We start from the raw sequence: 71545 nt of genomic DNA on the forward strand, positions 1-71545 counted from the left end.
CCCCTAAAGGCACCCAGACCCCTCCTTATATAGGAGAAGGAGTCCGTATTACAAAGCACAGTCCATATTCTTAACGGAATAGGTAGTTACAGATAAAATACAATCGTAACCGACTAGGATCTCAGGTATTTCCTTGACATACAAGTTTGGAATTTAACCCGAGTCCTTTTGAAGATATTCTATCTATACATGGCACCACATACCCAGTCGGACTATACATGCCGTGTAGGTATGGGGTATCCATTATCTCCACACATATAGCCTGCTTAATCTTCCAATTGATTGTGGAAACATCATAAACGATTCATGTACAAACCATCAAGGATGCAAGAGGGGATTGATCCTTTACTCCATAGCATACCTCCGTCTATACTATATATGCATATATTGCCAGATATCATTCATTTATAGCATGCATCTGTTATAAGTCCTCTATATATGCATATATTGCCACCGGATATCATTCATTTATTTATAGCATGCATCTGTTATAAGTCCTCTACACAGATTGATTATCCATCCAGGACTCCATCCCTGAAGCTTCATCAAGAATATATTCAGCATCAATGTAGGCGATTGGCAATATCAATGATCAATGAAGCCGATTGGCGATACGTGAGCACCCGGTCTCTATTTCAATCCCATGATTCTTCTTGATTGATGTTGTGCTTAACTGTTCCTTTTCTTATCTCAGGTTAAGTTCCATAGAGAAATTGCTAGGCAATGCATGTTGTTAGTACATACTACTTTTCACCCTTCAGGTCTCATATGATTTTCATGACTAATCATTATAGTTCAGGGAACTTAACTAAATAGGGTATATGCTTTCTATTTGCAGAAATTTATATTTCCCCTATGTTCTTGAAGGGTGAATGTTCGATTATCCTAAACATTTATCCTTTCAGATAATCATGTTAGCTACTGATCTAAGTGTAATCTTTTTGTCAAAATCCTTGAATATTAAGAATTGTAATGTGTTCTGAGAAACAAAGAGAGTTCAAGTGTTTCTTTATACATGCCTCTACTTTTTGTGTTGACAGGTATTTTTGAAATAAGTCCACAGCAACGCGCGGGGTATTAACTAGTTCAACAACTCACCAATGACAATGGGGAATGACAGAACCTTGTCGTGACCGCGCAACTCGCAGTGCTCACGCTATGCCTCTGCTCGGGCCCCTCGCTCTCTGCTTGTGCTCTCTGTGTTGTCCTCCTCGATGTTCCCGCTTCTTACCCCGGTTGCTACGATGGGACTCGAGAGGACGTCATTGTGGGGCCAGAGGTGGAGGAGGCTTGCCACCGTGTTGAGTTGTGATCCAAATTCATTTGCACTTAATAAAGGCCAGATTCTGTCGGAGCGAAGTGGAGGCCCTACCAGAGGCTGGCCGGATCGTAATACCTTTTAGGGTTTCGCCTCATATATATACCTCTTATAAGCCGCCGTGTTGCGTTGTAACCTCACCCCGATATAGTGAAGATATTTTGCTGGCTGGCGCTCGTGGTTTTTTTTCTCTTGTTTTGGGAGGGTTTTCCACGTTAAATCTCATGTCTTCTGTGATTGATCTATTGTTGTTTATCGTTTGTTTGCCTATCGTTTCCTAACACACCGCACTGGGCCTCAAGGAAACCGCGGCAATTCAGCAGGTGGAGGATGCCAACCGTAGTGAATCAAGAGGTGAGGGGAATGGTCGCATCTTCTTCGCCCTTGCTGGGAACTCAACAACGACTAGGCCAGCGGCGACGCCATGGAATGCGCATGGGGAAAGGGGGCAGGGGATGGGGGTGTCGCACGGCGCGGGTGGTCCTGCTCATCAACTCACTGCTCGATGTTTCCATCCACGCTACCCCTTCATCACTGGTGAAACTCCCCTGTTCCCTGTCGTCGCAGCAAGCACACTTGTGTGGGAAGGCAAGAAGATATGCAAGATGAAGGCAAGGGTATTTTCATCTAAGGAGTGTTTAGATCCAGAGGTGTAAAGTTTTGGCGTGTCACATCGAGTATTATATAGGGTGTCGCATGGAGTGTTCGGGCACTAATAAAAAACTAATTTCAGAATCCGTCAGTAAAGTGTGAGACGAATTTATTAAGTCTAATTAATCTGTCATTAGCAAATATTTACTGTAGCACCATATTGTCAAATCATAGAGCAATTAGGCTTAAAAGATTCGTCTCGCAAATTAGTCACAATCTGTACAATTAGTTATTTTTTAACATATATTTAATACTTCGTGCAGGTGTTCAGACATTCGATGTGACAGAGTGTAAAATTTTTGTGTGTGAACTAAACAGGACATAAGTTAGCATTCTAGTGAGCACGCACAATTTAAAAGTGGCAATTTAGTGAAACTCATATACATAATGGCATTTTGTCAAAACCCGCTTTTGACAATGCATAATCTCAATTTCCTCTCAGTTGACATTTGTCACCTCCTATAGCCCTTAAAAAAACCATTTTGCCCCTAAAAAGGGATGCACTAAGAGCAAGTTTAATAGTATAGCCCACTACTAACTCCAATTCATCTATAGCCAATTCATATAATAGTTGCTTACTATACTATTAATATATGGTCCCACCTGTCATACACACATTGCATCTTGGAGTCCGCGCTGTAGCTGGCTACAAATCTGTAGCCCGCTGCTCTTCTCTCTCATCTTTTATCTCATTAAAATATGTTTACAGCTGGCTAATAGTTTGCTATTGTACCTGCTCTAACCAAACAGGCACTTTTTTAATAACATATTGAAACAATAGTAGTAGATTTAACTGCATTATTTATAATTGCAGTAGATATTGCAAACCTCTCGAGGGAATTTTGGACATTATGAACAAAAATCAAAAAATCAAAGAGCTAACTGAGGTTAATCGAAGTGACAGAAGGAAGAAATGTACTGGTATGATGGCATATTTTAGAATTCTGCTAGTCGATGGCAAATTGCAGATATTCTTCTTATCCCACTATTAGTTAAATGTCACTACTATTCATAATATTAGCTATGTGTCATTGGAATTTGAGGAATTGGACCGTGAATAGTAGTGGTGGTATATTTATAGTGGCATGGATCCAATTAACCCTAGTTACTATTCTATGCAGAAGGAAATGACCTCACAATTTTAATAGACATTATCTCGGTAATTTTGAAGCCTGAATCCGACCAGCAAGGTTCTGGTTACGATGATATTCTGCTTAAATTAAAATTCTTAAGCCAACTATATATCGATCCAATCTTTCAAAGGGACTTAGAATAGGATGTACGTGTGTGTACTTATAAGAGTAAGTACACATAAGTTATGAGCGCTTGAGTTTGTTATGTTTTTCTTAAAAGAAAAGGAGAAAAATTTTAGTATATGTCCAAAGTTCGAGGGCGAAATGGTACTCACGAACGGCATGGCTACAGAAATACGGGCCGCCTGGTGGGCCGAGCAAACCGCAGCCGTCGGATCCGGCCCAACAGCGCTAAACCCTAGCCCGCGGAGGCACCTATATAATCCGCGACCCAAGCGTGAGAGGCGAGAGAGCGAGGCACAGCTACCGGCGGCGCAGCCACACAGCAGCAGCAGGTGAGGAGGAGAGGAGACCCGCCGCCGCCGCCGCCGCCGCCATGGGTAAGCCGCCTCCTTCCTCGCCCACGGCCACCGCCGTCTCCTCGAACGCTCCCGCTCCTCCTCCGCCTCCTACTCCCGGTCGGTCGCTGACTCGTTCGTTTCGTTCCTCTCGCAGGTATCTCGCGTGATTCCATGCACAAGCGCCGCGCCACGGGCGGCAAGCAGAAGGCATGGCGCAAGAAGCGAAAGTGAGTGCCCCAACCATTCCCCTTCTCTAGGTTTCTCGCTTGTATATCTTAGTTTTAGCGGGTGTATTTTTAGATCGAGCCCCTCTGTTACGATTTGTATGATCTGTGTGGGCGCGTGCTCGAGGGCGCAGCTTCGTTAGATTTGGATCTTGTTCGTTCTGGACTTGTGGTAGAAGGCATCAGCGTGTGTGATTTTGAACAAGGCTGAGACTTGGACGCATCGTTTTACCAGTCTAACTGTAATTTTCGCATGTTTTGTGCTTGATGGCTGGAGTAGTAACAGATAGGTCATTTTTCGAAGGAATTGCAAAATGAACTGGAGATGTTTTTTTTTGGTTTATACCATTTCAAATACCCTATTTAGAGATTCAGTGGTGATAGTATGAAGAACATTTCCAAGTTAGATGATTGTAGTACGCTTTGGAGTTCTTGAACCTTTTGTGCATGTCTTATTTGGCAATATCTTAGTACTGTTTTATGTAACTTTATTGGCCATATTACTTCTAAACTTGATGCTGGCTGTGATTTGAGTATGTTGCTAAACGTGCATTTGTTCTGTTGTATGTTAGTTTTAATTTGTTCTCTCACTTTGTCATGAAGGTATGAGCTCGGAAGGCAGCCTGCCAACACCAAGCTGTCAAGCAACAAGACAGTGAGGAGGGTGCGTGTCCGTGGAGGTAATGTGAAATGGAGGGCCCTCCGTTTGGATACTGGCAACTACTCATGGGGAAGTGAGGCCGTGACCCGCAAGACCCGTATCCTTGATGTGGTCTACAATGCATCCAACAATGAGCTTGTCAGGACTCAGACCCTTGTAAAGAGTGCTATTGTGCAAGTTGATGCTGCCCCCTTCAAGCAGTGGTACCTCACTCACTATGGAGTGGATATTGGTAGAAAGAAGAAGGCTCCTGCAGCCAAGAAGGATGCTGAGGTATTTTTCTCCCTTCTGTTGTACATTTTGATGTGATTGGTATAGTAGATTCTTATACACAATTATTTGTCGTCTTATAACTTAAGCTTGGTATCACTTTTGTGATTGGATGTATAGATGCATATTGAAAGATCTGGACTGTTGACTGTATTGTCCCTAGTTACAAGAATTGGACTGTACTTTGCTTATAGCTGCGTGCAGTTCTTGAATTGGTATATTTATGTTTTGGTACTGCAGTAGTATATATTGTATTCTGTTCACATGTATAAAACCAGAATGTATCTACTCTTTAGTAGCATTTACCTGTCCTGCATAAATATGCTACCTGCAGCATGCACTTGGTAAAATCCGGTGCTTATTTATAGGATTATATGTTATGCTTAAGGTATATATTTTGCTTGATGGAAAAGTATCTTGTCTATAACCTTGCAATGCATTGCTTGCCGGTAATCCTTTATTCATGATAAAAGGAATTAGCATCACCAATTTTGCATTCCTAGTTGTTGTAACTCTGGGAGCAACTCTTTTAGATTTATCAAACTGTGTTCAGACTTGTTATTCCTGTTTACAGATTGACTCCGTAGGTTGTCTTTGAGCTGTCATATCATTTGATCCTTCATTGTTGAATTTACAGGGGCAGGATGCTGAAGCTACCACAGAGGAAGCGAAGAAAAGCAACCATGTTGTCAGGAAGCTTGAGAAGCGCCAACAGGGACGCACACTTGACGCCCACATCGAAGAACAGTTTGGCAGTGGGAGGTTGCTGGCCTGCATTTCTTCCCGCCCTGGGCAGTGTGGCCGAGCAGATGGGTAAGATTCTAACACTGAATGAACATCATTGTAAATTAGGCTTTTCTCACAGTATATGTCAGCATGGAGGCGGCATGATCTCGAGTATGTCCTGGTTTGCAGGGGCTCAGATTTCTTTTTGTTGATTATAGTGCAGTCTGGAAGTTAAACAAATGCAAGAACAATGACAATGCTATCTCTAATTAAACCATTTATTTTATAATTCCTTGCAGCTATATCCTTGAGGGCAAGGAGCTGGAATTCTACATGAAGAAGCTCCAGAGGAAGAAGGGCAAGGGTGCCTCAGCTTAGAGCAAGTCTTTCTTTGTTGCTGGTTCTACACTGAAAGAACTACCCTTTTTTGTTCCCTGAGAGCTCCTATGTTATGTTTGCAGACGCATAGCTGTTTTTTTATGATTAAACAACTTTAGCATGATGACATGAGAATGGGTTATGTACTCTGGATGTTATTAAGTTAAAATATGTACTTTCCGCCAGCTCGTTCATAATTTTGAAATTATCGATCTGTCGTGATCTGCCCATTATGTTTGCGCAGAGTTGCATTTTATTATCTACTAGAAGCCTAAAAGGATGTTTGATCGGACTAGCTACGCTTCAGGAGTGTACTTTCTCCACCCCAGAACTTGACTATCAGAATCAATAATTCTAAGACGAGCGGTCGGTTGTTTCAGAGATAGTATAGCTACTTTCCTTTATTGGAATTTAAGTTTCCAACATCTACTAATTTATTTAAGGGGACTTATAGAACATTTAAAAATCATTTTTTTTATTAAAAAAATTATATAATCATTATTTATTTTATTGTGAGTTGATTTATCATCAAATGTTTTTAAAGTATTATTGTTTTTATATATACGTAAAAATTTTAAATAAGATAAATGAATCAATACCGAGTATTTTATCTTAGAATGGTGATTACGGCGTTTGGTGGATCGCCAAACCACCCAACACAGTAATGTCAGGATAAAAAGGGAGGGGATATTCATGCCATTTCCTGTTCTTATTTTATGGAAATAAAATAGGAAGGGGTAGTAATGTTATTTTCTGTTTTTTCTCCCTCCTAATAAACATTTATGGATCATTGGATATATTATTTTTTATAAGCTTATCAAACTTATCAAAGTTTGACTAAACTTTTTATAATATAAAAAGAGTGGTAATTAGGTTTGCGAGGGAGAGAACACTGGGCATGGGAGGTGGGACATGCTAATTCAAACTAGATGGAGAGAGAGTGTCATGGTTACGGATAAGACATATATCCTATCCTACAACTTACGGAACATATAAGATTGGCATACCATCATTCACACGATATATTTCAGTATGTGATAAGGAAATATACAAGATATTATAGAAAATATCCTCACGAGCTGGCGATTGACGTAGTCCTACTCGAAGAGGATTGGATTAATTCTATATCGTGCAGGGCTCATTTTCTACGAGTTCTATTTAAAGACTAAGATAATCATGGTATAAAAGGCACACCCCCTGAGAGGTTCAGATCATCGAATCATAGTGCTAACACACCCACCATAGTTTACAAAGCCGGAGGACATGAAGCCAAATTCACCAGGAGATCTCGTCGAATGGTCTCGACAAGGATCTCAGCAGATTCATCTATTCTTTTGTACTCTGTGGTTTTCTATATCAATCTCATGTAAACTGGATTAGGACTTTTACCTCACAAGGGGCCTGAACCATTATAATCCTTGTCTTTTGTTTGTTTTGATGTCGTATCATGTAGATCCTCGTACCAACGTATCCTAATACCCTATCTATCCGGTCTCCAGGTATCCCACATCGACAGAAACGTCTATGGGTTTTCCGGCTAGCTCCATGAGGTTGTAGGTTAGACGAATTGGATTCGAAATCTTACCCCTTCTAATTAATTGATATTATGTACTTCCCTAATATTCGTGTTTTGATTCAAACTAGATGTAGACAGTGCATCGTTCACACATATGGGAGAGGCATTTTGGTCATTCTAAAAATATTCCTTTGTCCAATATGCTTAGAATGATAAGATATTTGACATGGTTTCCTATAGAAAATTACCATATATTTTTTATATTCTTATACCAAACTACGTTTGATGTGTAAATTAGACCATTCTATAGATATCTTGTAGCAAATTTTGTTCAGTACCGTATTTTTAGCACAACTGAATTTTAATAATCCATCAAAATAAGTGCTATTTATCAATTGAATTATCGAAACTAATGAATAGTGTGACGTATTGCCGAAATTTCTCAACGTATAGGTCATGAAATTGGCAACGAAGAAAAAAAACAGAGAGAGAGAGAGAGAAGCTTTAGCCAAACAAAATTCTGCCGCTTCCGCTCAAACGAAATGGCGATGATAACGCTGCCAGTAGCTGCCCACGCTCCGTCGCCATGGCTGCCGCCCTCCATCCTCCGCCTCCGCTCCACCTCCACCACCACCACCATCCCCGCCGCCGCCGCAAGATCCTCCGCTCCCCACCCTCTCCCGGACGAGCTCCACCTCGTCGCCGACATCCGCTCGCCGCACAACCACATCCGCGTCGCCGACGTCTCCCGCACCGCCGCCGGAGCCGGCCACCCCCTCGCCGGCGCGCGCCTCCTCCTCCTCGACGCGCCGGGCAACATCCACTCCCTCTCCTTCCCTCGCTCCCCCTGCCCCCTCACCTCCACCTACCTCGACGTCTTCGCCACGCTCCCGCCACTCCTCCCCGCCTCCGCCTCGTCCCTCGCCGTCCTCGGCTTCGGCGCGGGCTCCGCCGCGCGCGCCGTCCTCCACTTCTTCCCGGACATCTCCGTCCACGGCTGGGAGATCGACCCCGCCGTGGTCTCCGCCTCCCGCGACTTCTTCGGCCTCGCGGAGCTCGAGGCGGAGCACGCCGCCCGCCTCTCCATCCATGTCGGGGACGCGCTCGAGGCCTCGGCCGACGCCGTGGCCGTGCCCGGCGGCTTCGACGGCGTGCTGGTGGACCTGTTCGCCGGCGGGAGCGTGCTCCCGGAGCTCCAGGAGATGGACACGTGGAGGCGGATAGGCCGGCGGATGGTGGCGCCCGGAGGGAGGGTCATGGTGAACTGCGGCGGGCCGTGCGTGGAGGCGGAGGAGGAGGGGAGGGGCGGCGAGGCCGTCAAGGACGCAACCCTGCGCGCGCTCACGGCGGCGTTCGGGCACGGGATGGTGTCGGTGATGGATGTGGACGAGAGCTGGGTGGCCATGACTGGACCGGCGGTGTCGTCGGCGCCGGAGGAGGCGGCGGCGTGGAAGGCTAAGCTGCCGCCGGAGCTACGGGGATATGTTGATATGTGGAGGCCGTGCTTGCTGTGAATTCTGAATTGAATTCTCTGAATACCGTGTGATTTCGGTAAGTGAATGCATATATATCTTCTTGTTCCAGTTACATTTTTTGAAAGTTAGTCACATAGCACATCAAAAACAGATGAAATTGTCCGGAAAACAACTGAAAAGCTAATGTTAGCAAAGCGACCCAGTGAAATCGGTGTCACAGCTCAGGTGATGAATTGATCTATGTGCAAGCGCAAGACATAGAGGCATGCTTATCAGCAGGAAGTTGAATTCAGATGGCGTGAACTTGAAATGAAGGCAACACAAATTTTTAGGATCCATGTCTTAGATGATTTTGATGTGGAGGCATCAACTAAAAAGGCTTTAAAGTCTTTGTTTTTCGTACTGTGGATAGATCAACAGGTGATAACTTGGATGTCCTTCGTGGTACTCTTCAAAACAATATCTATTATATTATTAAAACAGTTTTGAAAGAAAGCACCACGTTCGCTTTGAGGGCTAGAAATTCCCACATTAATCAGAGAAAAAGAAAAAAAAAGAAAAGAAGAGTCCAAGTAGAAATACAATCTAAAAATAGCTGAAATTCGGAATTAAAAATAAGCAATATTGAAAGAAGTTTTCATATAAGAACCCAATACGAGATTAAACAATATTCGAAATAAAAATAAAATAAAATAAAATCCAAAATTAGAAAAGAAAACGAGAGTACAAGTAGGAATACAATTTAAAAATAGCTGAAATTCGGAATTAAAAATAAGGAATATTAAAAGAAGAGTCCATAAAAGAACCCAATATGAGATTAATTAAAATTTGGAATAAAAATAAAAATAAATCCGAAATTAGTAAAAGAAAATAAAGAAGAGTTCAAGTAGGAATACAATTTAAAATTAGCTGAAATTCGGAATTAAAAATATGCAATATTAAAAGACGAATCCATATAAGAACCCAATACGAGATTAATTAAAATTTCGAATAAAAATATAATAATATCCAAAATTAGAAAAATTAAAACAGAGTTCAAGTAGGAATACAATTTTGAAACAACTGAAATTGAAAATAAAAAAATAAAAACATTCAAAGAACACAGTACGGTATTAACTAATTTTTTTAAAAAAATAAATTCTAAAATTAGAAAAAAAGTTTCAATTAGGAATAAAATTTATAAATAACTAAAATTTGTGATAAAAATAAAGACTATTGAAAGAAAAGACCATCTAAAACACATGATGAGATAAATTAAGTAGCAGGTCTATAAAGCAGTAGAGTTGGTGGCGGTTGATACGGCATATAAAAATTGTTAATAAAACACCAAATAGAATCCTAATGATGATTAAAAGGAGGGATGTCAGGCAGGCCGTGAAGCAAACAAGTAAGGCGGTTGTCCGGAGTTCTAGAAAGTAAAAAAAAAAAACCATATTGATAATCATTTTCGATTTTTAAAATCTCAATGACAATAAAAAGGAGAAGCAGCGGGTGGGGTGTATAAGAGTAAAGTTGCAGAGCCTCCGATGATTGACAGGACTTCTAGAAAATAAAAAATAAATTACAAGAATAGTTATGTTTGATTTTTAGAATCATAATGACATAAAGAGTAGGCGGTGGACGGGCTGCAGAGGGGCATAGTGACATCGTTTGATGGGACTTCTAAAAATTATAAAAAATAAAACTACAAGTCCAATTTTTAAAGTTTCAAAACTTCCAAAAAGTAAAAAAAAAACCAACGATAATCATGTACGATTTTAAAATCTCAATGACAATAAAAAAGGGAGGCAATGGGTGAGATGTAGAGGAGTACAATGGCAAAACCGCTGATGGTTTGGCGGGACTTCTAGAAAGTAAAAATGAACCCAAACTATAATTATGTTTGATTTTTAAAATCTCAATTACAATAAAGAGAAGAGATAGTGGATCTGTAGAGGAGTATAATGGCAACGTTTGACGGGACATCTAGAATATATAAAAACGAAACCCAATGTGACAATAAACTCTAAAAACTATAAAATCCAATTTTTAAAGGTTCCAAGAATAGAAATAGTGATAGATTGAGCAAGCAAATAAAGAAGGAGATGACATAAGGTTTGGTCTTTTCAAAGTCTTAACGATGAGATAGCTATTTAATAAATTTTAAGTAAAATCATACTTAAAAAATAAATTATTTTTTTTGCTAGCCGCGCAATTGCGCGGGCTACCAAGCTAGTTAGAGGTAAAAGAACCCTGCTTATCCTTGATTGACATCGGGGATGATGTTGAGGGAAGATTGGCAACGGTAGAATATGTTCTGGACTCCATTCACAGAAATTATCTTTAAATTACAGAACGGCAAAGCCATTGCCGCCAGGTGTGTGTAAGCTACAAGATCACACTGGCAAAGATGAGTTGTTGCTGCTGCTTACATCTTTCTATCGTGATGTGCTGCCCACACACCTATAAGGGCATGTTTGCAACACAAGGAAACAAACAACAGAAAAGAAAACGCTAGGAATATAGAAACACACCAATGTAAGCGTAAGACACAGAACTAAAAAAAGAACACAGCAATTATTAATAGGTAGAAATCATTTAAACCACTATGCCTTGTTTGTTTAGGCGTGATAGACTGGGATTTGGGCCCGATCCACAGGGGACATCCCCTGTTTTCTCTCAGCCTGTGGACACGTTTGGATGAGTCAGGGGTGGAGAAAATCCTGGCCCAATCCATGCACATCCCCGTGGGAGAGAAAAATCTCCAACTAGGCGTGTTTGTTTAGTGTGCATGCTAAGAATGACTAATTTTTCTGAGGAAAGAACTTTTTTTTTTTCAAAAGGTGCTATCTTAATTAGTCTTGACAACTAATTGCACTGCCACATTACTACATATTTATATATGTTCGCTGCTTTATGAACTGTCCAACCGCAATTATTTGCTTTAGCACTTGTTTGATTCCTTTTTTTTGTATGTCCATTGTCCACTACTATAAGGCTACGGAAATAGTTTAGAAAATAGGTTCAGCCTTTTATTTGTCAATGAACCAACTTTTTGAATTTTGTAGAACACTATAAACTGGGAGCCTTTTTTATTTCAGTGAGTACTATTTGTAATTTATGGCTTGCTTATATGTTGACTATTAATGCATCTTTATTTTGGAAATGAGTAGTTGCAGCATTGTGTTTATGAAAAATTAGATGTTTGTTCTGTTTTTACAATTAGCCGTTGGAATATTCTGGTGGAAACTTTCAGTGATAGGTTGTCCTTGGCTTCTGATGATCATATGCTAGTTAGCTTCTAGCTTCCTTTTCTAGCTATCTTGGTGCATTCTGTAGAAGAACATTGCATAATTGCATCTTGTTCCAGTGTCTGGATAGTAGGGTTAATCTTGCTTCCCATGCTGTGTCAATTTGTGGGTCTTTGTGTGCATGTGCTCTGTGACCTTGATCAGGGCCAAGCTGCAGTTCTGAACCTACAGTTTTAAATGTTCAGTAGATTAGTTATCTTTTGATTCTAGTTCATTTTGCTTCTTGTTTAGTTTACATATATTAGCAAGCACCGTTATCTAATGTCTAAGACTTGTTTCTTTTGGCTTCGTAGTTATAGGGTGTGCATCATGCTAGAATTGTTTGGAAGATAGAATTGTGAGAGACTGCTTGAATTGTAAATGAGACGCATAAAGTACATTTTTTCTAACTGCTCCTTAATTGATGTAGCTATGATGGTTCCATGAACCAATTTTGTCTATAGAATTATTACCTTTGAGTTTTATCTGGGATTTGTACATGATGGCTAAATTTAGAATGCCAAAGAAATTTGTTTTTGCTTTGTACAATGGCAATCGGGACTTTGGAGAGTCTTATTTTCTTATCAGATAAGATATATTAAGTTGTAGGGACTTGCTTAGAATCGAGTGAAGTTCTATTCTTTCAGTTAGCTCAAAGAGCTACTAGTATTTCTGATTTGAACAAAGCTGCTTTCATCGAATTCTAGTTGAAGCATTGCAATTAATTGGCACTTCTTCCCCTATTGTCCAGTCTCAGAATTGGGGATACTGTGTTTTATTTCTTTGTGGGTAAAGAATGCTATTATCATATTCTGAAGTAATCTAGTAGCTCATTTGTCAGTGCTATGTACAAGTATAACTGTGCAAAATATTATTGAAGTGAAACATGCGGTGCATTTTCTTTATAAACTACATTTGATTTCTTTTAAACTTCATAAAGTTGAGATAAAAAAAAGAAAGCATTTCATGTTCAAACAGCTAAGAGGGAGAGACAATTAATCATGAATGTTCATTGCCTACTGGATGGTGGATCATGCCTAATCCCAATCGAGGGGGATTGGGTGGGTGGGTGGGAGGGATTAAATTCCAATGTGCATGTTTTGCTCTTCTTGCCGAACAGCCCTACAGTGTTTTTCCCACCCAAATAGTATTCTAATTCCAAAGGTTGCTCTCTTTCCTTTGAAAATCCCTTGAATCAAACTTTCATTCCTAAGTTAGTGATGGTTTCAGCGACTATTTTGCTCTTCAATATATTCACGCATCAAAATTTCTTGCTGGCAATAATGGGAACAAACTCGTGTAGCGCTCCCCTGTGGGCTGTGGCTCTACTATACCTATACTAGTGAGTTGTGACAGGTCACCTGCCTGGCTACGTTTTGCGAGGATTCTTGTGCTCATCAGTTGGCAATGTTCTCTTCGACAAGAGTAACCTTTGGAAAACGAGTTTCACGGACGCAGCCATATGCTTCTCGGACGCCGCAAGACAAAGAACAAAATGGACATCAAGTAAAAATGTAATTTGTATTACAATATTATAATAATAACAATGCACTATTTATCTTTGACATCGCGGCAACACCTCAAAGACAGTAAATAATAGTACAAGGCAAACCACCCCAGGGCCAACAATGACTTGACTAACTAGTATAAATAATTATAACAACACAGACTACCCCTAGAATCTTTTGGTAGTGTACACAGATAATTCGCCTCTGAAAAGAGAGGGATGTGTACAGCACGACAGGCTGCATCAAAGAAGCGCCTGGAGCGGCCACATTTTGCTACATATGCTACAACTCTCGCCTATTTACACAGCCGGTGATGTAAGCATGTCAGCGGTCGTATGGAAATTCATTGTCATCTTCTATCACCTTGAACGGCTCTCGGTGGCGACCGGAGCAGTACAGGTTCCACATCTTGTAGTACGCACGTTCAAGGTTGCGTACCTGAAACAGTTTAGGTAAGAAATCAAATCCAGCAACCGTAAGAACCAATCAAGATTCAGGACCTTCGTCTAGGTAAGAAATGCGTCCACGGCAAATACTAAGGTGAGAACTTACCCATCTAGCTGTATCAAATAATGGGCAAGTCATACGGACTTCCTTCAACTTATTAGTCAGAGCTTGAAGTTTTGCCGGATTTAGTGCAAGGTCTACTGCCCTATCTTCATACTCTTTCATACTGATAGAACCAAAAGGGAAAAGGCAGGATTAGTATGACATAGTTAACTGCAATTTAATTAGATGGGTTTTAATCTACACTTGCCTGCTGACAATCATCTCTTCCCCTAGCCCGGTGGCTAGGCAGAGGGAACCAGCTACTCTGGTTGCCATTTTCTCCAGTGGAAGGGTTATCATTGGTAAACCAGCCCACAATATGTCTGTCCCAGTTGTGTGCGCATTGCAGAGAGGGCTGACTCAAAATAAATCACACAAGAGAATAAACTAAGAACATTGAATATTTTGCTTGTGCACTGAAAGAAAAATGAAATTATTGCTGGTAGAAAATGCATACGTGTCCAGGAAAAGGTCTGCCAATGAGCTGCGTCTAATATGCTCATTTTTCATAGCAACATCAGTGAAGATGATCTGGTCGGGTCTGACTCCTCTCGCAGCAGCATCTGCAAAGTCATTTTTTCATAGCATTCAGCATTATAAAGCAGAACTCTACCCTTTTCTTTTTTTTTCAGGTGGAATTAACACTTGAAAAGTGAAAATTACTTAGTGTTTTACTATACTTACGTGCTCTTACTCTAGTTTCACCTGCTGCTGGGAACCTTAAAAGCCATAATGCACTGTTCGGAACACGTTTGAGAATATTGCACCTTCATAATTACAAATAAGGGATAAAGATTAGTCAGATGACCCATAGGCCCATAACAAATTCTGGTCCATCAGAGCTTCTACAAGAATCATATACAGAGCAGAAAAAGGAAAGGAAGATGTAAACAGTGCCATTACCATGTATCAAATATTTCTGGATCCATCTTGTAAAGCTGATTAAAGCATGCAAAGATGAACTTATCCTCGGGTAACCCATAATCTGATCTTTTATGTGGGCATACAGGATCAAGACAATCACGATTTTTCTGGCAGACAGAGATTTTAAGTGTCAAAATCAAAGATGATATGAATGAGAAGGGCAAAAGAAAAGATAGCATGGCGCACGAACCTGCTTGTAGTCATTGACAAAATAACAATGAGGCAGATGGACGAGTTTCTCAGAATATATGTGTGAATAGCAAGTTGGCGAAACAAACTGCAGGATCATTTATAACTTGTAAGAAACCACACTCAAATCAAAAATCACTGAATAATGTGTAGTCACTCCTATCATACCTCATCTGTAACTAGGTAGTCTATATATGCAGCCCCAGTTGTGCCTGGAAACCCCATGTACGAAACCTGGATGGGGGCTGGTTGCAGTGCAAAAATTTCATTCCTGGCACCCTGTTTAAATCATAAGCATAGATTTTAGTAGTAAATAGCAATGCAAAAGATCCTGGTAGAATTGATGTAAGTTGGCCTTCACGCAAGAAACCAAAAAATTCCATACTGCATACTAAGGATGAATGATGCTTATATTTAATAGCCCAAGTCTCAACTTTACAAATAATTATATAGAAAGGCTGTTAATGTCCTATGGGATGTGTAATTTTCCACCACAATACTTAGTTAAATATCCATAGAAGAGCCCATTATGGCGAAGGAATACCCAATAAGAATCAAAGGGCGTGCAATGGGAACAGATATATATTCATAAGCATTGTGTATTACCTTTGTGTAACCATTAAGGTTTATTAATATTTGTATTTTGTCTTGATTAATGATTCTGGCAATCATATCAGAGGTCATGGCAGACACATCCACAAAATGCTCAGCCTCAGACTGAATACGCTGCCTCCATTCAGTACCATCATTTTGACTCAGCGCATAGCAGAAGACCTGTTGCGCCCAAACATGAGTTGCACATGAGATTTCAAACATATGAACAATATGCTAGAGAGAGAGAGAGAGAAGGTGAAACAACCTCAACATTGTCACGGTCATGCATTCCAAATACTGAACCCATGAGATGGGAGAGGGGATGATTCCCAAAATCGCTGCTAACATATCTGAAATATTAACAAGGGAATCGATTACTATGCTATTAGGAGTCCTTCAGAAGCAAGACATGCAAGATTTTTCGAATACATACCCAACCCTTAGTCGACAGTGTTTACCCTCTGCTTTGACAGGAACAGGAGGGGGATGCACAAAGGACGGCAATCCAAAACGAGAGGCAATCAAGGAACAATGAGCAGCATATTTACAGCTGGTAAGTAAAAATCAATAATTAATGAGAAAAGTTAACAAGAGAATATTCATTAATGATGGAAAGAACAGCATGACATAGGTCCACACCTTATCTCTAGTGCAAGCATGGGATCAATAGGATATGCGATGGCATGGAAAGGTTGCACGCTTGGAAGTACTGACATCTACAGATAAACACATGAAATATATAGGTTGTGGGGAAAGGTCATACTAACTCAGTTTAATAATTGAATTTGATTGTTTATTGTAAAAAGCTCACCTTTATTTGCTTTCTGATAATTTCTTCAACATCGCGAAACATGGCATTCCTGTTTTCCCAATCACACACACACTGTACAAAACAAAACAAAAAAGGTTACAAACAGCTATGGAAGATTGGAAGTCATTAGCCCGAAACAACATAGAGTCTACAACCGAAGTAAAAGCAGATATTGCAGATAGTCCAAGAACAAGGACAGACTACCTGAACTCATAACTGTTGAATGATAATGAACAAGTTTACACTAATTTGCACACTAGACTTATAAATAGCGCAACGAAAAACTAGGCCTGTTAGGATAAAGTACTAAGTGCATTCTGTTCGTTTATTGTGAAACAACAACATTACTCCCTCCATCCACAAGAGTTGTGCGCATAACATTTCTCAGTTTATCCACAAGAGTTGAACATATTTTGTTTGTGCCTCGAAGCAGTAATCGTATGGCTGCGGATGGATTAATTTGATAACGCGGCCCGAGCAGCCAACCAGTTGAGCATGCACATGCAATTGGCAAGGCAACTGCATGCATGCGGCACCAGTGCACGAGGGCGGGGCTGTTGGTTGCGTATGCGCGATATGCGGGAAAAACGAAACGACACTGCGTATGAATCCATATAGATGAATAAATGGATCAGAGGAGTTAGTGTTCTCCTTGGTCACTGTGAAAAAAGTTATACGTACAACTCTCGTGGATGGAAGGAGTACTAGGTTTAAGGTAAGTGATGAATGTTCCTATACAGTCCCTCTGGTCACAGGTAAGTGATGTTTTGGACATCGAGAAGGTAAAATGCAACTTTGACTGCTAACTTATATTGTATACCCTCTGTTCCATATCATAAGGTGTTTAGTTTTGTCCTAAGTCAAACTTCTCTAACTTTGACCAAGTTTATAGAAAAATCAACCATGAAATATGTCTCAATAGTGTATTTGTTTGGTATTTAGATGTTAATTATTTTACTACAAACTTGGTCAAAGTAAAAGAATTTTGACTTACAACAAAACTAAAACACAATACAATATGAAACAGAGGGGGTAGTTATTACTCTACAAATGTTCCTTTTTTGTGTGGGTGTGTTCGGCTGGTGGGAGTACAGTCAGCAATACTCACATATATATGCTCTGGCCAGCTTTGCCTTTATACAAATTTACATCCTCAGTTTAATTTTGCCATACATGCTTAAATAACAGGAAAAATTTCAATTATGATGGTTACACCAACAGAACATGGAGGTGATTACCTGTAAAGTATGCAAAAGGTTGCAGGTTGCTTCAGGAAAATCAGGACGCAAACGAAGAGCCTGTTTATAGCTAACTATAGCCGTTTCAACATGTCCACTACAGAAAAGGTGTCAACAGTTTATGGTTATATACTATAGAATACCAAAAAGAAATGAGGAAACTAGAGGCGTGTACAGTCCAAAATGTTGGGAAAAGTCTCTAAAGTGTGCACCTGTCTTTATAAGCTGAGGCTAAGTTGGCATGGGCTTCTGCCATGGTTGGCCTGATTGTTGCAGCCTGAATGTAGTCCTGAATTGCTTCATTGACTCTACCGATCTCCTTGAATGTGTTCCCTCTATTAACTAGTGCATCAGCTGCAGTAGGATCTACCCGAAGTACTTCAGTATAACATGTGATAGCATCAGCATAGTTTCCCTGGTGCAAATACAAAGTGAACACTTAGGATCGACTTATGGGTGCAAATTGTTGTTCAAGAAGCTACTCAATTAGTTTCTTCAAAAATATTAGCTATTCAATACTACATGAATTTCGTCCGTCATTAACAAGTGCAATGGAGGAAAGGAAACAAGCTGGAACCTGTTGCTTGTATATCACAGCCAAGTTGTTCAGAGGAGAAGATAACCCAGATGTCACAGATATTGCTGCTTTGTAAAATGAAGCAGCCGCACTTATCAGGTTCCTGCAGGATATTTTGGTATCGGTGAGCTTACTAGCACCGTTTTGCAGTTAGAGAAAAGTTATCCCTTAAATCTTATTATCGGATACAAGGACATGAAGATTCTCACCACTCCATATAAATATTTCCTAGGTTAGTAAGAGCCTGTGGATGGTTTGCTTGCAGCGCAAGGCATGACTGCATAAAGAAAAGTAAGTCACAGACTGACATGAAAGCGACAAGTACAACATAAGGCAAGAATCATACTCTGTAGCAGTTAATTGCTTCTTCCACTCTTCCAGCATCTTTAAGGGCATTGCCCTGTAGAGAGGAAAAAGCTTGTCATTCAACTATTTATTATTTATAAACACTTATTAACAGAATGTGGTCCAGTGGCTTACCATGTTATTGTATGCTTCAACAAACTGTGGATCGCAGATTATAGCTTGATTGTAACAACGAATTGCTATATCAAGCTGGCCTTGCTCATAGTAAATGGTAGCAAGATTACCTGCATGAAAATGTCCCCCCTACCTTTGTATTACGAGGTATACTAAGGCTCTACTTTGAAGGTAAAGAAAGGACCATTCTCTTGTAAGCTTGTTCGTATCTCACCCATGATGAATATCTAAATAAATGGACTCGAAGGGGTAATATTTAATTAGTACTTACATGCCGTTTGGAGAACAACTTAAAGGTCTATGATTGCTTTAAAAAGAAAACAATGGCACATAAAAAAGATCGAAGAAGGCTCAGTAAACTGCTAAAATGAGAATTATGAATCTCACCGTAAGCCATTGCATAGTCAGGACGTGCCTGCACTGCACGCTGATATGATATAATGGCTTCTTGAGACATTCCCATGGTCTGGAAAAACAATTATATCAAAAAAAGATCCACTTTTGCTCTAAATCCTCCCAAGCTCTTGCAGGCTCTCTGGCAAGATGCTTGTATCATAACTCATGACATAACTTTACCTTATAAACATTCCCTTGGTTAAGATATGCATCAGCAAAAGATGGCTTAAGTTTAACAGCTTCCTGAAAATCAAAGATAAAGCATGTCATCAGGGAAATTGAACACTTATCGTTTACCACCATCTTGGCAGATGGCATAAAACAAAGAAGCATTTGTACCACTTCAAAACCATAATAGCATAGCACAATATCATAATAAATAGTCATAAAAAAACATAGGCCACTCCTACTTTTCACAGTTTACAATACTTCATAGTCTCTATACAAGACCACAGTTTATATTTTATCAGATATGAGTAAACAGTATGGCAGATAATCAAACTTGTGTAAGTAGTTTATTTGGGACATGCATAATTGGCTCATGAATGCACAATAAGTAGTTCATTAAGAGACCACAGTATGCACATGTTGGCCAAACCCCACTTGGCTGTCTTGTCCATCCTGTTATCGTTATCCATGGCAACTCATTAGAGAATCGACAGCCAACACAGATGCCAGCTGTTCTCTCAAAATAAAAGAAAAGGGGGTGGGCTGAGCTCAAAGACACAACACGAGAACAGTGGTCATGCATGCATGATGACTATAGCAGGGCAGCCGGCAATCAATGTGGCAATCACAGGGCCAGAGCAATTTAGGTGTTTCACTAGATGTGGCCATGCTAACAGAAGTGGGGTGGAAAGGAGGCAAAATTAACAGAAGGATCTTTCTCCTTCGGGTGAGTTAGATGTGCTTTGACTAGGAGATTGTGTTAGTTTGGTGCTCAGCCAATAGCATGAAAGAAGGTTATTAGTTAAGAGTGAAGAGGGGTTTCCTCAAAATACTCCACTCATATGTGTTCAGGACTTCAAGACTGACAAGGCACTACAGTGTGTGCCAACACAGAGGAATATCCATGAATAATGGAAAAAAGAACAGCACAAAAACAAAACAAAAGAAGATCTCTAGTTCCACAATCTGACAAATTGCACCAAAAACACATCTTACATAAAGCAACAAAATAAGAGATTAGCTCAAGTTTGTTGACGCAGCAAATTCTAATAACGTGAAACCACCAGCACAAATGCACAGAGCGACTCCAGTTATGGAACGAATGGACTATTGCATGTCAAAAAAAAAACTAGCTATTTAAACAAAAAAAACAATTTAGGATATATTAACCATTTCACAAAATGGTGCCATCAGGCTTGAATGCTGCAAAAAGAAGTGTGATAATTCCAACGTATACAGTTGTGGCATTTACCTTATAATATAGTAAAGCTTTATCCAGATCCCCTGCCTCCATGAACAGGCCAGCAAGATTCGACCATGCGATCGCAAATTGTGGATCTATGCGTAGTGCTTCAATGTAACAATTGTATGCCTTCAAATACAATGAATTAAAATGTCAAATCAAAGCATATGTAAGCATGCATGCATCAGGGCAAGATTCTTGCTGGAAGTTATCAATCGTACAAATTAAAAGCCTAAGTAAAATATGAATGTTCAGCATGGTCCTTATGTCAGTATAAAACATATGCAATTGGCCAATCAACATAAAAAGGTAGAAGAACATACAATACTTAATTGATAAGATAAGCATGGGAACAAAAGTTATGAACATATGCGGTCAAAAAAGCAGAATGGAGAAGAGCATATCAGTGCATACGATGATACAAATAATGAGGGACAGTGTAAACTCACAATATAAAAAAACAAGTAGAGAAAAAATAATAGCAGTAAGTATCCAGGACTAAGGAAATCTCACCTCCTGAATAAAACCTTGGGCCTTCATCAGATTACCAAGATTGCTGTGCGCATCAACCTAAATCAGTGACACATTGGCACCAGTTTAAAGTAGAAAATGGTCCTACCAACAAGGGGATAGAACATAGAAGTCATACCAGCAATTAAAGAAATACATACCAATCGAGGGTTGATTGCAAGTGCTTGTCTACAGCATTGAGCTGCCTCATTTAATCTTCCCTTCCTTGTATATGCACTAGCAAGATTTGACCAAGCATCGCAAAAGTTTGGTCGCAGCTAAAATATTCAACCAGAAAATATGTGCAAAGTTCAGATACATATCAAGACAAGAAAAGATAACAAGACAGATCACATGGAGGAAATAAAACATTCTTCTCAAGTACTTATTTCCCAAGAATAAATAAGATCTTCCAAGAAAATGGCAACATTTACCAAAAATACAGGTATGGAAACCTCGGATTAAATTTTAAAATATAGATTATTTTTCTTTATTTTGCATATATATACATGCTTTTGAAAATTTTACGGAAATATACTTTTTCCAGAGATTGGTGTCACGGCACCCGAGCGGTGACACGGAGCCAACACGCGTGACCAAATTGATCTCGCGGACGCGCGGTACTAACACACAGAACCACTGTGGTGCGGCACCGTGGGAGCACGCAATCGCAGCGATGCCTCTCCACGAGCATGCAAGACAGCCCCATGGCTGACCAGGGCCCGACAACGGACACTCCTGCAGAGCTGAAGCGCTCACGGTTGCACCCGGCACCATCCGGCGACGAGGCAGTAAAGCGCCAGTGAGCCGACTGACACATGAGCAGTGGCGCGCACCATGTAACGCTAGGAACTCAATTGCCTGCTTGGCTTGTGTTTACTCTCTCCGATTAGATTAATCTGTTAGCTGGTTGGAGCTAGCAATCATCTTTTACATTTGCTATTATCTCTTCCCTCCTTTCTTTTTGTTTTTTCAATTCAATCATATGCATGAATGTAGCACTGTACTATTGCAAGTGGTACCTACCTACCTGATGTCTCCAAATGATAACATTTGTGTTACAAAAGGCCATTATTTGACCTCGTCATGGTTTTGAATCCTTTGTAACAGCCATGTTTAAAGCAATCAAACCACCTTATTGCAAGGGAATGAATCAACTTTATTGCTACATTTAGAATGAGAATTGATGTATTACACTAATGCCTAGAATCCTAGGATTGTACTCTCCCTACTATATAAAGGGACCTTGAGATTAATGAGAAATGACAGCTATTTCATGATTCACTATCTACATTTCTAACACGTCATCAGCACGTAGCTCTAACCAGCTGAGCAAGAAAGGTGAAGAGGAATAGGCAAATGGCGAGCCATCTTACCCTTCGAGTTACCGGTGAGTTCTTCACCTTTCTTGCTCAGCTGGTAAGAGCTACATGCTGATGAAGTGTTAGAAATGTAGATAGTGAATCATGAAATAGCTGTCATTTCTCATTGATCTCAAGGTCCCTTTATATAGTAGGGAGAGCACAAATTCTAGTCATTGGTGTAATACATCAATTCTCATTCTAAATGTAGCAATAAAGTTGATTCATTCCCTTGCAATAAGGTGGTTTGATTGCTTTAAACATGGCTGTTACAAAGGATTCAAAACCATGATGGCTGCATTGACGAGGTCAAATAATGGTCTTTTGTAACAATTTGCACCTGCTGTTTACTTTTGCTAATTAACCCATATTGGTATGACTGTAGGCTTAAGTTGTCAGTTAGATGTCTCAGGACCAATGGTGCCTGGAGGTTACGCGCCACCGCTCGCCTTCCGCGTTTCCACTCCGTGGGAGCGTCGGCTGTCGGGCGCCGGTCAACAGGGGAATGGTCCCGCGCGCCCGTGGAGCGGCACCATTGCGGTCACGCGCTTCCGGTTTCGCGGGTTGCTACCGTGCATCCGCTACCCGGGCCGCTGGTCTGCGAGATCAACTCGGTTGCACGTGTTGGCGCTGCGCAACCACTGCCGACAACATGGTCCCGTGGCACCAACCCGCGGGAAACATATATTTCCGTAAAATTTTCAATAACATGCATATATATGCAAACAGAAGAAAAATAATGTATATTTTAAAATTTAATTCTGAAAACCTCAACCCTAAAATTATATGAGCAGAAAACAAGAGTTGGTTGTTGTTCAAAAAAATTTGATAAAGTTTGAAATAATTGAAGTTGTTGTTTCAAATAAAAATTGGTAAAGCTTGATTTCAAAAATGTAAGTTCTAAACAATGCAATGGACACTGGAATCATATCGATAGAAGGTGCCAACTCAATTTTTAATGTATGACATTGTAAGACCATGCCCAAGAGCCCAACAATTTGACAAAAATGTGACAAGCATTGAGGGAACCAAAAGCAATTTATACAATAAACTTGAACCAAATTCAATGAACAAAATTCCAAAAATTAACTTAGGTTGAAAAACGAAATAAGTGACAAAAACAAAACAAGGAAATGTAATGCACAGCAGAAGCAAACCTGAATGGCGGTTAGATAGTAACGGATTGCAAGATCAACATCACCCTTCTCCTGAATAGCAAAATATATCGCATCTATTTTAGAATGATAAGTATTGACTTTCAAAACAATGTACTCATTAGCAAATAAGATTATTATTTTTCATGATTTATATCGCCAAACTACCTTCCATGCATTGGCCATGTTACCATAGCACTCTGCAAAGTTTGGATCAATAGCAAGAGCCTCCTCATTCTTTGCAATACACATATCATAATTACGTATCTGCAAAAGACAAGGAATCACAAGCTTGCCAGAAAATCCGTGCGAAAGGCAAAAACATATGCGTCAGATGGCATCAAGTATTCAGGTCAATATTCACCTGATAGTAAATAGCTCCAAGAAGAAGCAGGTTATCTGTCCGCCGTGGATTCTTCTCATAAACAATGTTACCATGCTCTAATGCCTCTTTATACTTTCCAGACCGGTAATTTTGATGTGCAAGTGCCAAATGCCGTTCTACATCAACAGCTGAAATAAATCAATGAAAAGCTTAATTAGATCTATCATCGAGCATGTGATATCAATATAAATAAGAGTATGAAATTCCTTTAGAGTTTTTATTGGACAATTATATTTCATTTGAAGAAAAAAAATTCATGTAATATATTTTCTACAGAAAAATTTTAGGCTTTGAATAACATAAGATTGTGAACAGGTGATTATAGCCGATCATCTAGCAAAACCGGTATGTGTAATAAGTCCAAATACTCCCTCCATTCTCGAATAATTGACATTGGCACTATTCAAATTTCAACTTTGATCAGTTGTATTTTTTGTGTTAAATTTATATAACACTTGAAAACATATTATATTATCGAAGTGTGTAGCATCATAAATATAACCATACATTTCTATTTTTATCATAATATAATCACCTAAAAGTAATCCATGGTCAAAGTGAGACGGATGTAATCAGCAGTCTCAATTATTTGAGGACGGAAGGAGAACAGAGGGGGTATTTAAACAGACTTAGCACAGCAGATTAGCAATCCAAACAGTACTGATCAGATTCTTGGGCACTTTTGCTTGTCTTGTTTAGGCAAATCACCCATACAGATCAAGAGCCGAGACACAGCACCATATTAGTAACTCAACGGCTCGGTGCTCACCCATCTCCAGAACCAGAAAAGACTCACATCCACATCCATTTCCTAACAGGTGTAAGTCTGTCCAGAACACCATCGAGAATAGCAGGTTTACCAAGTGGGTGAAACTTGAAAAAGGTGTACCATTTCTAACCTAGAATAAACCATCAGAAATAAGATGGTCAATAAAATAGCCTAGAACCTTTTTTGTCCTCTTGTTTCAAGGCGGAAATTAGATAGTCTCCAAGTTGCAGTTGTTAAATCTAAGTAAACCAAAGCTACATATGCTTCCACAAATTACGAGAGCACGGAAGTAACGAATCCCCCAACTCCTCCGGGATCTCTTTTTTTCTCCCCAAAAAAGGAGTAGACCCCTCTCCCGAATCTAATCAAATATAGGTACTATTCGCAGTCCACCTCCACCCACAGGAATAAAAGAAAAGGGAAAGATCTTAGTAGAAAACATCCAAGAGCATAACAATAATAAGCTACTAATAAAAGGAATAGTAACAAATTTCAAAAACAAAAATCCCCTTACCCCCGAGCTGCTTGGGCTTGGGCTCGGGCTGGGCCTGGGCCCTGGCGTCGACCGGCGGCGCGGGCGGCAGCAGGAACGAGGCCGGCGACGAGGCCACGGACTCGTCGAGCTCGGCGGCGGCGCGGCCGAACCCTAGCCAGTCCGCGCCCCCGAGCAGCGCCGGCGCCGCCGCCGGCTGCTGCGGCCGCGGGTCGCCGCCCCCCTGCTGCTGCAACGAGAGCATCTCCGCGGGGGCGGGGGTGCCTCCTCCCTAAGGTGAGGCCGCCGCTCGGCCGGCCAGATCGCCCGGGCAGCCGCAGGCAGCGGCAGATCGGGCGGAGGGGGAAAGCGGGAGGGGGTTGCTTCGAGCGCCTTCGAGAAGGTGGGGGAAGAGAGAGGAGAGAGAGAGCAGTAAATGCCGCCGTGTTGGGAATCGGGAATGGAAAACGGAAGGGAAGCTGCAGCTGCTGGCTGCTGCGGGACGGAGAGGGCAGGTGTGCGATATATACGGCATCGAGGTGGAGGAGACATGCCCCTGTGCAGACGGAGTGGGGGAAAAAAAGGAATTTATTTTTGCTCTTTTCTTTTTTTTATCTAATAAAAGATTGTCCAGAGTAATAGACTATATTAGCTTTTTTTTATGCCAACATATATAAATCTTTTTAGATTGGCACGGATATTATGAAAATATGCGTGAATGTTTTAAGAAAATGAGTGATTGGTTAAAAAGAATAAGTAGATAAAAGAGTATAGTTACGATTGGTTGAGAGGATAAGGTAGGTGGAGAAATAACTTTATTTTGGGACAAGATAATATGTTAGAAATAGCTATATTTTAAAATAGAGGCAGTAGTGCTACGCGGCACCAGGAAAATATTCTTTTTATTTTGTGTTCTCGCAGCTCTGATTATCTTCTTAAACCTCATTTACTTAAATGCAATATAATATATACTCCCTCTCTGTTTCGAAATGTTTGACACCGTTGATTTTTTAGCACATGTTTGACCGTTCGTCTTATTAAAAACGTTTGTGAGATATGTAAAATTATATGCCTACATAAAAATATATTTAACAATGAATCAAATGATAGAAAAATAATTAATAATTACTTAAATTTTTTGAATAAGACGAACGGTCAAACATGTGATAAAAAGTCAACGGCGTCAAATATTTCGAAACGGAGCGAGTATAAAAGATCCGAAGCAATTTACGGCAAAATAATTTAGTTACCGTTAGACAAAAACTTCGTTGAGTTGTAAACACGACTTTTTAGGCTCAGTCTTGTAGGAGTATAACCGTTAGGTTTAATTTACTATTAAACTAAGGTTTTTCTTGCAGAAAATATTAAACTAATGTTTGATAATATATACTTTCTTCATCCTAATATAAGTGCACCTAGTACTAATGTGATATTTCATGGTACAACGAACCTATACAGACAGCTATCCAAATTCAGTGTACTATAGAATGTCACATCCAGTTTCATGTGTATTTGTATTGGGAAGGAGGAGCCCCATCGGTTGGCCTAATAAACCAAAGCAAAAGCTAAAATTTGATTTTTGAACTGAATTTTAACAAGATTTTAAAATATTTTCAATGTAATTTTGCTACAAATAAAAGTGTAAAAGTTTTACCTATAAATTAATTTTATTCCCTAATAAGCCAAACCGATGGGGCTTGTAGTATCCACACATGATTCTTTCAATACATTCCAATATTACAATAACATGGTTGTAACACATGAAAACAGTCTAGATCCAAATAATGCAATACTTTCTTCTATCATAAATATTTGATATCTTTGTATAAAATTTAGAAAAAAAAACCCTTTACTCATTAATTTTACATTATGACAAGATGATAAAATTTATTAAGTTTATGTTGCTAGGATAGTACTCCAAAACATTTTGTGTGTATGAGAATTGGGACCATATATTAACGATGTAGTATATAATTATAAGTAACTATTGTATGAATGAACTATTAAATTGGTTATAGATGATTTGGAGCTAGTAGTTGGCTATCTCTAAGCACTTTCAACAAAATGGCATTATCATAATCCACTATCCACCATAATACCAAGCAAAACATCAGCACACAAACCAATATTTTGTGACCAAGCTTAAAGCATAAAGGAGAGAAAAGTCCCTCGTCTTTCATACGCACGCTTCCTAAATTGTAAAACGGTATGTTTTTTAATATATATATACACATACATACATATATAATGTTTTTTAAAATCGTATTAATCTACCTTTTAAGTTTGAAATAATTAATACTCAATTAATCATGCGCTAATCACTCACTTAAATTTATGTATCTTTTTAATCTTTCCATTTTCCCTTCTCTCAAACACACCCTCAGTAGTTAAGGCATACTTTGTAGCAAATCATCACAAGAACATTGCTCGACGTAGGAGGACAACAGTAATGTGACATAATAATATAACTAAAATATAATATATTCATTTGTTGCGTAGAGATGTTATTGTTATTGACCCATATACGTGTAACCCGCCCTCTTGCCCTACCTGAACCTGCCAACTACTCATCCACCTCAGTTTCATACTACTCGCATGCTAGTACTAAGGTTGGTATTCAAGGAAAAGCGTGAATAGTAGGTCTTCAAACGTAAGAATGAGGTCGTATTAGAGAATATGTAAGCCAGAAGTCATTGGATGATGGTAACCCATGGTGGAGACGATGGGAGGTGAGCAGGGGCTTGGCCTCCCTCATAATTTGAGGTTTGCAATGTTAATCACTATTGCTTAAGTGGTTTTGCGTAAAATTACTATCTCTCTTTGTCCTCTTTAGCAGAAAAATGAAAATAGAATTTAGGATTCTTGTTGTGTCATTGGAGCCGATGAAGGACACGATGAAGAGAACTAGGGATGAGCATAGATGGTGCTTTCAAAATGGTGCTGCAATAAATGTTCATAATTGAAGTCAACAGTTGGGAAATCAAGCTTCTACAAATTTGTAGTACATTTTTTATTTTGAATAACACTCCCTCCATCCCAAAATATAAGGCATGTATGCATACATTAACTATCACCTTTTAGGCCGCGTTCGTTACCTCCCGTTCCCAACTTCACTCCCTCGTTTTTTGCACGCACACTTTTCAAACTGCTAAACGGTGCGTTTTTTGAAAAAAAAAATTTCTATACGAAAGTTGCTTAAAAAATCATATTAATCCATTTTTCAAAAAATTAGTAAATACTTAATTAATCACCCGCTAATCATTGCTCCGTTTTCCGTGCCAGGGAGTGAGGGTTCCCAACCCTTACTCCCGAACGCCGCCTTAGATCTATAAATTTGGTTTATTTTAATTCATGTACCATCAAGTATTCCAATTATATTGCTTGCATATATGGATGTGATTCAATCGAGGAGGTGATTAATCTTTTCTTGGTTTTTGTGTTAGAAGTGGTTGAGCCTTATATTTTGGGATGAAGGATGTAGTACACTTCATATTGAAAATTCATAATTGGTTATTCCATGTTCCACCAAAACTCAGCTAACCGCTGGTTGAAAATACTACTCCATCCATTCCATTTTGATCACCTTAAAATTTTTGAGGTATTCCGAAAATAGTCATTATCTAACAAGGGTCTCTTTATTTATTTGTGCAAAGAGTACATGTGCATAATTGAATGTATTGCATGCATCCAACCAAAATTAATTTCTATTGATGCAATGGCATACAGTATTTAAAACATGAGAAATCCGCAGGACACAAAGCGATGAAGCACCTTAACCGAGGAGGATTAATTTGAGAATGATAAATATTTTTGGGGTCCATAGTCTTGGTGTCATTTGCTTATGGGATGATCAAATTGGTATGGAGGGAGTATTACTAAACACTAGACACTTAGGGTTTATTTGATGCATAGGAGTTATCAAAAACATATTCACATGAACTTCGTAGGAGTCAATTCATATTATCTAGATTTCAAGTGCCTGAAATTTCCCCAAAAAAAAATCATATGCCTTTTCTAATCCATACTTATCAACTATCACTCCCCAATAGTTTGAAATCTAACATAGAAAATGTCGACGTTTGATGTCGTGATTCCGGTATTTGCATAATATGGGGATCGTTGGTACTAGGATATATGCGAGACTGAGGTAAAAGAGATGGGGACGAGGATTTTTATACAGGTTCGGGCCCCTGAATTGTCAGGTAATAACCCTACTCCTGTTGGCCGAAGCCAGTCGTTGCTCTTATTCATCATAATCACACCAGTACAATATTTGGGGTAGCCTATCTATCTGTTGTCGACTTGGCGGCCATAAAACCATCCCGTAGCCGACAACAGAGTAGTCTTCCTCCTCGAATCTGTATCCGGCGAGATCAAAAACAGTGCTATGTCTCTCCTGATAGTATCCGTAGACACCGTAGGGGACTAGCCATGCTTATCTCTGAAGTCGATATCCGGCGTCTTGTCTTGGTGTATGTTGACTTGTATGTTGATCTTGTGTATTGATCTATTGTTCCGTCTCCCCTCTCCTTCTAGGGGGCCTTGTATTTATACTCATAGGTGTCCCCTTGTCCAAGTAGAACTAGGGAAACTAATATGGATACAATCCGAGTAATCCTTGTCGTTTCCATGTAGAACTCTAGTCATCCTCCCTTATGCGGAACTCCTTCTATATTCGAAGGTTGTTTCCGTATAAGACATGGTATGTGGTGGGTCCTGCCGAGATTTAGTCTACTACTATTAGGTATGTGCTATCCATAACCCTAACAGAAAAAAATTACAAAATTAGATGAAAACAAACTTAATTATAACTCACAAACAATACAAAGTCACATAAAAATCAAACTTAGACAAAAAAAAAAGAAGTAAAACTATCTATAACAACATATTTGCTTTTGAAATGAATAAAAGTTGCACATTGCAACTTAGGGTTAGTAGTGTACAATTTTAGGTGACTAGAAATTTATAAAATTTCAGACACCTAAATCTGTCATGGTTATGGATACCACATACCTAATAGTAGTTGACTAAATCTCGGCAGGATCCATCACATACCATGTCTTATATGGAAACTGATCTCGAGAGAGTTCCGGATAAGGAAAGACAACCAGAGTTCTACATGGAAACGACAAGGACTACTCGGATTGTATCCATATTGGTTTCCCTAGTTCTACTTGGACAAGGCGACACCTATGGGTATAAATACAAACCCCCTAGGAGGACAGGGGGACACCCACCATGGGGTGATCAACACAGACAATCAACGACCTCAATCAACACCCAACACGTTACACGGGACAACATACAAGCCTACATACGCCAAGACAAGACGCCGGATATCGACTTCAGGGATAAGCACGGCTATTCTCTTACGGTGTCTCCGGATACTGTCAGGAGAGACGAAGGCGCTATCTCTGATCTTGCCAGGCACGGATACGAGGAGGAAGATTACCCTATTGTCGACTACGAGTCAGACCTTCAGACCGCCATATCGACAACAGTTAGATAGACTACCCCACATATTGTACTGGTGTTATTATGGTGAATAAAGAGCAACATCGGCTCCGGCCAATAGGATGTAGGGCTATTACCTGACCGCTCAGGGACCCGAACCTGTATAAAAATCCTCGTCTCCATCTCTTTTACCTCAGTCTCGTGTATATCCTAGCACCAACGATCCCCATACTATCCAAATACCGTAGTCGAGACATCAAACGTCGACAGTGGCGCGCTAGGTAGGGGGATTTTGGTGCTCTAGGATTTCGACGAGATGGGTTCAAAAGATGGATTCTTCAACAACAAGCTACTCGACGACTTTGGCTATGGAGATCTAACCCGACTGGAATATGTCTTCCGACGAGATCGGAATCATCATCAACAATTCAATCTATGAAGCCCCTGTCTTTGATCAAGTTCGATTGGCATCTGGTCGACTGGTGCAGCAACGCGGATCGCAGGGTGACATCAGCAATATCTCTTGTTTGGACTCGGACAAGACTCAGGAGGGAATACAAGCCCTGCATGCACAGCAGTACAACACATACGTGCACACCAGTGCTGCGTACACACGGCTGTGCAATATATAGTCTACTCTAAATACAAATCAACAGAGGTATTTAGTAGATTGATTTTTCAAAATTAATCTACTAGTTCCGTAGATATATCCGGCATATATCTACAAAGGTACGCAATATTTATATACAATTTACCGTACTTATTCAGATCATACAGCATTGTCAGATCTTTAATTTATTATGTTTACCTAGAGCATGTTTTTTACACAATATCTGTTGTGCGGGTACTTCCGACAATAGGCCAACTACTATCTAACGCTGGGGGCTCACTCTGTCCTCTTATGTATAAATCATGCTTGTTTACGGTTTACATAATACCTGATATTTACATCTGCTCGTTATATCCTGATAATACTAGAAGATCCATGCAGTTTTTCGAATACATATTCGATATTATCTGCTATATATCCTGCCTTCTAGAAAATATTTTTCAGGAACAATTGAGCACTCGAGTAGGTTATGGTCGAGTACACTCCATTATCGAGAACATTCTCGACAAATCCGGAGTTATCGCACCCAACCTACCAACAAAGACCAACGACCTATCTCGTAGCACCGGCCATGGCTGGACTACTCGAGAAAAGGTTGTTAACAGATAATTCCTCGCGAACGTCGTCAGCTTGATTACCCGACATGATTGCGAACGGACATCCAGATATGCTATAAGTTGGGTACGTGAGTCATGCTGGCCACATGAGATACACTTGCAATAAACCAACTCTAGCACTTCCATTCGTGTTCGAGAGATAATTCCGCTCGCTCACTGGTTCTCGCAAATCTCTCGCACCGCAACTTCCATTGGTGTTCGAGAGATAATTCCGCTCGCTCACTGGTTCTTGCACCAGTACGTAGCAATCTCTCGCACCGCAACTTCCATTGGTGTTCGAGAGATAATTCCGCTCGCTCACTGGTTCTCGCACCAGTACGTAGCAATCTCTCGCACCGCAACTTCCATTGGTGTTCGAGAGATAATTCCGCTCGCTCACTGGTTCTCGCACCAGTACGTAGCAATCTCTCGCACCGCAACTTCCATTGGTGTTTGAGAGATAATTCCGCTCGCTCACTGGTTCTTGCACTAGTACGTAGCAATCTCTCGCACCGCAACTTCCATTGGTGTTCGAGAGAGAATTCCGCTCGCTCACTGGTTCTCGCACCAGTACGTAGCAATCTCTCGCACCTTGACTTCAGATGGTCGAGGTACGACAACGACAGCGTAGCGATCCTCGCACCATGACTTCAGATGGTTGAGGAACAGCTACGACTGGTCTTCGACCGGCAGCGTAGCGGTCCTCGTACCACGACTCCAAATGACCGAGGGACACCTACTCACCGGTTCTCAACCAGTTGATCGTAGTGATTTCTCGTACATTTGCTTCAAGTGGTCGAGTTACGACTACTGCCTGGTCCTCGACTAGCGACGTAGCATTTCTCCCACTACTTCCACTTCAAGTGGTCGAGTTACGACTACTGCCTGGTCCTTGACCAGCGATGTAGCGTTTCTCCCACTACTTTCACTTTAAGTGGTCGAGTTACGACTACTGCCTGGCCCTCGACCAACGACGTAGCGTTTCTCCCACTACTTCCACTTTAAGTGGTCGAGTTACGACTACTGCCTGGTCCTCGACCAGCGATGTAGCGTTTCTCCCACTATTTCCACTTCAAGTGGTCGAGTTACGACTACTGCCTGGTCCTTGACCAGCGATGTAGCGTTTCTCCCACTACTTTCACTTTGAGTGGTCGAGTTACGACTATTTCCACTTCAAGTGGTCGAGTTACGACTACTACCTGGTCCTCGACCAGTGGTGTAGCGATTTCTCCTACTACCTCTACTTCAACAAAGTTGATAGCAGGTACACAATATCGCCAAGTGTTTTACCCAGAGATCCCTTACCACGACGACACCTAGCGTTGAAACTTATCCTACTGTCCATTTACGCCGTCTTGACAAGGCCTCCGAGGAACCTAAGGGATCTTCGGCTAGGGACGCCCAGAGCCGATAAGGCCTTGTCGGATCCTGTAGAGACAAAAGACCATGTAAGATCTGGTCGTGTAAGAGTTCTCGCCGTGCGTATTAACCAAGCCGTGTAATCGGAAATTGAGTTTTCCAACTTCACGGCTGGGGGCTAGGATCAGTGCTTGTTCAACCGAGGCAGGTCAAAGGTCCAAGAGCCTTGTCATCCGAGAACGATTCTCCGACGATAAGGCTGGGGGCTAGGGAGAGTGTATGACTCTGCAAACTGACTGATCGGAGTCGGTAAGAGAGAAGACGCTCATATACAAAACACTGGTCTGAACATTCAATTCACTAGTCTGTCATATTATAACATGTCACCCTTTGAGCATTCGCTCGGGGGCTATTTCTATCTAATATTCTTTTCTAAGTATTGATTTCAGGAAAATTCTATCCGACATTATCGAAGACTCCATGTCTCTATAGTTCTACACCAAGATCGACTAAGGCGAGTACGACAAATGTCGACAAGGCTCCGTCGCAGACTCTACGCCTTCTCGATCACTCGAGAACGGTTGCTGGATCTCGACAAGGAATACGGAATGAAGAAATGGTGTACCCGCCGAGATAAAATTTCTTGACCTCAATCCAAATTCTCGATTACAGCAAGACGGGAGATAGTCGTACGCTCTGTACTTTCTCGGTCGACATCAGAGATTGACTTAGACAAACCCTTTCAGTGCCCGCACGAGGCCGACAAAGGAAGTCCAACGTTATCTCTAAACTCACCGAGAACGGTCACATGAGCTCGATAACAGTTACTCCAATGTCTGCGCGCGGTTGAGAATATGAACTCGTTCATTTGCATTGAAGACGGGGGCTACTGTCATGGTTATGAATACCACATACCTAATAGTAGTTGACTAAATCTCGGCAGGATCCACCACATACCATGTCTTATACGGAAACTGACATCGAGGGAGTTCCGGATAAGGAAAGACAACCAGAGTTCTACATGGAAACGACAAGGACTACTCGGATTGTATTCATATTGGTTTCCCTAGTTCTACTTGGACAAGGGGACACCTATGGGTATAAATACAAGCCCCCCTAGGAGGACAGGGGAACACCCACCATGGGGTGATCAACACAGACAATCAACGACCTCAATCAACACCCAACACGTTACACGGGACAACATACAAGCCTACATACGCCAAGACAAGACGCCGGATATCGACTTCAGGTATAAGCACGGCTATTCTCTTACGGTGTCTCCGGATACTATCAGGAGAGACGAAGGCGCTATCTCTGATCTTGCCGGGCACGGATTCGAGGAGGAAGATTACCCTGTTGTCGACTACGAGTCAGACCTTCAGACAGCCATGTCGACAACAGTTAGATAGGCTACCCCACATATTGTACTGGTGTTATTATGGTGAATAAAGAGCAACACCGGCTCCGGCCAACAGGGTGTTGGGCTATTACCTGACCGCTCAGGGACCCAAACCTATATAAAAATCCTCGTCTCCATCTCTTTTACCTCAGTCTCGCGTATATCTTAGCACCAACGATCCCCATACTGTCCAAATACCGTAGTCGAGACATCAAACGTCGACAAAATCTAGCAATTTTCATTCTTGAAACAATTTTTTAGTTTTATGAAATCATACCTTGGACACGCGAAAGTTAGGGTTTGATTGACTCATTACCGAGGGCATGTTGAAAAGAGTTGTGTGGCTGTTGTGCTTATTCTTGCACATGAAACTGAACGGATCATCACTAGCACATGATTAGTTAAATATCAACTATTATAAATTTTTAAAAATGTATTTATTTGATCTTTTTTTAAAAAAACTTCTATATAGAAAATTTTTATACAAAACATCATAAGTAGCAGTTCGGAAAATGTGTAAATGAAAATCGAGTAAGTTGTCGTTTGGAGTTGTTGGAAATAACAGCCTAAGAGTGTGCGAAGTCACAAGCCTCTAGAATACATATCTAAAGTTGGTCATAATAATTCTTTGTATATAAGCAATTCTTCTTTATCACTGGGTATAAATCAACCGCGGCTCTGATAAACAAACGTTTTGAATAATGTCTAAATACAAAGATGATATGCATATCTTGGTGAGCACCAAACAATGCTCGACATCATGAGAACCTTATCCCTTGGAAAAAAGGGTGCTGTGCTATCTTTTTCTTATTAAGTATGGGCGTGAAGCATCAGAAGGGGTTTCATTGGTTAGGCGGTTGAGCACCGCAACCTTCTTGGCTCTTTTCCACGGAGAGTGAGACACATGCAAATGGAGAAAGCGACTGAGAGTCGATCGATCCGTTAATATGAACACTGCTCTGGCTCTCGATGGAGTCTCCTCGATCTCCTGGAGCCGACAATTCAAGAGCCAGCCCAACTGTGATGGAGGAGGGAAGAATCATCTCCGCCAGGTCTAGCCAAACACACCAATTAAGTGATTAACCTGACAGTTTAGCTTGATCGGATCCAGTGTGCAGACGCGTGCTGCGCCTCCTCTTGCCTAGGTCTAGTTCTTTTCTTTTTAACTTCAAACTTCACATTTCTCGTATTTTATTAACACGATTTTCAAACTATTAAATAGTATATTTTTTTAAAAAAATATTAGATTGTTTGAAAAAATTAAATAAATCTATTTTTCAATTTAATAATAATTCATTGCTACTTAATTAATTATATGCTAATGAGTTTTATCTTTTGCGTGTGCTGAAAATCTTTCTCTAACTTGAGAGACTCAGCTTAGAATAATTAGATATCACTGCTCGATCAATGGTTTGGGTTAGCAGTAAAATTATCATGGCAAAATCCATACTGTAGGTGAGAGTGTGAGACCATGCATGAAACCTCCTTGCAAATGGAAAAGAATATAGAAAAGAAAGTAGATATTCGATGTTCATGTACACATAGACCAGTGGTTAGTAAAACACTGCCGCATAGGTGTTTAACGGTTCATAGGAATAACACAATGATTTTCGGTATCGATGTAAATCGGAAGCCTTGAAATAGCTTTTATGCGAGGATCTCAATTAATTAGAAATGCTCAAATACATGCATATTTGTTAGATCCTGCGAAATTTATCTGAAGTTATCACTCGTTCTAATTAATTAAGGCCTCCTTGAAACCTATAAATATTCCATATATGATTCATGTGCAAAACAAAGTTGCATTCTTACAAAACCTTACAAAATTAAGCCCCTTTGATTCAAAGGAAAATCATAGAAATTTTAGAGAATTTCATTTTTATAGGATTTTCTATATAAAATTATTTGAATCAAAGGAATAAACCCTATGAATCCTACCAAATTCATATGGAATGTCTCATTCCAATGTAAGTTTTGAAGGAAATTTAACAAGAGGTAGAACCTCATGGAAAGTTTTATTTGAGTCTTTATCTCTCCTCAAATTTCTATGCTTTTGTGTGTGTCTATTGTTGAAAATTTGGTCATAATTCGGTATATTTTAATCCAAAATATTAAGATAATACATATGACATTTGTAATTTGAGTAGATGTAGTGAAATTGCTAGATGTGTACAACATGAGCATGCTTAATATAGAATAAGTATCAATATAGACAAGAGAATGCAATAATATTGCGACCTACAGTTGTAGGAAACGAAGAACGAACGGTAATAGTGAAACGTTATACACCAAGAATGGCCATCCGCTGGAGTTTGAGACAGTATTGCCTCCGTTGGTGTTGACGGGAGGCTCCTCCTCCTTGTCATCAGTGTTGTTGTTGTCGCCGGTTGTCGACATGTTGGTGAAGATGATGCAGAGCAATCGCGCTTGAAGCGCTACCCAAAAACATGATCGCCCGCCTACTAGTGCAGGTTCTCAAGCGGACGGAGTTTCGGAGGCACCTGCTCGTTCCGATCACCCGTGTGCACGAGATGAACAGAACCGGGGAAACAGAAAGACAGCACAGGAACATAAGGAGAGTATCGCCAAGGAACAATAGCAGAAGGAAGACACAATCTTTGAGAGCCTCTGTTTTGCTTTATATATAGAGAGAGAGATCTCCATTACCATACAAATAAATCTCATTTATTGTGAAGGTTACCACAAAATAAATCTCATTTGTTGTGAAGGTTACCACACAATGAATCTTTCATTTGTTGTGAAGGTTACAACAAATAAATCTCTCATTTGTTCTGGATGTTACAACACAATGAATCTCTCATTTATTGTGGAGGTTACAACACAAATAATTTCATTTGTTAATGGTGACTTTATTCTCGTCTGTTACAAAACGGAAGAGCAGCAGGCAGGCTCGGCTCGGTCGGCCGCCTCGCCTCGCTACGCCCACGGCCGAGGCCGACTCGGCACGCGCGCATGCGTGTGGCAGTCCAACCATCACTTCAACCGGTCAACAAGAAAGCCCCAATATCACTCTATTTAAGTTGAGGTTCTTCCACCTAAATTTTCAATACAGTATTATTGTCTCTAACATTACTTGTGGGCTATTGAGATTTTAATTGAATTAAATTGGGCCTAGCCCATTTATTCCAACATCCATTGCTCCTAATCAAAAGGTCATTCCGGTGTTTTTTATGTTTTACAATCCTATATTTTATACTTATATTTTGTCAAAATTCTATATTTTTGTTCCTTCTTTTTCATTCCTACGATTGAAAGGGGCATAGTGTATTCTAAATTCCTCTGGAAAATACTCAGGACACTTGGCAAGCCAATCGAGTCACGGTTGTCCAAGTTAAAAAAAAAAAAAAGAGCCATGGTTGGAAGCTGCCGTAGAAGATCATTTGGTGGCAAGGAAAGACAACTGCAGCGAAGACTACAGACAAGCCTCGCCGTGTCAGTCAACTCCACCACACTCATGTCTCCACGTTTATTATTCTGCAAACGATTTTCCCTCCCCAATTTATATTATTCCACTCAAAGAGTACATTAGTAATTTCGAACGAATTGGTCTGGTCTAGTTTGAAGACTATATAGTGTGAAAAATGTGTTACCTTAAGAAAAAAGAACTTCACTCTAGCTAATCGATAATACGATTTATGTGTCGCGCTCAAAAAAAAAAAGCCCATCAATGCCCTCATGTACGCATTGCATGCATATGCTGTTGGAAATATGGTTATATATCGGCATATTTTAATCTAAAATATTAAGATAATAATTATGGCATGAACAATGTGGGGTGATTTAGTGATAAAATCAAACATAAACAGGAGCATGCTTAAGATAGAATAAGCATCATCATCATACATAGAACGCAATTGCATTGCGACTAACAGAGATATAAAAACCGAAATAACAGTAAAGAGTTATACCCTGTGAATGTCCCTCCGCTGGATTGTGAGGCAGAGCTGCCTCTGCCTCCATTGGTGTTGTCGATCGGTGCACCTGGTGCGGCAGCTCTTGCTCCGGCTCCCGGCGCGCCATCTCCAGGTGCAGATGCGGCAGACATGGTTGATGCAGACGTACGGTCGACGACGAACAGAGGACAAGGAGCAGTCGTGCGGAAGCACTCCCCAAAAACCTGATCACCCGCCTACCCGGTGCAGATCTCACAAAGGTGTGGTTCCGGAGGCCCTACTCGTTCCGATCTCTCGTGCGCGCAAGCGATCAGAACCGGGGATGTAGACAGAAGCAGGCGCGCGGAGGAGGAAGAACCAGCGTTTGGAAAATAACCGAGAGGATCTGATCGGGTTCCCACTTTCCTTATGGGCGCAGGAGAGAGATCCGCCCGTTGAGGAAGAACCCGCGTTTGGAAAATAACCGAGAGGATCTGATTAGGTTCCCTCTTTCCTTATGGGCGCAGGAGAGAGATCCGCCTGTTACCGCAGTAACGACGCGATCAATGGGTATTGAATCGGGTTCGCTCTTTCCTTATGGGCGCAGGAGAGAGATCCGCCCGTTGCCGCAGTAACGACGCGATCAATGGGTATTGAATCGCCCTCTTTCCTTATGGGCACAGGAGAGAGATCCGTCCGTTGCCGCAGTAACGACGCGATCAATGGGTATTGAATCGCCTGCCCGTTGTCACAACGCCACGTCTCGCCCTGGCCGGCTCGGCTCAGCGTGCGTGCACGCGTGTGGCTTTCCGATCCCCACCTCAACCGGTCAATAGGGAGCCTCCAATAACTCCCTATTTAAGTTGAGATACTCCTCGTTTAATTCCCAGGATGGTAATATTATTCTTAACATTTATTATGGGCCTTTTGAGATTTAATAGAAAAATCGGGCCTAGCCCATTTATTCTAACATATGCCTCCATCCACCTGTTACACAATGCACACTTGAAAATATTTTTTTCCTACTTATATAGTTTAGCCGAAAAACATAGCTATACATAAATACAAGAGAATTTTCTATTTGGCCTCCAAAGTTGATCGATTTTCTCATTTTCCCCACGAAATTGATTGTCCCTCTAATGCCTTGCATTCGTAACTTTTGTCCTCCATGGCTCCATCTTTTATTTTGTTTGTTTTCCATCAAGTAGGTGGGTAAAAATGACAGCTTTGCCTCAGCTTGTTTTATGCATGTCAGTAGTTTTTATTTTTCTTTTGGGTGGGATTATACTTGGTTATTATGGACCAACGGTTATTGAATATTTCTCACGAACCTAAATGTTATTTTGAGTAATGAAGCGTTATGAAAAACCCTTTGAATTTGATTAATAACTTTTGAGAACGAAGGGGGAGCCAATTTCGTAAGGACAATAGGGGAACCGATCAACTTTGGAGCACAGATAAAGAATTTTCTCTTCGTACTAATTGAGTGAATTGCAGTTTAGACCACCTTTTTATAGTTGAAGTTTCACTTTAGATTATCCCATATATTAATCAATATTTCTTCACTTTGAGCTAGGTAATTTTATTTTTATTGCATATCAATAATCTTGAGTACACCTGTCCCTGTAGGTTGATGAACTCTATCACCTATGCATGTATCTTTACTAAAGGAGAGGCTAGACATGATTAGAGAAGTGAGTTGGAGTGGTCCATAATGCAAAAAGTATAAAATTACCTACCCTAAAGTACTCCCTCTATCCGTGAATATAAGGGATTTTTTTTACAAGAATCAAGGAAGCAGTAAAAGGACATGTGATAAGACAAAAGGTGATGGATAAAAGAATAAAGTAGTATAAAGTTAGTAGGTGGGAGAATAAATTAGTATAAAAGTAAATGATGAAGAAATAAACTAGTATATAAGTTGGTACATAGAAAATATAGTACTGTCTTGGGTCTTAAAACCCCTTATGTTATAGGATAAACTTGATGGAGAAAATTCCTTATATTATAGGGTGAATAGCTGAAGTGGTCCTTCAAGTTTCATCTGAGGCTCAGTTTAGTCCTTGATGTTTCAATCTTTTCATATTAATCCTTCAAGTTTTTATTTTAGTTTAAACTTATCCTTGAACCAACAACTCTCTTGATAAATAACACTTATACCCCCATCATTCACATATATAAGAGAAAAATTGTATGCTTGATTTTTTTTTATAGATAATGTATAGTAAATTATGTAAAACGAAAATAAATTATGTACTAGCAAGTGTATACGATAGCAATTGCTTAAGTTTCATGTGCACATGTAGAAATAATGGGAAGTATATCTACAATGTTATTTATTCATCTTGGTTTTATCCTTTTTATATATAGTTGTATATAAATTAAGGGCAAAATGGACATTTTCTAATAGAAATATTGACTAAAAATAGCCATATGGCATGTTAAGTGGGCCCAAGGATGATGTCAAGCCAAAACAAATATTTAGAGGAGCTATGTGGACAAAATAAAACGTGAAGAACCAAATTGAGCCTTCGGTAAAACTTGAAGGACTAAATTAGCTATTCACCCCATATTATAGGATGGATGGAGTAGAAAGATTAGTGTACAATATACAAGCTGAAAATTTGATAATAAAAGATGAGTCAAAATGGAATTCACTCTAGATACTTTGACGAAGAGTATCTCATTACTGTTGTTTCCATGTGCCAAATTGGACTGTGATGCATACTCCCTCCGTCCAAAAAAAGAAAAACCCTGGTTTCCGTGCCCAACATTTGATCGTCCGTCTTATTTGAAAAAATTATGAAAAAAAATTAAAAAGACAAGTCACGCATAAAATATTAATCATGTTTTATCATCTAACAACAATAAAAATACGAATTATAAAAAAAATTCATATAAGACAGACAGTTAAAGTTGGACACGGAAACTCGGGATTTGCTTTTTTTAGAAGGAGGGAGTACATGCGTGGCCAAGAGTTGTTAAACCCGCTGACCACAATTCCAGAAGCATGTCAAAGCTGAAATTGTCCATGCATGCCAGCCGAGCTAACCATGCATGGGTTGACAGCTATCGCGTTTTATGTACGGAAAGGTCGTCTCAATTTAATTGGCATACGGATCATCCAACAAACGGGAGCCGAAATGAAGGCCCATACAGATATTTTATACCCTCTCACATCGAACGTTTAAACACATATATAAAGTATTAAATATAGACTTAGTAAAATAACCAATTGCACAAATTACGACTAATTTTGCGAGACGAATTTTTTTGAGCCTAATTGACAAGTCACGCATAAAATATTAATCATGTTTTATCATCTAACAACAATAAAAATACGAATTATAAAAAAAATTCATATAAGACAGACAGTTAAAGTTGGACACGGAAACTCGGGATTTGCTTTTTTTAGAAGGAGGGAGTACATGCGTGGCCAAGAGTTGTTAAACCCGCTGTCAACCCATGCATGGTTAGCTCGGCTGGCATGCATGGACAATTTCAGCTTTGATAATGTGGTGCTACAGTAAACATTTACTAATGACGGATTAATTAGGCTTAATAAATTCGTCCCACTTGTTTAATAACGGATTCTGTAATTAGTTTTTTTATTAGTACCCGAAAACCCTATGCGATATCCTACTACCTCCGTCCCAAAATAAGTGCAGCCATGAGTTTCCATGTCCGACTTTGATCGTCCGTCTTATTTGAAAATTTTTATTATTAATATTTTATTGTTATTAAATTATAAAACATGAATAGTACTTTATGTGTGACTTATTTTTTTAGTTTTTCAAAAAAAAAAAAAATAAGACGAACGATTAAAGTTGGACACAGAAACTTATGAATGCACTTATTTTGGAACGGAGAGAGTACTACTCAATGTGATATACACCTCCGAAATTTAAAGGGTAAATTGGAACCATGCCATTGTAATTTTGCAAAGTTTAAGATATGCCATCGGTATCTCAATGATATATAGGACCCACATGAGTCAATGACATGTGGGTCAGGATAGTATATCTTAAATTTTGCAAAATTTATAATGGTATGTTCCAATTTTTCCAAATTTAATTTAAAAGCTAAGGTAAGGAGTAGGCATCGTGAGAGATATGGTACGTAGGCCCATCTGGCCTTTCTACCAAATCGCCAACCACGCACCTTGATTCCGTATCACGCGACCTCCAGCGGTTGACACCTGTGCCGCTTCTCTGTCGCAGGATCACTGGTCAGATCGGATTCGACGACGGGGAAGGATACACTCGTCGCGGGCAGCAGCACCCGACAGAAGCACGCGGGGACGTCTCCCCGTCGGCGCCAGCTGCCTTGCAAAGCCAAAACTAAATGGGGGCATTTGCAAATTTGCCACCGATTTTTTCAATACCGTAAGAATGCCACTCGAATGATAGTTCTAATGGTATTTTTATAATTTTCTAGTGGCAGTTTTACAATAACGATTCAAAATAGTGATAAATTTGCAATTACCTCAAACTAAATTACCCCACCAACCCGTAAAACGGAGCAATCACTAGTATATGATTAACTAAATATTAGTTTTTTTTAAAAAAGTAAATTAATATGAATTTTTAAAAAAATTTCTATAATATTTTAAAAATACACCTCGTTTAGCAATTTGAAAAATATGTGTGTGAAAAATGAATAAGATGAGTTGAGAAGTAAGAGTGGTAAGTTGGGAAAGGAGAAAGATCGGTGAATAACTCCACTATTCCATCTTTTCAAAAAATACATTAGATTGAAAACCCAATGTACATAGCCATATTGCTCGACTATTCCACGCAGTTAGACGTAAAATGTGTCAATTTCCTGTTCTTGTTCATATTAAATGCCTTTAAACTTAGCATTTCTTTCTTAAGAAAAAAAACTTGGCATTTCTTTCATGTTAGAAACTAGCAGCATTTACTAAGGGGTAAACTCGTCTAAAATGTCCAGCACTATATGGAACGATATACATTTTCGTCCATTCTGTAAAACGCTACAACAATAGGAAATATGATTAATGAAATATTCCTGGAAAAATCCTTTGTCTTGACGAAATAAAGTGTGCATTATATTTTTGTTCATAGATTCATGTCACCGCTTGTGTCGGGAATACTATGTGTATCACTCAAGTAAAACAAATGTTTTGTAGGAAACATGAATCGACCGCATGTGTTGAGAATACATAATTTTTCAAAGAAGATGAATGGTCAATCATATCCCGTTATATATTAAAAAGTTGGAGGGAGCAACTATTATAAAGTTAAAAATAGATTTTTTTGATTTTTTTAAACTTGAATATAACCTTTTTCATATATCGTTTAGTAGTTAAAATATGCTCACAATAAATGAGGAAGTAGCCCAATGCAACAGCTCTTCAAGCTCTGTTCGATGCGGCGATTGGATTTAGTTAGTTATTAGAACATGATTAATTAAGTGTAAACAATTATATTTTAAAACATAAATATATTTATGTTTTTCTTTAGAAAATTTATATAGAAAGTTTTTACGTGAAATACGCACTGTTAGCTGTGAGCTTACGGTAAACAAGAGATGAATCGAACCTAATCTCAATTTATAACACGATCTTAAGTATCCTAAGGAAGATATATGGCCTGTTTATATTAGTGTTAAAATCAACCTTTCCAAAATGGTCGTCAATGTTTGGTAGGATATGCTAAATGTATTGCCGCCAAGATTCTCTAGGGATTACCAATCTCAATCTTCACATCCATATCTTTATCAATTATACTAAAAATTTTATATGATTCAAAATTACACCAATCTGAACAGGCTCATACATACTTTGATATGTCATTCTCCCCGTGCTGGAAACTAACTTTATGGAGAAACACAATGTTTCTAAAATAAGCACGATCAACAGAGGGAGCAAACAACACCATCAAATTCCAGCACGACCGAGCAAGTGTTGATTCCAAATATATTTTTGGCATTGTTTGGCACAAATCCATTTAAACTGAGAGTAAAGTTGGGTGGAGCTCAGCCAAACAGTTTCAGCTGCACATAAACTGGGAGCGGAGCTGGGTGAAGCGTTCTCACAAAATGAACTAGAGATATGGAGCTGGTTTTGGCTGCTACACAACTTCACTCCAGACCCAACTACTAGAGCCAAATTTTAGAGTTGGAGTTCTACCAAACATGACATTTTTTTTTAAAAAAACCCTCAAATATAAAAATACTCGAGTCTACTCTACCTCCATCCAGTTTTTAATTTAAACCAGCGCTACTACTGCTCCAGCCACTTCATTCAACCCCGTCTTGTCTTCTTCTCCCTTTGTGCTGAGGTGGACGCGAAGCCGCCGCACCCACACCCACCCCCCACAACGGCACGCTCCCGAGAAGAATTCAAATTCCCCCCTCACCTCTCCTCCCCTCCTCCTCATCCTCCTCCATTCTCGAAGCCAAACCCATCCAGCGATGAGGTCCCTCTTCTCGTCCAAGCTCTCCCGCGCGCCGGCCTCCCCGCCGCCGCACGCCGCCGCGGGCGGCGGCGGAGACGCCCACACGCCCTCGTCGCACGGCCACCGCCACCGCCGCTTCCCCAAGGAGAACGTCGACCCGTCCCCCTCCCCGGGCCCGTACGACCACCACTCCGCCTACCGCTCCCCGTCGGGCAAGCAGCAGCAGCAGCAGCCCCTCGCCGCCAAGAACCGCAGCCTCCCGCCGCGGCCCCCGCTCAAGCGCAAGCTCCTCGACGTCTCCGCCGCCTCCCCCGCGCCCGAGGGCGCGCCCAGCGGCGGCGGCGGCGGCGATTCTGGCGTCCAGGTAGGCTAGGGTTTCGGATTGGGTGGAGCCGAGAGGGACCCTGGCTGGATCTGGTTTTGATGGTTGTGGTTTTGCCGTGGCAGGTTGTGGTGAGGGTGCGTCCGCCGAGCCGCGCGGAGGAGGAGGATGAGGGGGCCGGGAAGGAGGTGTGCGTGCGGAAGACCGGCCCTGGCTCCGTCGAGATACATGGGCAGGGGTTCACCTTCGATTCGGTCGCTGATGAGGCCTCCACGCAGGTAGGAGGAGGGTATACGATTTTAGTTCCAATTTTAGTGTGTTCAGATTTACACGTTTGCAGTTGTGTGCTTCCAGCATTTGTGCTAATTTGATTGCTTATGAGGAGTACTGGGTTATGTTTACTGTATGTATGTGGTGGATAGTTCGATTTCATTGTATTTTGTATAAGGGATAGTATTAGTGGATGCAGGCATTCTATATGATTTTTTTTACTCCCATCTTGTCCTTTTACTCGTATTTCTGCATAAAGTCTTGTAAGGCGCGGTACATGTGGCACATTTACCTGGATTTCACTGTTACCAGTAATTGTAGTAGAATTTGCATGTGGCATATCTACCTGGGTTTGATCGTGGGTTGCATGTGTAGGAGGATATCTTCCAGCTTGTAGGTCGACCACTAGTGGAAAATTGTTTGGATGGCTTCAACAGTTCAATTTTCGCTTATGGACAGGTAAATGTGGCTTCAGCCACCTTTCATTTTTCTGCTCTACTGTGGTTTCTGTAAAGCAAATTGACTAATACAATCAAATTTCTACTTTGTAAGACTGGTAGTGGGAAGACTTACACGATGTGGGGGCCACTGTCTGCCTTGTCCGACGATACGGTCAGCAAAGAGAGGGGGCTGACTCCTCGTGTTTTTGAACTACTGTTTTCACGCATCAAAGAGGTACGTCATGATTTGCTATATAGCTCCCTTTTTTCCTGATTGCAAATTAAAGGTCCATATGTACTGTTAATTTGCAGGAGCAAGCTAAACACTCCAATAAACAACTAGTATACCATTGCTGCTGCTCTTTCCTTGAGGCAAGTGCTATTTAAGCCTCTAAAATTACAACAATTATGATTCTCTCTTGTGATAGAAATTCAGAATTACTTTTTAAGATATGCAGATCTACAATGAACAAATTACTGATTTGTTGGACCCCGTGCAAAGAAACCTTCAGGTGAAATGGAGTTTCAGAATTTAATTAAAATACTTCCTAGGCTGCTTCTGTTCTGATACGTCTCGTACATTTTCAGATTAGAGAAGATGTTGGTACTTCTTCTGTTTATGTAGGCTGCTTCTGTTCTGATACGTCTCGTACATTTTCAGATTAGAGAAGATGTTGGTACTTCTTCTGTTTATGTTGAGTCATTGACAAAGGAATTCGTGTTCACGATAAATGATGTTACACAGTTGCTAGAAAAGGTAAAACTGTTTGTCTTAGCATCTAAAACCTTATCACCAGTGCTTGTTTTGCTCTTCCATGTAGTTGTAATGATAAATGCTTACTCCAATTTTTAACAAAAGTTGTATTTACTGCTCAGAAGTGCTTTATTGATGTAGATGTTCTAACCATATAATAATAATATGCTACTTCATAGCTTATGTCGTTTTAAGATTATTTGTTCCACTAGTAGCTAAGGAAAATTGATCCTAAGATAATTTTAGATAAGAAAAAAGATAAGAAATGATGCATATTTTCTGTTTTTGCATGTTTTGATAATTTTCCATGCAAGTGTCTTTAATAATGGTTCTGCCCTATGGCCTGGCAATGTGCATCTCTTTCATGGATAATTTCATTTTATTTATTAATGATGGTGCAGGGTTTGGCAAACCGAAGAACTGAGGCTACTACTGCAAATGCAGAAAGCTCACGATCACACTGTGTTTTTACTTGTTTCATTAAGTCAGAATCCAAGGTATTACCTTATTCATACTCGAGTGAAACTCTAAATTTTATCCCTCATCCCTGACCTTCAACCAACCTTTTGAGCACATGATTGCATCTTTTTATTACATTAGAAAGCAAAGTGTATTTTATAGGAGCATTGTTGGTTTTTAACAATAGGTTGCTTTCTTTTTCTGAACTGACATTTTCTCTTTGGAGTAGCTCTTATTACCCTTGCCTCAATCTTTTCCTTTTCCCTACAGAACGCAAACTTTAACTGAATTGTAGGATAGCTACTTGTAGTTGTAATTTTTTGGACGCATTACCATTAGGGTATTTCCTTGATGCCTGATAGTGCAAAGTTGCATTGATGGCTCTTTGAGGACATCCTTAGAGAGTCTTAAGTAATCTGTTACATCTTCATGTGTTTTGCTGGCATGCTGAGCATATATTCACACTTAGCTTTCTCGCATATGGTGGGCATTCCCTGGGAAAAAATGGTGGCATTACCTTTTGATTCATCTTTTGCTCATGTATTTGCATGTTATGCTGTCTCTGTAAATTCAACGAGCTATTCCCTCCGTCCCAAATTATAGGTCACCCCCTTTTTAAGGAAAATCATACTTGGTAACTTTTGACTAATAATCATACTAACCATATCTATGCTAAATATTATGCATGTTATATCACTAGATTCATATTTTAAAGTACTTTCATGTGATGCTAATTTCATATTCACTAGGAACATAACATGTAATAAATTAATGATCAAAGTATGTCATTGCAGACCGTGTAAAAAAAAATATAGGGCTCATAATTTGGGATGGAGGGAGTATCATGTATATATGAAGTACCTGTAAATTACTCTGATGCTAATTTCAATTCATATGCTTCCAGTAACTTATTGTTCAGCATGATCTTATAGTTCTTCAACTTTGTTACTATTGACAGAATATGGAGGACGGATCAAACTTTACAAGAACAAGTAGGATCAACTTGGTTGATCTTGCTGGATCAGAACGGCAGAAATTAACAAACGCAGCTGGTGATCGCTTAAAAGAAGCAGGGAACATAAACCGTTCACTTTCACAATTGGGGTATGATTTGTTCAATGAATGAAGAATGTGTTGAAAGCCTAATTACTATTGCCCTTTCTGTTGCATCTGAAGGATTTATGGTTGGTTTGTACAAGTATTCCCTGTTGCCATCATAAATTTAGCATAGCTTCTTTACGTTGCACCATTAGTTTCAGTGTACCTAATAAAGTATCAGTCATCATAGAATTGGCCAGATGTGAGTCTCTAAATGTATATGAAGCATTGTTGTGCCCTTTATATTTGAAATTCGTATTTGAACAGTATTTCATAAAACAAATGGAGAGTATTACATGAATTTGAAACTACTGTCATTTTCATTTTTTAATATGATTTTGAGAATGTTTTCATACATCCTGGTATACAATGCATTTGGAAACAAATATGTATTGAAGACAGGAAAAATTACTAAACTTGAGACAAATACCCAGGGATTTCTTTATGGCCTTTTCATACTGATTTGACATGGACTAGATGTGGGCTCCTTAAATGATCCTTTATGTCTTGCATTATACTGCTATATGATTGCAAAATTTCCTAGATATAGTTACATTATGTTCCTTCCCCCCCCCCCCCCCCCCCCCACAAAAAAAAAAGTTCTTTAGAACTAACAAACCATAGACATTCAGTCATTTGAATTTTAAAATTAATTACGCTGGTCAGAATTCAGAAATATTTGAAGCTTAGGATAGGATTTCATTAAACTTTTGAAAATTTGACCATTCGTTTTATATTATATAACTTTATAAATTCTAATAAGTTCATGATATTATGATAGTATTTTTCAAGGCAAATCTGCATACACCAATTTTTATTATAAAATAAGCAGTTGAAAAGTCATTGATGATCAAATTTCAAAAGGTTGACCAAATCTTGTCCTAATCATAAAAAAATATGGTCGGAGGGAAGTAAAGATTCACTAATTATTTTTCTACTTATTGTTGCTGCAGAAACCTGATTAATATACTGGCGGAGGTATCCCAGTCTGGAAAACAAAGGCATCATATTCCTTATCGAGATTCGAAATTAACCTTTCTTTTGCAAGAATCACTTGGTGGTAATGCTAAGCTCGCAATGATTTGTGCGGTTTCACCATCACAGAAGTACTGTTTGAGACTGACATGCTATTTTCTTTTGCCATTCTTGCTTCTTCATGTGCTTATAATTTGTTTTTTCTTCTGCAGCTGTAAGAGTGAAACACTAAGCACTCTAAGATTTGCTCACCGTGCAAAAGATATAAAAAACAATGCTGTTGTCAATGAACAAAGAGAGGATGATGTCAATGTTCTCCGTGAGCAAATCAGGCAGCTGAAGGTATTATTTTAATTTCTTTTTGGTAATCATGATTTTCAATTAATTGGCTCTATCGTTATTGCAGGAGGAGCTTCAACACGTGAGATCAAATGGGAGCTTGCCAGGAAGCAATGGCAGCCCTTCCACTGGGTGGAATTCTCAAAATAGCTTTCTTTTGAAAATGAGCTTGAGTCGTCCAACTGCATTCCCCACCATCAAAGATGATAGTGATGAGGAGATGGAGATTGATGACAATGATGTTGAAAAGCCTTGTAATTTAGAAAACAAGTCTTCATTTCCTCACGGGGATGTTGAAACAAGTAGATGCAAGTCAAACTTGGCAGCAAGCATTCAGAAAGGTCTTCAAGTCATTGAAAGCCATCGGAATAGTGTTACTTGGAGGAGATCATCATTAGGTCTTAACACTAGACTTATGGACGCTCATCTTTCAGTTCCAGTTTGCAAAGTTGATGTGGCTATTCAAACCGACCCCGAAGAATCTGAACCAAGACAAAACACTATGGCTCTAATTCCTAGCAATCAGCCTGAAGCAACTACAGATGGAAACAGAGAAATCTCTGATTGCATAAATCTACAGTTAGTAACAGTTGATGGATCAATACCCTCTAATGATCTAAAGCAACAGGAACAAGTCTTTAAAGTAGGTTACTAACTTACTATGCAGATGTGTGCACCATTTATCTGCAATATCAGCATGACAACTTATGCAAGGGTTTGTTTTATTCCTATAGGCTGCGGAGAAGGTCCTTGCTGGAGCCATCAGACGAGAGATGTTACGTGATGAACAGTGTGCAAAGCAAGCTGCTGAAATTCAACAGCTAAAACGTTTGGTTGGTGCCTTGCCCATGCTATCAGATTTTAGGATCTTTTATTCATCGATCTGAAGTGTTTTCCTTTTGCAGGTGCAACAATATAAGCATGAACGTGAATGCAATGCTGCAATTGCACAAATACGAGAAGAAAAAATTGCAAGGCTTGAAACACTTGTGGATGGGATTTTACCAACTGAAGAACTTATGCATGCAGAGAATCTCTCTCTCCAAGACGAAAACAAGGTCTTCTGCTTTTCCATTTATTTTCTATGTTGCCAAATATCTACTTGGTTCTTTTGAACTGAGCAAAGCTATATTCTTAAACATGTCTCTGTATCAACAAAAACAGATTCTCCATCAGAAGTATGAGAACCATCCTGAAGTTTTGAGTGCTAAAATCGAGCTTGAAAGAATCCAAGAAGAATTGGAGAGGTACAGAAACTTCAAGGATGAGAAGGAAGTTTTACTGGAGGAAATCCAACACCTGAAAAATCAGTTGCATTACATGCTGTCATCATCAATGGCATTGTGTAGGCCTCCAGTTGAACTTGTCCAGGCAATTAGTACTGTCTCAGATCGTCCAACCATTTCGGCTTTGGAAGAAGCTGGTGATGACAGCGACAGCATTGTCGATGCTGCTGAGAGTAGATGGATTACTCTTACAGAAGAGCTTAGAGTTGAGCTTGAGAAGAGTAAATCTCTATCTGAACGTTTGCAGCTTGAAGTGGAATCAGAAAAGCAATGCTCAGAGGAATTAAAGGGGGCATTGGAAATGGCAATGCAGGGGCATGCTAGAATTTTAGAACAGTATTGTGAATTACAGGAAAAACATGCATCCTTGCTCTCAATGTGTCGCACCATCAATGATGGGATTGAAGATGTGAAAAAGGAAGCTGCAAAAGCTGGTGTGCGAGGGGCTGAATCTAAGTTCATTAATGCTCTTGCTAGGCAAGTATCAATTTTAAGAGCTGAGCGAGAGAAGGAGCGTCGGTTTTGGATGGATGAAAATAAAGGCCTTCAGCAACAGCTAAGTGATACTGCTGAAGCTGTGCAAGCTGCTGGTGAGCTTCTTGTACGGTTAAATGATGCTGAGGAAGCTGCATCACTTGCGCAGGTAACATTTTCTGCTTTGCATACATAGATATGCTTGGAACCTTGGTACGTAGTTATCGCATACTCCCTCCGTACTCGTAAAGGAAGTCGTTTTGGACAGCGAGACGGTCTCCAAAACACAACTTTAACTTCTTGTTTCTATAAAAATATTTATTGAAAAGTGATATATGTATACTTTTATGAAAGTATTTTTCAAGACAAATCTATTCATATAATTTTTAAATTTTCAAACTCAACAACTTGAGAGTTATTTATGATTTATATTCCCAAGATTTGACTTAAACATTGTCCTAAACGACTTCCTTTACGAGTACGGAGGGAGTACTGTACATTAAGTTTGATTCTATAATTTATAAAGCTATTTATCACATGCTAAATTCCTCGAGTAAGTGATCCTGAGTGTTAGCATCTTTTTTATATGCTCTGCTCTAGACTCCAGTACAAAGCCAATCTGATGATGTTTGCATCGATACTCCCAGTTAAAACCGAACACCTAATTCTTCCCTTGTTCTGTTTTTTTATGGTTCCATGCCTTCACTTCTGCGTCCAAATGAAATTCTGTTCAAATCAACTCTTGTGAGCCAATTGCACCCTTGTCTCAGGCTAATATCCATTGATGCATCTTAATTTCCCATTCGGAAATAATGTACTACCAATTATTTTGCCTTTCATGATTTGCATTGTTTTTTTATCTGGTTCTCGTTACTTATCTTAAACCTGTGCAGTAGCAACTAAAATTTAAGTAACCTGAAAAATTAGAACAATGATAATTGAGTTGATGTCACTATTTCATCAAAACTAAGAACAATATTTTCCTTTGCTGCAGAAGCGGGCTGAGTTAGCAGAGCAGGAGATGAACAAGGCCTTTGCAGAAATCGACAACTTGAAAAGGGATCATGACCAAGAAGTTCTTGTGCTAAACCAGCGGCTCGCTGAATCCAAACTGCCCAGCAATGTTGTACAGTCACCTGAGCCTAGTGAGACCGGCCCCGCTAGATACGACACAGGTGGGAGCTTCGGCGATGAGCAATGGCGAGAGGAGTTCAAGCCCTTCCAGTCGGTCGAGGTCTCCAAAAGCAGTGATCCCAGCTCATGGTTTTATGGGTACGACAAATGCAACATTTGATGAGGCATTCTGGAGCCATTTATATTGATTTATTTTTGGATTCTTTCACCTAGAAAGGTATAATATGTTGTACACCTTGCCATTGAGGAAAAGAATTTTCCCAACGTTGGCTTTGCCATGGCCCATATACCAAACCGCAGCATCCCTCGCTGCCTAGTGCCTGCCTGCCCCTATCAGCAGGACTTTCACAGGTTGTATGTTGTGTCGCAAACTGAAAACTGTAAAGTGTATGTTTAGATGGATTGATGGTGCATGTAAAAATGGCGGACTTATTTTTTGGGCAGTTGGAGAGTTGTTGATGAGTCGAAACTTACAGTTAAAATTAATCAGAATTATCTTTTTTTTCTTACAGTTAAAATATAATGAATTTGAAGATAAAATTTACATACAAGTGTAATTAGAAATTTATGTATAATTTTTTTTTTCTAAAATTTTCGGTTATATTTGCTAATTGATATACAAAACATATATTAAAAGCTTATGTAAATAAGATATGTTCATGTTATTACAAGTTTGTTTAGTATCATCTAAGTCGGCTCTATCTCCATGCATCGATACTGTTTTGCCGTTGTCGCCTCTGTTGTGCACTCAAAACTTTTTTCTCGTTTGCCAGCTTGGCAAGTTTTTGTTGCAGTAATGTAAAGAGCGAGTACAATAGCTAATTAATAATCTAATCTAATTATTATATAGTAGGATTTTAGCACATTAGCAGAGAAATACTCCCTCCGTCTCAAAAAAGCCAACCTAGGAGGGGATGCGAATATGGACAAAGGGATGTCCAGATTCATTATACTAGATAGGTTGGCTTTTTTTTGACGGAGGGAATAAACTGTAGAGAGAAAAGCCCGTGACTAATTAGACGCGCTTATGCAAATCTGCACGTACGTGGGCTCTCTACATGTCACGGCGCACAATAGAAAAATAGAACATGCAGCAATGCCCAACTCCTTGGAACAAGGGACTGTTACGATTAAAAGTTTAAAACATTGAAACCTTGAATTGGTGAAGCAAGTTAATAGTCTGTTGTTGTATGTCTGGTAGTTTAGCTATCTCTTAGATGTCGTTGGTTGCACGTTTATTGAAGGAATAAGTTCACCTGTCATCCCTCAACTTTACACCGAGTTTGTTTGACATCCCTTATCCATAATATCACAAATTTTCACCCCATAAACTATACAAAACTGTGCAATTTAGGTCCCATAGCAGTATAGATGGCTGGTTTTGCCGACGTGGCATTGTAGAGAAAACAAAAGGTATGTGGGGCCCATGTGTAAGTGAGACAAAATAATGTGGGCCCCACATCTCTTCTTTCTTTTCTTTATTCTCTTCTCTCCTCTTCTTGGGGGCTCGACCTCTCATCCTCCTTGCCGGCGGCAGATGGGGAAGAGGTGACCGACAAGCCTGGGCGAGCTCCGCCATCTCAAGAGGCTTTGTCGTCACCACTGCCGCTACCGCACCTAACGATGACGATGACGACGCACACGCGCCAGGGCGGCGCCCATGTTCGCCGCCGCTGCACCCGACGACGACGACATGTGCGTGTGCTCCACCGCCTGACCAAGCACCCCGCCTTTCTCACCGCCAGCGACTGGTATCATCTCGCCACCAACGATGTTTTGTTGTTGACCATCATCCATGCGCCACTGTTGGAGCCAGCCCCATCGACGCCGCCGGACGCCATGCCTCTTCCCGAAGACTGCACTGCCAAAGTTGCCGCCGATTGCCACAGCTGGCTTTGCGGCAACAACAACTTCATCATCGCTGCCGCCCGCCAGATCTACTCTCCTCCTCTTCCTCCACCTCCTCCTCCGCCGCCGTTGACTCTCACCGAATTGATTAGTCGCTCGCGTGAATGGGTGGATATGGATATTGTTAGTGTTTGATGGGGAGGTGGGGGGTGGTAGGTAGGTGAGGTGTGGCAAGATCACTGGCATGATGCCTCCCTAGGTGAGCGGTGGGATCCATACGGCGGCGGCGAGGACGAGGAGAGGCCGAGAGGGGATCCATCTGCACTGGCACGACGCCTTCCTAGGCCAGTGACGGGATCCATGCGGCGGCGGCTGAGGAGTAGGAGCGGCCGATAGGGGACCCGCCCGCGCTGGCACGACGCCTTCCCTAGGCCGCGGCGGGATCCATGCGGCGGTGAGGAGGAGGAGAGGTCGTCGTCGTTGGGGGTGGCGGCGGCGGAGCCTCTCGAGGTGGCGGAGCTCGGGCGGGCTTGGCGGCCACCTCCCCCCCATCTACTGCTAGCGACGAGGATGAGAGGCCGAGCGCCCGAGAAGAGAAGTAAGGAGAGAAGAGAATAAAGAAAAGAAAAAAGAGATGTGGGGCCCACATTATTCTCTCACTTACACATGGGCCCTACATACTTTTTTTTTTCGCTCTATGCTGCTACGTCAGCGAAACCAAGCATCTATAGCACCTAAACTGCACTGTGTTTTATATAGTTTATGGGTGAAGATTTTTGATACAGAGGATAAGGGATGTCAAAAGGATGGCAGGTGAACTTATTCCTTTATTTAACATTCTCTAAGTGCAGTTAGCGGGAAATTCCGGCCAGATTTATTGGGCTTATATGGGCCTAGAGGGCTAGATGTCTCTAGAATCTAGATCGGCGGCCGGGCTCCCACCACTCCACACTCCACAGGAATGCTACCACCACTCGTGTCTGCGCTTTCGCCACGGCCTCCGTCGCGTGGGCGCGAGGAGGATGCAAACGGAGGAGGCAGCCGGCGAGGTGGTGGGAGGCGTTGTCTCCGGCGGTGGCGCTTGGCGAGTGAGGCTGGTGCGGGCGCTCGGTGCCTCGGTGCTGACCGCGAAGAGAGGGGGCTTGCGGGCAAGGCATGCAGCTCAGGTGCTCGACGAAATGCCGCACGAGGGGAAGGCGCTGTTCCAGCTGCGGCCTTCGGGGATGAGCGCGCGGCAGGGTCAACCGCCGTGAACTTACAGTGGGATCTGGGCCAGGATGCTCGGTTTGACCGGGTTGCCGCGATGGCGTGGCGGAGGCAGAGTCAGAGGCAGAGCACTGTTGCCATGGACATGATGGCCCCCAATTGGGCACCTGCTGCTTTCTTGTGTCACTGGGGCAGATGTCTTGACACGATGACAACCGGGCAGTGGAGATTGAAGAGATCTAGATGTGTGATCGATGTCGCCTATGCGGGGTTGCGCTCAGGCTCAGCTACACGGCTCATACTTGCTGACATACGAATTGATCTTGATCAGAGTGGTTGTTCTAGTAGCAATATCTGATGGCAACAAGATCAATTTCCCAGATAGCAAGAACCATCGATCCATTCTGTGCGTCTTCCTGTCAAGACCTCAGCTCAGTGTTCATCAGTTGATGATCAAGTGACACCATGATGCAGAGTTACATGTTTCAATCAAGGCAAACCAGAAATCTCGTCAGAAGCTTCACGTCCTACATCTGCACAGGGGCAGCAAAACCAGAAATCTCCTGGTCATCAAGTCCTCAACTCAAGGCTTATAAATAGAAAGGCCCCAGGCTTCTTTGTATCCAAACACCTCTTCACATTTTTCCCTCCAAGAAACCGACCCGCTCCACTCCACCCCGCCACGCAAGAAACCAAGAACTCCTCGACCGCCGGCTCGAGGCCACGGCCACCCACCCACCGCCGCCGGGAAGCAGCGATTCTTCCTCGGGAAGGAGGACACCGCCGGCCATGGATCCGGAGGCGGAGGAAGCGCAGCTTCGCCTCGAGATGGAGTTGGCAAAGAAGGCCAAGGCGGACATGTCTGGGTTGCAACGCTCCAGCAGCCTCGGCTTGGACCACGCCGGCTTGTATCCGCTGCCATTGCCGCCAGGGTGGCGGTCCGCCCCAACCTCGCCCCTGAGGACACCATCGAGCCCGCCCCCGCTCCAGTTCCCGCCGGCGTGGGCGGCTGATGTTGCCGGCACGTCGGGCTCGGCGGCGCCCGAGGACGATGGCCCAGCAAGAAATGCCGGCGCTGATGAAGCCACGGCTGGGTCTGCGCCCAAGAACGAGGACCCAGCAAGAGCTGCGGGCGCCGATGATGGCCCCACGAGGTCTGACTACGCCGCGATGATGCGGATGGCATTGGCCAAGTTCCAAGACGACGATGCTGCTGCCGACGACGAGGAGGCGGCGTCCGCGGTGATGGAGCAGGCGATGACCGGCCTCATGGACCTCACCTACCGCAAAGCGAAGCCTCCAGAGCTGCCTTACGAGTTCGCCACAAGATGGCCTATTCCTATTGCTCATGTAAGTGCCTGCTCCTTGGTCTCTTGACTCTGAATTCTTGGCATTTCTTGTCGAGGCTTCCAGCTCTGTTCATGTTCTTGTCATCTTTGCCTCTTTGCAAACCCGCCTCCTTGTTCTGTTTCTTGTTTGTTTTTGCTGCTGGTGGGTAGTAGGAATTTCTTTGTTCCTGTTTGTTTTAGGACGAGGAATTTCCTAAGGAGATCAATTGCATTTCTTTCTGCATCTATTTTGTTTGTTGTTGTGCAAGAACTGCCTGCTGTTTGATTCTTTCCCTGCATCGTGATCAGTGATCACCAATGGGAAACATCTTGTGCTATTTATGATCAATGAAGAATTCCCTTTCCTTTAGTTGGGCATTATTAATTAGCATCTGGTTGAATTTCCTTACACGCGCTCGAATTCGATCATGCGTGCAAGTCCCATGGCATCTTGCCTGACAGTTGCATTCAGTCAAATCGATTGACCCATCTCTGCTTCTTCATACGTATGATAGTTGCATCGAATCAAAAGTTTGATCCATTTCTTACCCACCTACACTAATCCTACAATTATGTCTGTTCACAGGATGGTACGCTTCAAGCGGAAGTAATGCGTGATCCTGTTATCTTGCCTTCTGGATATGTAAGTGACAAGATTGCCCCTTTGCTAGGATTTTATCCAATTTTGTTTTAGATAATGGAGGTTTTTATCCAGTTGGAATTCTGTATAATTATCTGCTGGGTGTTTTCAGTTTTGTTTGTTGTAGCTGATGTTCTGCCAAAAAGCTAAGATTGTCAGAAACCAGGCAAATTATCTATCACCAATTGACAAAACATTGATTCGTTGTACTTATACACTTGTTACACTGGATGGTAGTAATTAGTGTCCTTGTTTAAATATTGTTATTTACAATGCACTTCTAGTTTTTAGGCTTCACTTGCCGAACACTAAAATGCAAATCCTCTTGGATTAGATTTACTCTTGAGTTTGCATCATCTTAAATCTTAGATTCCTATTTTTTAATCTTTCAAATCAAATGCTAACCTTCTCTTGGTTCTGTTAAAATTAACACCCGCTTCCTGCTTTCTGTAGTAGTTTGAATTGTCAAATGCTGCTTAGGTTTGATACTTTATTCATGCACGTTATGATGGTTCATAAGTTCATCTTATGATATAATGACTAGAATGTATAGTGATCCTGAAGGATAGAACACGGGACAAAATAATAATTTTACCCTAGTTTCTTTCATTTCCATTCATGCATAGTCTTTTGCCCCTTTTTCTATAATATCCTGTACCATAACTTATGAACATTTTGGCGATTTAGCATTCTATTGCTTGATATATTGATTAGTAAAACTTTTTTTTTTGCCACAATAAGTTACTGTGTGCTGTTTTTCTGAAGTTAGCTATGGTGGTTATGTTCTGCAAATCCACCATGATTTGGATTATCCCAGTAACCATATTTTGCTTGTTTGGTTGCAGTCTGTTGATCAAACATACCAAAACAACCAAAAACGGCAGAATCCATGGACAAATACCAGCACATTTACTGATCACTCCTTGCCCTACTCTCTCTCTGTTCCAAACCACCTTCTCCGTGACATGATTTCTGCATGGTGCCTCGATCACTCGGACCTTTCCCCATCTACCACTTCTGATACACCTTCCACTCCCTTGGAACCTTCAGAGGAGGAACAAATTCAACGCATCCTAAAACTATTCTCAGGGAATTCTGCATCGCAACGAGAGGCTTTGAAACTGATCCAGCTACTCACTAAAACCACCAAAGGGGTGCAACCTTGCCTTGCCAAGTATGCGGACATTATCCCAGTGCTGATAAATCTTAGGAGGAAATATAAATCGAGTTGGACACAAGATCTTGAGGAAGAGAGGCTCACAATAATCCTCAATCTGACCATGCACAGGCAAAACAGGGAGATCCTAGCTGGACAGAATGAATTAGCAGGTGCTATAAAAAAAATTGTTAAGAAGGCTGGCAATCGTGGTAAGCGAACATCATCCTTGGCGAAGGTAGCTTCTATAGTTGCTGTCCTGTCAGAGTTTGACATGTTCAGGAAAAGAATGCTGGATGCTGGTGGAATGAAAATGCTTCGAGGTATGCTCAAGATAAAGGATACTGAAGTGATAACGGAGGCTGCCACTGCGATCCTTGCACTCTACGCAGATGGTGAAGGCGAGCAACCAGCCAGATTTCATGACGTGCCTCAGATGCTGCTGGAATGCCACATGTTCACTGATGGGATCCTGCTTCTTCTTGACCGTCTGCCAAAATCCCCACGTGTTTTCAGAAAAATCTGTGATCAGGCTTTGCAATTGGTGAATATCGTCATGGCTGAAGATGCAAGTGGGCCGGTGACACGTAAGGGCATCCTCTCAGCAATTTCCTTGATCTACGAGATTGTTGAAAGGGATGTGGGTAAGATGAATGCGGTGAAGAACATGGAGGATTTCATCGAGCGGTTGCGTCAGCTATCATCAGATAGATTGCCGATGCAGAAAATGCTCCAGGTGGAGAGAATAATCAGGACTCTGTCAGATGCGTTTCCAGCTCCTACGGTGCGAGGGCGATGCCAAGAACCCAGTGGAAGCCGTCTTCTAGCTTGAATCTTATACTGTTCTTCTGTACAGATCTCAAAAGGCTCGAGATTTTACTTCTGCTCGCTTAACTTTCTGGAGAAGTTTGAATTTGTTGACTGTGCAGCAATGTGATGGATCACACGAACAATTCAAAGCATAGACAGAATAACTTTGTTTCACTTCCTGGTGAGAGATTGTAACAAATGATTGGTGTTAGTAACTGACCGAATTGAATATTATTGTGATTCTGTGTAGTACTCCTGTATGAAGAGAAAAATCTTGTATCAACTGGTGACCATTCGTTTCTTTTCTCGAGTGTTACAATTGGTATATAATCCCTTGTTAATAATTTTGTTTGGAGCAATATTTCTTATATATAGAACATCTTCTATGTGCATCAAACTTGGGAGTCAAATGCAACAGCATAGGACTCGGACAAGAAGGTAAATTATTTATTTTTTTTAGAGAGCTGTCTATATATCATGTGACAGAAAATCCCACCTCCTATCATTCGAATTTTGAACCATTGGATGTGCTTTAAGATTCGTGCAGCCCCTTAACCCTAACTCCTCCTCCCACCGGTTTCCAGATCATGCCGCCACCCTCCTCCTCCCGTCCCACGCGCGATCCGCTACCGCCACCACCGCCACCGCCCCACCGCCCGCCTCGCTGGCTGGTCGGAAAAGGTCAACGGCGCCGGCGAGGCCCCCCGGGCGAGCCCCTCCCCCTCCCCCTTCCCCTTCACTTTCTCCTCATGGTGCAACGACGAGGTGCCCCCGCTCCGCCGTCTTCCCCGTCTCCGGCGGCTCCCTACCGCCGGATCCGCCACCACCGGCCGCCGCCTCCTAATCCCACCCTTGATTTGCCCTCGCCGCCGACGCCGGCCCACCGTCCTCCTCCATCCCCGCGGCTTCGGCGCCGCCGCCGCCGCCTCGCCGCCCACTAGAGTCCACCGCCCACCGTCGGTCCTCCGCCGCCCACGGCCATCCCTCTAAGCCCCGAGAAAACCCCCCTCTTCCCCCTCCCCCAACCCCCCTCCTACCCTCACCCCAACCTCAAACCCTAACCCGCCGGAGTTGGGGTGTCGCCGGCGCCGGAGAAGAAGGGGAGCCCGCCGGAGTTGGAGGAGAGAAGCCGATGCACGAATCTTGGCATGGATCCAATGGTCTAAAATCTGTAAGATTTCATCCCTAAATTTCATTCGAATGCCATATAGCAATCCCGGTAAACTATTTCTAGTTCTGTATAAATGTTTGTGTAGAAGAAGATCTAACGAAATTCAAGCCAGGGCAGAGCAGAAGAGGAGGGAAAACGCTAAACATCGGTCGTCCGGGCGGAACCAAAACATCGGACAAACTTGCAAGATGCTGATTCCAGAAATGCTTATAATTAGCCGTCTGATGAAAGTTTAACCACATCATCAGCGTTAGTTGTGCGGCATGGCGTCATGGACCCATGACCATACAGTCTGAAGAAGCAGTCGGCCACTCATTTAAATCCCAAAATTCAATGATTTTGTCTATTCAACTATTCATCCGATCTATAATCTAATTACACGGTTGGATTTATTACGATTATATCTTTATAACAAGATCTCACTTGATAATATTTTGATGGGTTTTTAGTTTGTTGCAGTCTTAAATGTTGCACGTAGTGTTAATTAGATGTTGCAATAAGTATTTCATGGTGTTCACTATGTAATTTGTAAATGTTGCACATGTTGGTGTTTTGAATGTTTCAGCAATATTTTTTTATTTTTCAACAACTACACCTTGATGATTGATGCATGCTATAACATAGAACTTAATGTTTCGTCTAATTGTTATCATGGTTGCAGACAATATCTTTTAAATGTTGCATTCTATAAAATATTTATTAAATGAGTTGAAACATTTTTTTTTGCATGCGATGAAACAATTTTATATAAATAATGAAACAATTCTTTTAAATGTTGCATCTCTATAAAATATTTATTAAGTGAGTTGAAACATTTTTTTTCATGCGATGAAACAATTTTATATAAATAGTGAAACAATGGTTGACTATATATATAATTTCATCAATGTGATATATTATTCTAACGATTTAATTAAGACAAATATAATATTCTAATTTGATCATGCATCATATATGTATTTTTAAAAGAAAATATTGTGTAAAGGTATGTAATGAATAAGTACGTATATATAAGAAAATGGGGAGAGAAAAAAAAATAGCAATGATGGTCAAACAACACTGCATGTGAGCAAGAGGCATGCTAGTTGCTATGTGGCAGTGGCTACTTGCCAGCTAGCAGCGCATGCAACACAACAGCAGGGGTAGAGGGGCATGCGGAGCATCGTCTGATATTTCGCAAATTTTCGGACGTCCGACGTGTAGCTCGCTCACATGTTGATGCCGAATCGCTCTGATTAGCCCAATTGCACCAGTGTGGGCTGTGAACTATTATTGTAACGGTTTGAACATCTTATATGTTTATATATTATAAACTAGCAAGGTGTCCCGTGCAAATTGCGCGGCTAGTATCATTATATTTTCTCTGATATAATAACATATATGTTTTGTCATTATATTATTAAAATATATTACAATGACACATAATTTTAAATTTTGCAATAACTTTACGAAACTACTGATGTGTAATATTTATATTGTATTTTATATACGTGTTAGTTATTAATTATTTTTAATATCAAATTTTAGTTATTTGTAAATCATATATATTCCTTTATGGACTCTAGACTTGTCTTTTAATATATTTTTTTAATTTTGAATTTTTATTATTTCTAATTGTATTTCTACGTGGACTCTAAACTCATCTTTCAATATTCTTTAATTTTTAATTTCAATTTCAGTTACTTCTAAATTGTATTCCTATCTTAACTTTAAACTCTTCTTCCCATGTTTTTCTTAATTTTGAATTTTAGTTATTTGTAAATCATATTTTTATACGGACTCTAAACACTACTTTTCATTTTATTATGTTTATTCTGAATTTTAGTTAGTTTTAAATTCCTATATGGACTCTATACTCTACTTCTAATATTTCTTATTTTTTAATTCCGAATTTCTATTTTTTTTTCTTAATTGTATTTCTATATGGACTCTATACTCTACTTCTAATATTCCTTATTTTTAATATCGAATTTCCATTATTTCCTAATTGTATTTCTATATGAACTCTATATTCTACTTCTAATATTCCTTATTTTTAATTCCGAACTTAAGTTATTTCCTAATTGTATTTCTATATGGACTCTAGTCTGCTCTTCTAATATTCTTTATTTTTAATTCCGAATTTCAGCTATTTATAAATCTTTTTCTTTTCTCCGATTAATGTGAGAATTTCTAGGTCATGAGAGCAAATGTGGAAGCTCCTTTTTATTCCGAATTTTAGTTAGTTTTAAATTCCTATATGGACCCTATACTCTACTTCTAATATTCCTTATTTTTTAATTCCGAATTTCAGCTATTTCTAAATTGTATTTCTGTATGGACTCTGCTTTTTCTTTTTCTCCGATTAATGTGAGAATTTCTCGGTCATAAGAGCGAACGTGGAGGCTCTTTTTATTCTGAACTTTTTATTCTGAACTTTAGTTAGTTTTAAATTCCTATATGGACTCTATACTCTACTTCTAATATTCCTTATTTTTTAATTCCGAATTTCTATTTTTTTTCTTAATTGTATTTCTATATGTACTCTATGCTCTACTTCTAATATTTCTTATTTTTAATTCTGAATTTCCATTATTTCCTAATTGTATTTCTATATGGACTTGGACTCTATACTCTACTTCTAATATTCCTTATTTTTAATTCCGAATTTCAGTTATTTACTAATTGTATTTTTATATAGACTCTAGTCTCCTCTTCTAATATTCTTTATTTTTTAATTCCGAATTTCAACTATTTCTAAATTGTATTTCTATATGGACTCTAGTCTCCTCTTCTAATATTCCTTATTTTTTAATTCTGAATTTCAGCTATTTCTAAATTGTATTTCTATATGGACTCTACTTTTTTCTTTTTCTCCGATTAATGTGAGAATTTCTAGGCCATGAGAGCGAACGTGGAGGCTCCTTTTTCTATTCCTTTAAGCTATATCTATCTATATCTCTATACCTAATTAAAAAATAAGTAAGGCTTCCGGTTAATCTTTTCGTCCGTCATTAAGAGTGGGCCCACACGATAATTCGTCGCTAATCCACAATCCGAAAGCGTGGCCACGATCTCTTACGCCTGCAAATAAAGGAGAGAAGAAAAATAAAAAGAGAAAACCTTGTTTGTGGAGCAGCCCATCCAAAGCAACCCGGATTGGATTAGTGACGAGGCAGCCCATCCAAAGCAGCTGCAGACCAGCCCAGATAGCAGCCGCAGCCCACCAGCGAGCCCACAGAGCGGAGGAGAAGCAGCCCACCAGCCCAGCACAGTACTGCGCAACACTGTAGCAACCGAACACGAATAAAGTAAAGAAGATATCTTATTACTTAAAACATGTAGTCACCAATAAAATGAATTATTTACCGACAAAATAAATTCTTTTTTAAAAATAAAAATAATCACATGTGTCTTTCTTCTTTTTTTTTAAAAAAAAGTAATCACCAACAAATTGAATCGTGTTTACATTTGGATTTTTTTCCCTCATCAATTGCTTATTCGCCACAGGACACCTAATCACATCACTTTTTTTCATTCATCGTATAATTTCTTCTATTATTTAGAGTGAAAGTTATTCTGCGATATACCACATTTTTTTCTTTCCTTCTGATTATTTAAGTGAGTGGTTATGCAATTGGAGTGCAGTGAGGTTGATCTGATAGCTAGCAAAAAATATATCTTATATTATGGCTACTCTTTATAATATAAAAAAAAGTGCTTATCAATATCGAGTAAAAAAATAACAAAGTACTGCAATTGACTCATAATAATACATGACAAAAAAGTAAATATTTTTTTTGGTTTCAAAGTTTAGTATCCATGTCAGTGGATTTAGAGCAACAAATAATTATATCATGTTAGCGTCTTATTTGCACTAGAAAGATTCGATTCGGCTATAAAGACCTCAATGAACCTGGTGTTTATGCTCCCACACACTAATTACTATTTTTTTCTTCCCCCAATGCAACGCATGGGTTTTTTTGCTAGTAATATAATAGATAGATTGCATCTATATCGTAAGTTTATGCACGGCAAGCACCAGTGTGGAAATTCTCGGATTTGTAATGCCGTTTTTTTTCCGGCTGAAACCAAATAGTGTCGACATCCAACAACACACACATCCAGATGAAACAAAGATTAATGTTCTAGCTTGGAATATATATATATATTTTACTTTGGTGTGGGTCCTTCCAAAAAGACTAAAAAAACCTATATTCTAAATAAGCATAAGACAGATATAAGTTAACTCGGGAAGTAGAAACAAAGCAAACTACTTCCTCCGTTCCACAATATAAGAAGTTTTAGAGTTAAACACGGTTATTAAGAAAGTAAGTAGAAGTGAATAGTGGAGTCCGTTCCATAATATAAGATTCCATAATATAAGAAGTTTTAAAGTTGAACACGGTTATTAAGAAAGTAAGTAGAAATAAATAGTGGAGTCCATTCCATAATATAAGAAGTTTTAGAGTTGAACACGGTTATTAAGAAAGTAGATAGAAGTGAATAGTGGAGGATTGTGATTGGTTGGGAAGAGAATATTGGTGAAGAAGTTATTATATTTTGGGATAAATTCTAAGGGCTAAAAGTTGTTATATTTTAGGACGGAGGGAGTATTATATTATTATGAAATTTACATTACCACACAACCATCAATCCCGACCACCACAGCATTCCTAGTTATTTAAAACCATCACTAAAAATAATATCGGTATCACTTTTGGTTTTTAAAGTGAACTGGTACTGAAAGTCTGAAACTGGTCGAGCATGTTGGAGTTTAATTCAATTTAATCACTGAAGAAGGGAAAATATATAAGAAAAGGGAGAGAATCTAATAGGTGTGGCTCATTGATTTTTTTTAATAAAAAAATAATGATCGGATTGTAACGCGAATGCCACGTAGAACCAAAACCACTTCAGATTAAGTGGGGGGGGGGGCGTTATTTGTCAAGTTTGAATAGTTGAATCTGAAAATTTGGAGACAAACATTTAGAATAATAAAACCTTTTTCAAATTGCATCATGCTGGTATTTATTGGATTTTCCCTTTCCGTGCCAGTGCAAAAAAATAAAATAAATAAATCCAGAGGATAATTAAAAAACATATTTAAATTCTAAATTAAAATATGAAATTCGTACAACATTTATTAAAAACATGATTACGAATTAATTTAAATCAATAAATTATATTAAAAAAAGGAAATAAATATTATTTATTTTCTAAAACCTTAACATGAACTAAAATATTTAAGAAACTAATTTTCAAACTTAGAATTAAAAGTCTATTAGCCTAACCCAACTCACCTAATCCAAACCCTAAAATTCCTAAGGGCTATTTTGAATAGCAGGATTGAAAAAAAAGGAATAAGAAAAATGCAGAATTTTGATAGGAATGCAAATTCAAAATAGAGGATTGCAAAACACACAAAAAAAAAACACAGAAATAACCTTTTGATTAGACCGCAGGAAAAACAAAAAAATTATAGGAGAGAGATAGACTCAAAGAAAAATTTCCAAAAGGTTAGAGCACTTGTTAAATTTCCTTCAAAATCTCGATAGGATTGTCCATTTAATAGGAATTTCAAAGGATAGCATATGATTCAATCTTTTATATGATTCAATCTTTTGTTTCAAAGACTTTCATAGGAAAATTTTCAAATAGAATTGAAATCCTTCGAGACCTATTTAAAGTCTAATTTGGCTTCTTATTCTTCTCAATTCCTTTCATTTTCTCTCCCACCAGGCCAACCAAACCAGGCTGGCCTGACCTTCCTACCTCCAGTTGGCAAGCCCAAGAAGACAGACCGCCCCTAAAGCCCATGCCATGCCCTTTCGCCCTTTCCACCTTGGGCCTTTAACGATGGGGAGTTGGGGACCTAAGCTAGCAGGACAACTTCGACCTTGAGTTCTAACACATTTCCTCGGGACGCTTCAGCGTCTATGGCCGAGGGAGGCGACAGTGGCCTCCTAGACGGTTTCGAGGAAGATGGATGGTGGCGGTGCAAGGTATAGTGAAAACCCTAACCGATCCTAACATCTTTATCCTGCTTCCATGGTAGACAAATCTCATGGAAAAAATTTGAAATACAGACAAGGAAGAGGAATGGAGCCCTCACCACGGTGAAGAACCAAGAAGGATCGAGCGGGAGGTGGATTGATGGCCGCTACTATAAAGAAATTATAGATATTTGCACATTTATATAGCCACCTTTTCTCTTCTTGCCATATATATCTCCTCTATTTGGGCATATGTTATAACTGGTGTATATTGGCTATGTATATATCAGTTCCCCCTCTCTCACATTGAGCACGTGACATCTCGTAATTCTCTATCTAGATTTAAATCCAGAAGTGGTTTTCTTTTAACGGAGGGAGCACATGATATCGGAGTCTGCATTTCTCATGTCTTTCCATGCCCTAGCAGCACCATACTGGTCATGCACCCTCTCTTTCAGGCTTGGCTAGTTTGCGCGCATATCCTAGCTACGCAAGTTGCACAGCCACGCGCGCCTTACGCCGATGAGCATATTAACACTAATGTCAATAGTTAGTATTATTATTTTTAAAAAACAATACATAAATAATTTAGTTAAAAGTTTTTAAGGAATAGTTTGAAGTTTTAAATTTGTGGTAGAAAGATTTTAAAAATCTAGTCGAAAGTTTTTGAAATTGGGGTTTAAAGTTTTGAACGTTGAGTTTAAAGTTTTGAAATTTGATATGAAAGTTTTAAAATTTGATTTGAAAGTTTTAAATTTTGAGTTAAAATTTAATTTTTTTTAAATTCAGTAGAATATTTAAAATTTAAGTTAATAGTTTCAAAATCTAGATGAAGGTTTTAAATTTTGGGCAGAAAGTTTAAAGTTCAGGTTAAAAGTTTTAAATCTCTATCAAAAGTTTACACAATTTTGACATACTTTGAAAATACATTAAAAAATAATTCAAAAGCATAAAATCACTAAACACTTACTATATATGGTTGATCCAAGCCATCATGGGTTTCATCCCTGTGCCATCATGATCATCGGCTTCATCCTATGCCATCTTGGGCTTTATGCGATGGCTCGGTAGAAAACCGTGTCGTGTGAGGTAGCCTACCCATGCATGTCTGCACCAAATAGAGTTTTCACTCTCTTCCTTGTTATGCAAACTCCATCGTGCCACGCCCATCCTATCCGTGACGTCCTATTTCGAGGACCGCTGCCCTAACGCCGCACCTCCGCCACGCTCATCCTCCAGCACCGCATTCTCGCCGCGCCGTAGCACGCCGTAGCATCACGCCATGTTGATCGAGTCCACCCCAGTCCTTCGCGATTGCATCGTCCATGTCGGCTAAGATGGCCAACTGATCTCTCCTTCCACCACTGGTAGATCCATCACAGCCGTCTTCGTCAACCCCTATGCTACCGTCGTTGTCAAGTCACACGTCCTTTATTTTTTTGGAACGACTCGCACGAGACGGTGCGAAGTCTTATTGATAGAGCAGAAAAAAAATTATAAGATTACAACCCTGAAGGGTCGTAATTAACCAGGAAAAAGAAAAGTCACATGTCCTAATCACACCATAAAGCTTAAGCACCCAAACTTCAACAAATGGAAGGCTTTTATCTCAATTAATGTGCGGCAAGTTTGGCCTCTTCTCAACTACGGCCCTGTTTGGAGAACTAGCCAAGAGTTATTTTGAGAGCTATTTTTTAGCACAAGAAAATAGCCCTCCAATAAAATAGCTCTAAGTTGTTTGGATCGAAGGGCTATTTTGAGAGCTATCTGGCTTTTAATGTACCTTCTAATGGAGAGAGATAGAGAGAAAAGACACTTTTTCAGTGGGCCCCACCTAAAATAGCCCCAATTAGCACCCCTTGGGTGGGATAGTTTTTTTGGGTGGGCTATTTCTAAATAGCTCACCCTTTTAGATCTTTTTGAGCTATTTAGGTTATTTGAGGGAGGGCTAAAAAGTATCCCTTGGATCCAAATAGGGCCTATATTGCCATCACCCGCCCCGCACGCCACGACGACTCAGCCTAGGAACAAGCCAGCTGCCTACTGCAAGAAATCGGTGAGACGGAGGTGCGAAAAAATAGACAATATCAAAGGTTACCGAATATGGAGGAGCAGCAAGAAAGTGATAACGAACGAGTCAGTAAATTGAGGCCCACTGGAATGAACAGTGCATATTATTCAGCACTGAAAAAGATTGTGCGACTTGTGCTCCGGACCAACCAGTTATTGTTCGAGGCATACATGACTTGTCCTTTAAAGATGTGGACTGTACTGAAAAAGAGTGTACGTATTACCTACTGCTGAGCAAGTTTAATAGTATAGCCTACTACCGTCTTTAATTTATTTATAGTCAATTTAATAGCCGCTTACTATACTATTAATATATAGTCTCACCTGTTATACATATTGCGTCTTATAGTCCGTGCTGAAGCTGGCTACAGATCTGTAGCCCGCTGTTCTTCTCTCATCGTTTATCTCATTAAAATATGTTTATAGCTGGCTAATACCATGCTATTATACCTGCTCTAATGAGTGTGTGTTAGCGGCCAGCTCAGCCCTCGACCTGCCTGCACGTTCGCGGTTAGGTGGGCTTTTCTGTCATGTTAGGAGCGACTTGTTTGGTTGGGTTGGGTGCAAAGATGAAAGATGAAAGAGCTGGAAGATGGAACCAGACCTCGATCAAGCTACAGCGGCGGTTATACAGTAACAGCCACATGACTAAATACATGCACAAGTTCTTGAATTTTCAATATTTTTAGAAACACAGTATAAATATAAATGTACACAACACGCACACAATTATCTCTATAAACGTAAATACACACACCTATCTCTATGAGTATCTTTTGAAAGAGTAGGATTAGGATGTGTCATATTTTAAGATTGGCAAATATTGATGAAGTATCCATGCACATCTCGATATCGATATCGATAGGTACGTTGCCTAGCACCAACAAAATAATTAGCCGTAAAAATGAGCACGTGTCAATTTTGGGATTTAAACTTAGGGGAGTAAGTTCTATCACTTTTAAAATAGTATAGAGACATTTGAATAATATAGACATAACTCGTACCATAGGTTATTTTTTCACTTAGTGGATTTATATAATTAACTATTGTTAAATTGCAGTTTGGATCACTTTATTACCAAGTTTAACTTTAGCCCACCCTTTGTTCCATCTTTTTTACTTTGGACTAGTTAATTTTATCTTTATATAGTAATTTGGACCATCCCAAACCATTTCTTAACCACATGAACCACCTTGAGTACATTAGCTCCAACACACCATGACCCCTCTCTTGTGCGCAAGCCATATCTTTTGTTGGAGGGATATGGTTAAATATGGCAATAGAAGAGAATTAGTAAAAAAAAAATGTAAATTTAACTGGTCTCGAGTGAAAATATTAGTTAATTAAGGTGATCTAAAATAAAACTTTTGTAACAAAAGGTGGCTTAAATTTCAATTGAGAATCCATAGTGGTATATATTTGCTAATTAACATTAACAAACGGCATCATCCTTCTCCACTATTTTCCTCCTCCTGATGTCCTTGTCATTTAATTAATTTCAACATGGCAGATCTCCGTCGTGATGGTAACATCAGCATATTTTATATCATCCATGCTCTAATATATTTGAAAGGTACATATATTCTCATTAATATATAGGCATATATCTAGTAGGGAAAAAAGAAACATGCACCTAGTCACCTAGACTCCTAGAGTATCCGGATAAATCCTACCTACAATACTCACAAGCTTCACGCCCTAGTATGTTATAACCTGCCACTAAAAGAGAAGGAAACTATGCAGATAGTACAGGTACGTACTACCTCATTCGTTCCAAAAATATCGGGATTTTATCTATATAATAATATGAATAAAATCCCTTATATTTTAACATGTAAATACTAGAAAACTTATTGAAACAGTACTGTCAGTAAAAATGAGGGGGATCAAGTGACCAGTCGAGGAAGCAAAGCTGAGTTTTCCACAACGCAATTAATAGCAAAGAGACCGGCGATCTGAAGATATGATAGCAGAGAATGACTTTAATTTCCTGGACCATTTGTCCACCAACCGCTGCCAACGGTTTTGTCGACAAATAACCGAGCAGTCATTAATAAAACCAGTGAAATTCATATAAAATTTACCAAAAATTTGAATTCAGTTCATCTTGTGCTTACCAAAATTTTGAAACTCAGCTAGTTTATCTGCAGCCCCATCATTTCACTTATACTTATCGTTCGACTTATAAACAACCAAAATGAGATAATCTATCCAATGTCATCTCATTTTAACAATTTGACATTAATATTGTCTCTTAATATAATATACCAGCGAGTTTATCGATTGTTCTAACTTTTTCTTTCAAAATTACCCAAAATATCTCAAAGACATATAAGGTTAACAATCTATTTATTACAATAAAAATTTCAAAAAATATGATTTTTATATAGCCTCCTTATACAACATGGAAAGTAGTTTGTATATAAGTTTCAAGATAATTTTTGGTATTTTATTTTTTTAAGAAAGTTATTTTTTGTTTGGTATACTAGAGAGAGATTGCTTAGTACAAGATAATAGAAAAAATGTGTTGTGTAGGTTTTTAAAGATTTGCATTGAAAACAACAACACATACAGCATATAGCAGATAAATTGTATTATGAAAAAATAGAAAAGCAAAAATACTGAAACTTATATATTGTGTAAAGAG

General features: G+C 40.1%; 5 protein-coding genes across 6 annotated transcripts; 4 read left to right on the forward strand and 1 right to left on the reverse strand.

The window, feature by feature from the left end:
• Positions 1–3507: 3507 nt before the first annotated feature.
• Positions 3508–6007, forward strand: LOC127764522 (40S ribosomal protein S8). The gene is made up of 5 exons (XM_052289410.1): positions 3508–3602; positions 3718–3790; positions 4391–4721; positions 5356–5531; positions 5744–6007. The coding sequence occupies exons 1-5, from the start codon at positions 3599–3601 to the stop codon at positions 5820–5822; spliced, it is 663 nt and encodes a 220-aa protein (XP_052145370.1). The 5' UTR covers positions 3508–3598; the 3' UTR covers positions 5823–6007.
• A 1808-nt stretch (positions 6008–7815) lies between these two features.
• LOC127761096 (uncharacterized) lies at positions 7816–13101 on the forward strand. 2 transcript variants are annotated; one of them, XM_052285314.1, is made up of 2 exons: positions 7816–8889; positions 8965–13101. In XM_052285314.1, exon 1 carries the CDS (start codon positions 7881–7883, stop codon positions 8850–8852), a length of 972 nt encoding a protein of 323 aa, XP_052141274.1. In that variant the 5' UTR covers positions 7816–7880; the 3' UTR covers positions 8853–8889; positions 8965–13101. The 2 variants fall into 2 exon arrangements, with proteins under 2 accessions (XP_052141274.1, XP_052141275.1); XM_052285315.1 differs by having other exon boundaries at positions 12397–13101.
• A 483-nt stretch (positions 13102–13584) lies between these two features.
• On the reverse strand, positions 13585–25913 carry LOC127762159 (probable UDP-N-acetylglucosamine--peptide N-acetylglucosaminyltransferase SEC). The gene is made up of 28 exons (XM_052286546.1): positions 25453–25913; positions 24149–24297; positions 23953–24051; positions 23788–23838; positions 21431–21547; positions 21273–21329; positions 20769–20888; positions 19529–19591; positions 19340–19418; positions 18953–19062; positions 18819–18872; positions 18682–18749; positions 18473–18575; positions 18108–18310; positions 17896–17992; positions 16658–16729; positions 16486–16562; positions 16280–16396; positions 16112–16196; positions 15859–16026; positions 15421–15531; positions 15254–15340; positions 15043–15170; positions 14824–14906; positions 14597–14702; positions 14348–14494; positions 14143–14263; positions 13585–14028 (listed from the first exon to the last, which is right to left on the reverse strand). The coding sequence occupies exons 1-28, from the start codon at positions 25673–25675 to the stop codon at positions 13915–13917; spliced, it is 3009 nt and encodes a 1002-aa protein (XP_052142506.1). The 5' UTR covers positions 25676–25913; the 3' UTR covers positions 13585–13914.
• Positions 25914–45033: 19120 nt separating this feature from the next.
• On the forward strand, positions 45034–53137 carry LOC127763254 (kinesin-like protein KIN-12B). The gene is made up of 16 exons (XM_052287904.1): positions 45034–45507; positions 45591–45743; positions 46111–46194; positions 46288–46410; positions 46488–46547; positions 46634–46687; positions 46837–46932; positions 47331–47426; positions 48347–48492; positions 49440–49592; positions 49674–49803; positions 49868–50443; positions 50535–50633; positions 50706–50858; positions 50965–51729; positions 52555–53137. Exons 1-16 carry the CDS (start codon positions 45160–45162, stop codon positions 52852–52854), a joined length of 3336 nt encoding a protein of 1111 aa, XP_052143864.1. The 5' UTR covers positions 45034–45159; the 3' UTR covers positions 52855–53137.
• A 1594-nt stretch (positions 53138–54731) lies between these two features.
• On the forward strand, positions 54732–60009 carry LOC127763256 (U-box domain-containing protein 73). The gene is made up of 3 exons (XM_052287906.1): positions 54732–57098; positions 57663–57719; positions 58562–60009. Exons 1-3 carry the CDS (start codon positions 56538–56540, stop codon positions 59702–59704), a joined length of 1761 nt encoding a protein of 586 aa, XP_052143866.1. The 5' UTR covers positions 54732–56537; the 3' UTR covers positions 59705–60009.
• The last annotated feature ends 11536 nt before the right edge of the window (positions 60010–71545 follow it).

This window comes from Oryza glaberrima, chromosome 2, assembly GCF_000147395.1.
Source record: "Oryza glaberrima chromosome 2, OglaRS2, whole genome shotgun sequence".
In the NCBI taxonomy this organism is placed as follows: domain Eukaryota; kingdom Viridiplantae; phylum Streptophyta; class Magnoliopsida; order Poales; family Poaceae; genus Oryza; species Oryza glaberrima.

Coding starts and splice junctions, on each gene's coding strand:
- LOC127764522 (XM_052289410.1), top strand. Junction 4,722..5,355: donor CAGCCAAGAAGGATGCTGAG/GTATTTTTCTCC, acceptor TTGAATTTACAG/GGGCAGGATGCTGAAGCTAC. Junction 5,532..5,743: donor CAGTGTGGCCGAGCAGATGG/GTAAGATTCTAA, acceptor AATTCCTTGCAG/CTATATCCTTGAGGGCAAGG.
- LOC127761096 (XM_052285314.1), top strand. CDS start 7,881: ATGGCGATGATAACGCTGCCAGTAGCTGCCCACGCTCCGTCGCCATGG.
- LOC127762159 (XM_052286546.1), bottom strand. CDS start 25,675: ATGCTCTCGTTGCAGCAGCAGGGGGGCGGCGACCCGCGGCCGCAGCAG. Junction 23,839..23,952: donor ACATGGCCAATGCATGGAAG/GTAGTTTGGCGA, acceptor TTTGCTATTCAG/GAGAAGGGTGATGTTGATCT. Junction 14,907..15,042: donor CCAGAAATATTTGATACATG/GTAATGGCACTG, acceptor GTAATTATGAAG/GTGCAATATTCTCAAACGTG.
- LOC127763254 (XM_052287904.1), top strand. CDS start 45,160: ATGAGGTCCCTCTTCTCGTCCAAGCTCTCCCGCGCGCCGGCCTCCCCG. Junction 46,411..46,487: donor TGTTTTCACGCATCAAAGAG/GTACGTCATGAT, acceptor GTTAATTTGCAG/GAGCAAGCTAAACACTCCAA. Junction 49,804..49,867: donor AGCAAATCAGGCAGCTGAAG/GTATTATTTTAA, acceptor TCGTTATTGCAG/GAGGAGCTTCAACACGTGAG.
- LOC127763256 (XM_052287906.1), top strand. CDS start 56,538: ATGGATCCGGAGGCGGAGGAAGCGCAGCTTCGCCTCGAGATGGAGTTG. Junction 57,099..57,662: donor GGCCTATTCCTATTGCTCAT/GTAAGTGCCTGC, acceptor GTCTGTTCACAG/GATGGTACGCTTCAAGCGGA. Junction 57,720..58,561: donor TTATCTTGCCTTCTGGATAT/GTAAGTGACAAG, acceptor GTTTGGTTGCAG/TCTGTTGATCAAACATACCA.